This window comes from Metopolophium dirhodum, chromosome 1 (assembly GCF_019925205.1).
Source record: "Metopolophium dirhodum isolate CAU chromosome 1, ASM1992520v1, whole genome shotgun sequence".
NCBI lineage: Eukaryota > Metazoa > Arthropoda > Insecta > Hemiptera > Aphididae > Metopolophium > Metopolophium dirhodum.
This window is the reverse complement of record NC_083560.1, coordinates 28,106,716-28,178,804: the sequence shown is the minus strand read 5'-3', so window position 1 is coordinate 28,178,804 and position 72,089 is coordinate 28,106,716. Positions and strand designations below refer to the sequence as shown.

Sequence of the window (72,089 nt, the reverse complement as noted above, 5' to 3'; positions counted from 1 at the left end):
ATTTAACCGTTTTAATTCGTATGAATATTGTGTGTAATAAAACCTTAAATCGTTTATTTGTACCTACGTATTCGGTGAATTACCGAATTAATTTTAAAAAATAATAATTTTCAATTCCCAAACAGTTTTTATTTTTAATATTAAAGTAACTATTAACAACTATTTAATATACTGTATTGTAATAATAAAGTTGAATTTAAATAAAATTCACATACTTTAAGTAATAAAATGTTTACATATTAAAATTTAAATATTTATAATATACATGTTCATTGTTTTAAAAATATTTTAATTTAAATTGTGTAAATTGAAAATTCACATAATATTAATGCTAAATACTATGCTTATACTGGATTTTATAATGATTAATATTATACTCTATAGTCTACATTTAATAGTTAACGTTTAATTGTATATAATGCTATATTAATATATTTATTTACATAATATATAGCATATAGCTTAGTTATATAGCTATATACATATTATTTATGACTATATGAGTATAATAATATATATAAAAGAAATACCCTATATTTTATATAATAATTTATTATATATTATATCTAATACATACATACGTAGGTACAAATAAGGGATTTAAGGTTTTATTACACACAATATTCATACGAATTAAAACGGTTAAATAATGTTTAATTCAGTCTTCGACGCTGAGTAAAAACGGTTTAAATGCTCGAACTTTGGCAGGAAAAATCATCTGATTAGCTAGGTTATCCCGTAGGCTTAGGTGATAGGCTAAGTGACGTTAGGTAGGTACGATTGAAATTCAAATTTAAAATGGTTTTGTTTTATTAACGGAATTATAATTACATAATAATAAAAACATATTATTACATATATAAACAATAAATGCATACCTATATATTTATATAGTTTATAATTTTCGTAAATTATTTCGTATGTTCTTCGTATTTTGTATTTGCAAAGCCCAAGAATTTTTTTGTCATTTGGGTGGAGGGGGGGGGGGGGGGCGGAAAAATATCTAAAAAATGGTATCGCTCCTGGTCCTTGGTGCTTTGAATGCAGGGTTTCGAAATAGATCACGCAAATCCACGCTATTTGCACGCTAAATATTGGCGTTGATATAAATTCGAAAAAAAAAGTTTTTGTTGTTTGGGGGGGGGGGGGGGGGGGGGGGGGGGGTAATGGCAATAAAGGGGAAAAGCCCATGGTACTTGGGGCTTTGGGTTTACGGTTTCAAAATAGGTCACGCAAATTCACGCCAATTGCACGCTAAATATTGAGACATAAAAAAGTCCTAAAAGTTCAAAATTCGGATGAGGAGGGGCTATAGAAACGTTTCTACAGCCCCCCTTCCCCACTTTGTTTACATTTTTAAACCTGACCTAGTGCCACGCAAATTTCAAAACCAGTCACGCCAATTCACGCTAATTGCACGCTAAATATTTAACCAAAAAAAAGTTTGAAATTCGATATAGTGATGGGGGGGCTGGAGTAACGTACGTGCAAAACTGTACTCTTAATTAATACTTTTATAATAATAATAATGTATTATGATTTATGAACTTATGATAAAAAAAGGAAAACAATTAATAAAGTATCCAAACTACTACTATGTATTGAAATACGTTGTGAAAATAAACATAACTAGGTACTCAATAACTTTTTATTTATACATGTAATAAATAATATAAATATATAACTAAACTTCAGTCTTTCTGTTTAAATCACTTTAAAATACAAGTAAAACAGTACTCTTAATTTATACTTTTGAACAAAATATACTAGTATAGACTGTCGTTCTATTCAAACTCGATTTTTATTTTTTTTTGTTCACGGGAACATTCCTTGGGGAATATTCCCAACGGCACATCATTAAACTCGTACAACATAAACATTGTGCAACAAACTGTATAAAGTACGTAGATAATTGTATTATATTATGTGCTTAAATACAAGTGGGTAAAATAATTGATACAGGGTGTTTTTGAAGCATGTTCAATGCTCATAAAATTTTTGAATTTTTAAATACTCAATTTATTACTATATTTTTGAATACTAGAAGCAGTGTAGCTGTGATGGCGGTATATAAATAAATATTTCAGATTATAATACATTATAATAGGTATAATATCATGATGGTTAGAAACAATAAATTGATTACACGCTTAGAATTACAGAAAAACATATTATTTTTGTTGATTTTTATTTCATATTTGTATATTTTATATTTTATAGTGCTAAAAAAAATTTCCGGCATTATTTTGAGAATAAAAACATTTTTTTACATGAGTTTTAAAATTTTGTTGTATATCAGTGATCCAAAATATAATGGTTTGAAATAAAGTTGAAGTCAATTCCAACAATGAATGGAATTATAGTATATTTTCAGTAATTATTTAATTAAAGTGTACAAAAGTCGTATTATATGTGTGTATATGTGGCTGAGTGATGTGAAGGTGCTCTGGGCTCATTATTTAATACTAAATTATGTTCTCTCTTTGGTTTTTCACGATATTTTAATTTTTCAAGGAGTTATGAGTATGTAAAATGTCAATATTTTTAAATGCTCGTAATTTACTTAAAAGTTAAAATATCGTAAAAAACCGATGTTCATACCTAAAAGTTTGATAATAGATCAATGCACTCTATGAATGAAAATTTGGTGCGTCATAAATGTGTAAGATGGAGACAATACATGCGTGTACCACGTCCTCCAAATGTTATGTACTTATTAATATATATATTTTGTTTTTGCAGTTGATTGTCAACAGTCTGCTTGTAAGTGTATGTGGATCATTATATTATGTTGTCTTTATTCATAGTTTAAAATATTATTCACTTGTGATTTTTCAATTAAAAACATGACAGTGTACAATATTTTAAACTAATATAAATTCATTACAGTGAAGCACCAATATTAGTTATTCCAGAGATCTTACACGAAAATTGCCGTTTAAAGTTAATAATTTACAGTTATTAATACTATTGTGTATAAGGATCTAGGTTTCTTTTTTCAAATCTAAATACCTTTATAAATGAAAAGTTTAATGTATAAGGGCTTATTTATATAAGTTGTATACAAAATATAAATATTCTCGATGTATGTTTATTTTATATGGGTCTACAATAAAAGCAAATTTGAACTGCCAGTTTTAATTTCATTCGGATCTACTGTTTTTAATATTCATTAAGTATTAATTATAGAGAATATAAACATATTTTCCAATAATATAAAATGTTGCTTCATACTAGTTGTTGTTGGTATAAAAAATTATTTTTTTTCTATATTTTGCATATTTTCTCTTTTTCACGTTTTGGTTCATTTTTTTGCATTTAAGTGCAAATTACTACACTTATATCTTGAAATTAAAATTAGAATTCCTATTACCTACAAGCGAAATACCTTGTTGTACACAATATTAAACACTTAGGGGACATTAAACCAAAATTTGTTGTCTCAGTCTTGCAAGTGCATAACATACCAAATTGTACAGTCAGCGGAACACATTTAGCTCTATTAGTTTAAACAATAGAGTGAACTGATATCTTATATATTTCTTCTATCACTTTAATAACTAACTATTTTATTGCATTGAATACTTTCCATTAATTAGGTACTTTATTTCTGACTGTCAATTATAAATATTTAGAACTAAGTATATTATATTACTGAAAATCGATTACTACGAAAACCAAAATCTTATGTTTTTTAAATTATAAATAATATAGTATTAGTAGATAAAATACACTCAATTGAGTATAAAAAAAAATATTGTATATAAAATATTGCTCAAATACTTTATTATATACCTAAGTACCTATTTGAGTAATAATCGAAAACTTTGCCAAAACTGCATTTTAGTATTAATTTAAATATTGCCTCTTTTTATAAACATTTAAAGTTCATAATTTTACAAAATTCATCAAAAACAAAACTTAAAAATTATTATAAAATTTTTAATTTTAGCAACATATTGAAAATTCAAAATAAGGTTTCATATAAGTAGTTGTATATAAAACCAAATATTATATAAACACAATTTATTTTCACAGATATTATACCTAACTTCAAATTTGGACAAAATTAGATATTTAAACAAAGAATGATGAGATAAGTTTTTTTACCTATAACAAAACAAAAGTTTGTTTACCTTGAAAATAATTGTTTATAAACGTTTGAAGTTAAAATTTATTAAATAACCTGTAAATTAGAAATTTCTCATCAAACTATTTTCTTATTTTGTTCTAATTCAAAAACGATTAACCATGGATACTTACAATTTTCCGTTCCAAAAATGTCTACTCTTTTTGAGCTATTTATAGAAATTATTAAAATTAAGATTCTGAGTGAAGATGAATGTATTGATTTTACAATGATGTGTGTTTTTTTTAATTTTTAATTTTTATGTCCTATCATCAGCATTTGCGGCAGGAAAATATATTCGGTTTTCTTCAACAGGTTTGATGGGAATGTGAATAAGCTAGGAGTATTTGAGAGGACAATTTAAAATTCTCAATAGTTTTCAAAAGTCCTTTGAAAAAGAAAACGAAAATTAAGGAAAAACAGTAATTTTTACACATAATAGGTCGTCGATAAAATTTGTTTTGTTTTTTGGTGAAATTCTAAAACAAATAATCGTAAATAAATTAAATTTGCAGTGATCATTTATAGTATTTATCATTTATATTTTTTTAGTTTTTTTTTCTATAAATGTCAATACATGTAACAATGCAATGAACAAATTTTATAAGCATATTAGAAAAAATGAAAGTCTCCGAGCTTCAGTCAAAAGAGGTTAACCTTAAGGGATTTAGTACCCTTAAAAAAATTGATCTTATATTAAAAATTAGGAAAGGTCAAACAATTTGAGAATTAAATATTGCTGATATTAAATCATTAGAAAAAGTTATGATATAAAAAAATGGCCGGTGGTCGTTTGGGCGAAGGTAATAATTTTTACCAGAAAAATTAATAGTCTGTTTGGGCGACTATCATTTGTACCGTTTGGGCGAGTGAAATTATTTTTACCTATGTGCGAGGTAAAAACCGGGTGACAGATAGGTACTGATGATATTATTGCAATATTTCTAATCGTTATTAATCACTATTATCGAAAATAAGATTACGATTCAGACACGCTGTCCAAGTTGTACATAATAACACTGTAGTGTGCTACGTGTAGTGTCTTGAATAATACTTTCATGTACAAGTATTTAAAAATTAATTTTAACAATAGTAGTCAGTTGTAAGTTTTTCTATTTTTTTACATTTACCTAAAATGGATTTAAAAATCATATTTTAACATATTTTAACTACGAAAAGAGGTAAAAGATGTATAGTTATGGAACCTGTTGTTTGTTGAGTGTATATTATAAGCATTTTCATACCGGTATTTTTAATTGAATTATTCTCGCCTAAACTGTATATATCTATTCGCCCAAACGGTAGTTTTAGTTGACTAAACCCTCGCCCAAACGGTATATAGTTATCCGCCCAAATGGACTATATTTTGGGTCGATTCGCCCAAACGGTCTACGCCCAAAAAATATTATTATCTTAAAGGATTTTTAGTGAAAAATTCATATTTATATTTTATATTCATATTTCATATTTATTTTCATTTTTATTTTTTTTATTCATACTTCGACGACATTATGTTAGCCACGGAAACCGTTGAAGAGCATCTAGAGCTCCTATCGAGAGTATTAAAGGTAATGAAAAATAGATAGTTAGAGATCCGCCTGGACAAGAGTAAATTTTTGAAATGTGGGGTACTCTACCTAGGGTACTGTGTAAACCAATACGGTATTAAACCAAATCCAAAAAACGTCTCGATTATTGAAAACTATCCTGTACCACAAAATAATAAAGAACTACAGAGTTTCATTGGTTTATCATCATATTTTCGACGTTTCATCCCGAACTTTGCAATTATTGCCAAACCACTTTATAATTTACTAAAAAAAAATATTCCGTACGAGTTCGGAGAGGAACAAATGAGGTCGTTCGATTCCATTAAATTGAAACTCGGGGAACAACCATTGTTAGCTATATATAATCCCAATGCAATAACAGAGCTCCACTGTGATGAAAAAATTATGAAAGTCAAAAGAACTAGGTATTGCGTCATTTTGGCATTATCTTTCTCCTAGCATTATAAAAATTTCTTTTGGTATAATTTACACAACTAACCTGTATTTGACTATAAGTTCCATTCAATGAATTCTCATCCTATTTGAGTTTGTTTATAGGTTAGTTAAGTACTTTACACTAGTATCCTCTGATGCCTTTCGTTTTTCACCAGTACCTTATTCACCTGCATACTTAATTCAAACATTTTGTATGTAAAAAATAATGAATTTTACAGTAGAGCCAATTCAATTTTTTTAATTTTGTATGTAACATTGAAGAGATTATACAATAATTAGACCAACAATTGAATAGTAGTGATGCACTACTTATTTACCCTATCAATAGTATATAAGAACATTAAGAACTATTTATGAGTGGAAGACATTTTAAAGATAAATAAATTAAAACTGTACTCAACTGTATTTAACACACACTCAATATAGCGGGAAAAATTTCGTAGACGGTAGAAATGTTGGAAGTGCTCACTTAACACATTATTGCAAAACTGTTATTAGTACACAATTATAGGACTTAACACATTTTAGAAATAACAATAATTATTTATAGTACTTATCACTTAATAGTCTGCTATCTATTGACTTAAATATGTACAATATCACTTACCACATATTTGCAAACATATAATTATTACTATTAGATTCTGAGCGAAGCGATGAATGTATTGATTCTACAATGATGTGTGTGTTTTTTTTTTATTTTTTTTTTATTTTTGTGTCTGTCATCACCTTTTAGGACAGTAAAAGTGCTTGGATTTTCTTCAATAGTAACTTTTCTGATAGGAAAGTGAATCTAGTTGGTACTTTGGGGGGTCAAAAGTAAAAATTTCCCAGTAGTTTTCACAAGCGACGTGAAAAACAAAAGAAAAATTAAGGAAAAACGGGAATTTTTACGCAAAATCTGTTTTCGAGAAAATCGATTTTGGTTTTTGGTGTAACTCTAAAACAAATGACCGTAGGGACATGAACTTTTGACTGAATGTTTAAATTAGCATTTTCTATACACCATAAAATTTTGAAAATATTTTGACTCTTTTTGAGCTGTTTACGGCCATTGTCAGTTTTCAATTTTTTTAGTTTTTTTTTCTATAAATATCAATAAAATTTTATCTGTTGAGTAAAAAAGCTTGAAAATTTAATAGAAGGCTCCTAGGTTATTGTTTCAAAGGCAGATGAAAAAAATTAAAAATCCTTAGTCACAGTTTTTAATTATAAGCATTTAAAGTTCAAATTTTGTCAAAATACGGAAAAATCACGAAAAATAGCAAATTATTTTGATGAGAATTCATAAAAATTTTTCTTTTTAAATCTAAGATTTGAAAATGTAATATAAGATTACTCATAAGTTTGTCTACCTTTATCAAAAAAAAAATGTCTAGAAGAAACTTAAATTAAATTTTTATGAGCGTCTGAAATTCATATTTTTACAACATTTGATATTTACTCGATTTCTCATGTAACAATTTTCTTATTTTATTGTAATTAAAAAACAAATGACTGTAGATACTTGAAAATTTCACTGAATGTTTATATTTGCATTTTCTATACACCATAAAATGTTGAAAATATTTTGACTCTTTTTGAGCTGTTTACGGACATTGTCAGTTTTCAATTTTTTTAGTTTTTTTTCTATAAATATCAATAAATTTTTATTTGTTGGGTAAAAAAGCGTGAAAATTTAATATAAGGCTCCTGATATATCGTTCTAATAGCAGTTGAAAAATATTAAAAATACATAGGCACAATTTTTTTTTATAAGCATTTAAAGTTCAAATTTTGACAACATTTATCAAATTTATAATTTATTAATTATTTTGTAGTTAAAAATTTATAAATTTTTAACTTTTATGGCTAAGGATTGAAAATTTAAAACAAGGCTCCACGTAAATAGGTTATATATAAATTACTTTATTCACAATAATATCATCAAATATACTTGGTAAAATCACTAAAATCATAGGCTGACTGACCGTTTTCGCTCAGAATCGTTTTTCTTATACAATGATATTATATCATTGAATTCAAATTTAACACCATCCATTACAGTGACCCACTTGTAACCTACCGTACAGCAGAGCGACATCCACTTATCCACCTTTTCTTATACTATTATGCACTTGACTCATTTTCGTCAAAAAATGTACTTACAACATTTTTGAATTAAGCCATTGGTATAATATATTGTAAGTTAAGGAATAATAATATATTGAGTAGAATCATTTACTTTTCGCTCTTATAACTGTCACCCGAGTTTCACGATTTACTGACTATTATAGTCGACGGTCACACACTCAAAGTTTGTCAAATTTACTGTCCCGTCGACGTCACCCTGCACGTCCGATTCATGACAGACGTTACATTTAAGATTAATGAACTTCCAATGACGCATGGTCCCAGCCTTATACTTTCTTAAGTATTCTCGTTCAGACGTCTATAATTTGAATTTATTACCTACACATTTTAACCATTTATATTTTATGCATGCAATCCGCAATCGGTATTGTACTCCACTTGGCACAAACGGTTTTGAGCATTTATTCGCATTAGATCAAATAATGTGTTCCGGAACCAATTTTGGTAATATTATTTTATGTTATGTTTTTTTATTATATTGATATTATGTTTTGTAGGTATACTATATACCATATACATGGTCTGTAATAAGAAACCAAGAGATATCTACTTTTTTTTTTATTACGAAACAAAACAATATTAATTAAAATAATAAGTTCCAATTTGTTATAGGTCAATACAAAAGTTAAATAATATACAAATAATATACAATACAATATAATCAACTAACTATTTTACAAATGTTCACTTTTCAGTATATCATTTAAAACTAATATTCAAATTAATATTTCGAATAAATGGAAAGATAAATTAAATAATGAAAAATGACAAAGATCCGAAATGAATATTTAAAATATATAATAGTATTGTAATAATAAATTATAATATATACACCACACGGAATCGTGTAGATATAAATTATTTTTGTTTGTACATATATTATATGCAAGGCTGGGCACTTAAAATTAAGTTAATTTTATTTCGAAAATATCTAAATTAAGTTATTTTTTGTCCGAAGAATAATGCAAATTTTATTTAATAAACCATATTATGTCTCGAATTTTTTATTTTTGCAAATTATCAAATTTTAACTTAAACTAAGTTAAGTTACTTTTTTTCCAAAGTTAACTTTTAACTTAACGATTTAAAGAAAAAAAATACGGGTAACTTAACTTAATTATTTTAAAATAACTTAACATATAGGTAACGAGTTAAAAAAAAAATCATTAAGTTGCCCAGCCTTGTATATTATTATGTACTATGTACACATACTATTTATAGAAATAAAACACCCATACCATAATATAATATATTGGTATTCAGAATTGAAATCTCGTCGTCGATCTATTCAAAACATAATCTTAATTGGACAGTAACTCAGTTAATAATAAAAAATAATAATAACGCTGAATTTAATTACAGGCAATAACTGGATAACAAAAGAAAACGCGAAAAACGAGAGAAAAACACGATAAGAGATGATGAGGAACAACTTTCCATAGACACGCAGATTACATATGCTGCATAGTTGCGGTAGTAGTCCTTATACATGTACGGCGGGGGCGGAGGCCAGTTTCTTCGACTCTGGTAGGTATTTTGCAGCAATGGGTACGGTGGGTGATGTGAGTGCGGCGATTGCCAACCAGTGATGGCGGCGGGGATGGAAGTGGCACCACCGCTGTTACTGCTGCTGCTGCCCGCCACCAGCTTTTGCCAGTCGGGTCTGTGCTTCCACCGTGCCAGGCCCATTCCTAGTCGGTACGTTGTCTTTTGGACGGACCACCCGCAGATTGATATTGTTGAATTTGATTTTCATTCCAACCAATACCAGCCAATGTGTTTATTAATTGCGGAAAAACACTTGTGACATCTTGTAACAAGGCCATGGGTGTATCATTCGGGTGCATCGACACGAGGCGTCCATTTCTCCGCAACACAGTCAATTGCTCGCTGTCAAACAAACGACGGGTGAAATTTATTAACCTCTACCTAACACTGTCGGATGAGTAATAGCAGGTATAATTATTATTAAAAGTAGCTAGGAGCAGAGACACTTACGAATTTCCACTGAATAATGTTGTATTTAAGCATTTGCTTAAGACGTAAGCGCATTTCGTGACTGTACATTCTGGCAGCACCATCAGGATTAGATCATTTAGTGTAATCAATAAATGAGAATATATATATGGTTTGGCGTTTATGCAATATATAATTTTTCCTTGAAGTGTGGCCGTTTGGATCTGTTTTAAATATATATATATATTATTTATTTTTTAAATGCAAACTGGTGGATGTATTACACATATTATAATAATTAAAAAAAAGTTATTTGGTTTTCTATATGAAAAATAAATCTAAATAGTAGCTTTTTGTGTTAATACTACTATGACTTTAGTTTAATAACATACAGGCCCGTTACTTATTGCTATATTGCAATTTATCAAATAATAAATGTTGAAACAAAGTCAATAAAATTAAAATATTATTAATTTAAAGATTAACTCATAGTATCTTATGTTTATTAATGCACATAATCAACTTATCTATGTTATACAAAATTGGCTGAAGTTGATGCACATGCTATTTTTGTGAATAAATATATACTTGTTTTTAAAAATAAAGGTATAAAGGTATCAAGATTTTATATTTTATATAGGTATGAAAAATAATATAATTTTATTCTAGGCCCCAATAACTTCAGTCAATCTTAAAATATTAAACATCATTAACCTTGTATGCATCATTATTAGATGTGTCAAGTGCCCACATACGTTCCGGTATTCTTGTCAATTCCCAGCTAATATTAGGAAAAACAGGAGTCACCTGCACCGTTGGATGTACCGGGCTGGATGATGAGGACGGTAAGTCAATGATTTCTGGGGATGGAGCAATTACAATGGGTCCAGCATTCGTCATTGTGTTGCGCTGTTGATTATTGGTGAAAAGATCATACACAGATTGGCCTCTATGTGACTGCTGAGTTTGAAGATAAGTAATTTGTTGTTGCTGCAACTGTTGTTGTTGGGCTTGGCTATTGTAAGAATGTTGATTGTAGAATTGTCTCATTTGACTTGAATGTGATATTACATTGCTATTGGTCATTGGATTGTACATAGTTGCCACACATTGACTATTAGGTACAATGTTGGAGTATGAAACGGTATTACTATAAGCATAAATAATTTTTTTTCTGTTTTAGATTTTTACAAATTTGATTATTTATATTATTTTGATAACACTTACCCAATTACTGGTGCCGTACTGCCTGCATGGACTAAATACGGTGGTGGAACAAAATGACCCGAACCGCTTATCAAACTGCTGCCTTGAGACATTGTTGAACTCTGAAAATCCAATAAAAACTAAATGTAAAAACTGTTGATTTACTAATATGTATTACATAGCCTACAATGTAATATTAATAGTAGTAAAAATAAAACCAACCATTGAATTCAAACCCTTAATTATATCACACATGCTAAGCTTGTAGTCAATACTTTTATTACATTATAAATTAACTTTAATGAAGCATCAAAATATATTAAATTGTAAAATGATCCAATATATTAATAGCTAGACTTGTTATTTTAAAACAATTTCAAAGAAAAGAAAAGCTTCATACCTTATTGTTTATTAATATATTAACATTACTTTAAGTCTACAAAAACATGAAAAAAAACGCTTAATTGTTTGAATTACCAACTGAGGAATGACACTAATTAGTCCATTCCTTTATAAAAATACAAGAAAGTAAATTCTTTAATGGATACAAAAGTATAAAATCAAAAACAGTTTACAGTGTGAGCTTTGAACTACAGATAATTGGTTGAGTATTTCTATATAAGAGGCGAGGAATAAGAGGAGAATAAAAATTAAGAAAGTTGAAAATTAAGTACCGCATTATAGCATTGCCCAGCTATGCTTTGATTTCTGGCTGCAATAGAATAGGCACGTGTTGTTGATGGTGGCTGAGCCTGAGTGGTATAGGAATTCACCTACAAAAATATTTTTTATCTATTTAGAATACAGGCTGATTGTAGAGAAAAAAATTGGTTTATTTAAAAGCATGCACGACACTACCATTACTATGAAGTATAATTAAATGAAACAAATAAAAGCAAAATTGAATGTAAAAAACTAAAAAGCCTTTAAACCATTTTTCCCATATTTATATTATTTTGATAGGTACAAAATATATTACAATTATTAATTGATAGACCTTTTTATTTATTGATCCATTATTTATTAATATTTAATAGTAAATAGTACTAAAAATAATTATAAGCATAAAATAATTGATACATTTGAATACATTGTGAAAACACAAGCAACAAATTATTTAAAGAACCAAAAATAAAAAAGCAATTTAATATATATATTTAAATAATATATAACATAATTCATACCATTTGGTTTGGTAGCCATCTGTTTTGATAGGAGATCATCACTGGTATAATCGGTGGTAATATTGGTGCAGGTGCGGTTAAGGTATGAGGAGTAGTATTTTCAGCAGGTACTACGTTAGGGGGTTCTCTGATCCAGTCACTGGGTGGATTTATACGGGTGGATTTCTGATTAGTTAGGAATTGTGTATAAACCTCCTTACCTGGCCAATATTCCTCAATATTTGTTTGCGGTGGAAAATAATTCTTGATATCATCAACATCGATCACTGTGCAAGAGTTACTAAGAAAAAACTCATTTCTGATACCCTTAATTATTCTACAACAGAACTTGAGATAGGCCAAGTTCCAATTTTCTAATTTTACAGCTCGACGCTCTAGGATTTCTGATTTGCCTTTAAAGAAGAAAATCGGAACGTATTTTCGGTTATCTTCAATACAATATGGCACAATACATTCAGAGTTAATACGTATAAAACCGCATTTTTCTGTGCTACCTGGAGTAATATTGCACATTAATTTTTTATAACATACTTCTATGAACGTATAAAATTCATGAACTTCTTCTAAACAAACAATATAATCTTTTCCTGCGAAAAACTTTTTTTTCCCGTATATAGAGTCGGTATGTTCTTGGTTGATTTCGTTTAATAATATAGCTTCAGTATCAGTGATAATATGACTTCTTACAGATGCGCATTTATAAATATCTGCATGTAAATAATCTAAATAGTTGCTGAGAAGGTGAGTTTCAGCCATACGTACAGATACAAACTTCAAAAGTTCACCATTAATTACTCGTATGATATATGGTACATAATATCCAGCGATTAATGTCCATGAAAATTTACCTATATTGCATAAAAGAACATAAAATATAATGTTTTCATAGGAAATTTCAAATCATGAATTATTTTTTGTTTGCTTACCTTTCATACTTTCGACATCTTTACAATCTTTAAGTAATTTTCCTTGCATATTTTGTTCTGTGTTATTTGTTGTGATTGGTGCATTAGCCAATGTTACACCTCTATGGGCTCTGTTTATATACACATTAGCCGGAGCTGCTGCTGTTGCAGTTTTTTGATAATTTTCTTTCATTTTGAGAGCCATTGCATTTACTTCAGGATCTTCACATTCGTTTTTAACATTTTCCCTGTAATTTAACTATACAAATGTTTTAATATAATTTAAATTTTTTTTTTAGAAAGTAATTTTTGGATTTTAAATGTAAAATTTTGAATAATTATAATTACAAGAACATTTTTCAAGAGGAAGTAAAAGAAAATAATGGACAAACTAAAAACTGTATTATTTACTTTATGAGTACAATAAAGCTCTAATGAAGTTAAAAAAAAACTTGATGGCAAAATTAATGTTAGTAAACTCTTATATACTACTTTGTCTTGAGTTGCTTTCACTAGACAAGTCAAAAAAAACTGTTGGTTATCTTATTTTTTAGTTATTCATAAAAAATTGAAAATAACAGAATAAAACTACCTATTTAACATTAATATATTTTCTATTTGTTTTAAGATTATATAAGTTACAACTAAAGAGCAGATTTGCAAATTTTTTTCATTTTCACATTTTTTGGATTTTTGTCAGTAATTTTTACGAATTCTAAGAGTTTGAAGCTAATGGGGATTTTTTTGCATATTACTGCATGCTTAATGGTTATGGCATATTTCTAAATATTTTGACAAAATTCAAAATATATTACATATTAAAGCAAAAATTCTAAAAAAATGTATAAAATACCTTTTGTAGGATTATTCAATTTAATAATTTGAAAATATAAATTACAAATTTTTTTGTTTATTAAGTAGGGAGATAATAGATAGTAATAATAATAATAATAATAATAAAAATAATAATAATACCTATAATAGATATCTATAATTATTATTATATTATAAGTTATTTAATTTGTTTCAAATTATTTTTGATGAATAAATTTATAAGCTACTAAATTGTGAATCTTTACCATATTACACAATTTAAAATTTATGTTATTGCAGATTTGTTGCACATGTTCTCGATTTCGACAGCATATTTTGAAACTTATTAATGCATAATAATTCGCGCTCTAGTTATAACTTATAATTTATAGTTAGAATAAAAAGACAGTTATGGTTATTCACAGTCTCAAATACCAACTAGATAAAATGTATAACTTCCACATGGTCTATATTACTGTTTTATAAAGCTCTCTTTTTAGAAACCTATTATAATTTAAAAGTAATAATATATTTATATACACCTAACTAGTTGAAAAAAAAAATGTTTAGAAAATGTTGTGACGCAAAGCCAATTTAATATTAATATTGTATACACATAATGCAATAACTAATATAATAATATTATGTAAGTAGGTATACAATTATAATTATTGTTGCAATATAAAACAAAAATAAAAATATAGATAGTTGCTTAATATTTATTATTAACCATTTAACCCTTTATTTATATTATAGCGGAATTTTATTGTTTGTCATATTTACATTTTATAGATGACAATTCAATGTGCACAAGATAAACACCGGTAACGCATTACGATGTAATCGCAAACTTACATATTATTATTATGTAATTATATATAACACAATACGGATTTATACTTTTAATATTGTTACAATGATGTAACAAACAAAAAAATTTAAAATAGAAAACCACTTTTATGGTTTATTTGGCATGCATATTCGGACGAAAATAAAATCAAAATTTAGTAAAACGAAGTTTTAACAAACATAGTTTCAAATTCTTGGCGGAGCAATGCATGCAATTGTTTACAATAAAGTAATTGGGTCAAAATTATAGAATATCCTTAACTTTCAATTATTGGAAAAAAAATTTAAAAATGGAGGGAAAACGGGAATTTTTAGTCAAAACCACCAGTTTTGGCAACATCGATTTTGTTATGTAATTACACAATTCAAAACCGATAATATTCACTAAATTACTATAATAAAATTTATAATATTAGTTTTTTCCGAGGTATTTACTATAGGTACCTACAACGGTATAATTTTCAATATATTTAGATTTTTCGAGCTATTTATAGATATTTTACATTTTTTTAAATATAAGATTTTACCTCTACTAATATTTATCCGACAAAAAGATTGAAGATTCGATTAAACGTTTCTGATGTTGTTTATAATGAAAATTAGAATTGAAAAAATAAAATTGAGGCATGAATCTACAAACATTTTATGAGAGTGTTTTATGTAAAAATTTGATCAAAAAAACAGTTACCTAAAATCTCGATTTTGCTGTAAGCAATTACCGGTATTATATTCAAGTACTAGATTTATTAGTTAAATAACTTGAACATCATAATATTCACAAAATCACAACACGATATTACCAACTGCTACGACTATGTACAACTAAAGGTAGAATTAAATGATATACCTACCTATAGATTTCGACAAAAGTGTTCATATATTAACAAATACGAGGAAGATTTATAATGACAATTAAATATAAAATTGTATTCTTATCACATACGGATTGTATTCATGTTTATTAATTATATTTATTATTTTAATACCTTTATGATTATGATTATGAGTTATGACAATATTCTTGTAATTTTAGAAATGCAGCTATTGTTAGATTACCAAATAACTAATTGCCCAATACAATTTACAATCGCTATAATTGGTCAAATACGGTTTTTGGTGCTATATACCTACATGACTCTGTGTTCAGAATTTTATCGTTATTCACCACATTAAATTATTTTGTTTAGGTAAAACGATTTCACTTGTCATTAATAACCACCTGATTCACGGTGGAATAGTTGAATATTTTAAATTCTAAATATTATCTAATATTGCCTATTTAGTATATCGTGGCGACGGGTTAACCACGCGGTTTACACGGAGTACGGTGACAGTGCAATACAGTAGAATTTCTATATTACAAAGTCTCATGAAGCATAAAAAAAATTCATTAAAAAAATTCAAGAATTTCGTTAAATAGAATTTAATAAATTTGGTTTCCAAAAATATTTCGTCAAACGGGATATTTTGCTAAATGGAAGTTTGTTGTATGGAAGTCTGTAAAACATTTAGGTCGTTTTTAAGAGGACGCTATACGGCCATTTTTGTCTCCGTCTAACAAGTAACAACTAACAACTAACAAGTGCGTAACATGGGAAATTCACGAATGGACCTAATATAAAACTTGATGATAAGATTATTATCTGTGTTTGTATGAGGGTGTTTTACGACAGTTCAATTATTTAGCAAGTAAAGCGTATAATACCTATAATATAGAGTAAATTAAGAATAAATATAACTTATTTAAAAGCTGAATTACCTATTGTAAAAAACAACATGGGTACAAACACAAATATTGTTCTTATCATCAAGTTTCATAATAGGTCAATTCACTCTAATTTTTAAACTAATGAAACTAAATGTAATCTTCTGAGCGTAAATTTGCAATGTCACTCCCATGTAAGACGGAGACAAAAAATTAACATCTTACATCCTCTTAAATGTTGACGAAATTGTATATTATAGTTAAGTCATTATTTCTAATCAAACTATTTAAAACTTTTGTTTTTACCTAATTCAAAGAGTACTAATTTTAGAATTTTAAAACATTCAATGTTATTTAAATTCTGTGGAAAGATGGCAGAAACAAATATGTACATTTTGTTAATTTAAAAACAGGGATAACAAAAATTTTAGTTATTTTATTGAATTTAAAAATATTAGTAGGGACATCTTAAAAATATTTAGATTAAAATAAGCTATTTCCTATTTATGCGATGAATCTCTTCACATTGTATTACTTCTACGATATTGACTCTATAATTAATGACAATAGTATATGATATGAATAGTTCAATAAATAATTTTAACAAGCTAGTAACATCCATAAAAATGTATTAATATTAATTTTAATAACGATAATATTATTGGGTTTAAATATTTGTCAGCTGAAATACTGTCAGTGACATTATTTTCAGAATTTGTATGGCTTCTTGACTATTTGAGGGCTGAGGCTTACTCATTTGTCGCGAAAACGATCTGAACAACTCAACAATCACGACTTTATTGCAGTTTCTCAGAGCGTATTACTTGATTTTATCTTAGTTCATAGTGGTCACTGGCATAATACATAATGTAACAATTATTATAAAAACATTTTTTTCTTCACAATAATAGTGCATAATATAAAAAGAGAGCAAGAACGCTACGCTAAAAAATCGTAATAAACCACAGACATATTATAAATCGTTGTGCTTATTTTTAATGTTTTTAAACTTGGGTTTGTTTTTTTTTTAATTGAATTGTTCATAGGTATATATTATTTATGGATTTATACACAAATACAATATAGGTACTTAAATCAAATTAATTTAACCAGCTAATTAAAAAATAAACCATTAACTATTTGTATAAAGAATTACTTATTTCTATAAAATAATGTTGCATGGTACTACCAAGAATAAAAACAAAAATATCTCCAACCGATCTGGGTAAACGCTAATATCTTGATATTTCAAATGTAAGAGACGTTTGAAGTTAACCAAAAAACAAATTAGACATTACCATAGGAGCAAATAGGGGGAGGGGGCCTGGGGGATAAGCCACCCTCCCCACCAAAAAACTAGTGATTCCACTACTATAATTTAAATCATCATAAGAGTATTAAGTATATACCTGATCTACTGCCCCCCAAAATTTCAAACACTATTTACGCCTATGGACACTACTAATTTATAGTATTAGGCGTGTGTGGGCCGTAGGTGTTGTAGGCGTATATTCATATCATATACTATTGTCATTAATTATAGAGTCAATATCGTAGAAGTAATACAATGTGAAGAGATTCATCGCATAAATAGGAAATAGCTTATTTTAATCCCCAACACATGGTAATAACGATAATAATAACAACAAAAATGTCTAATACATAATAAATAATAATAATCAACATTAATCAGGAAGACTAAACCAAGGTCGGTATAGCGTACACTCGTATGGCAAACACTCAAACATAATAATAAAAAAAGAAAACTAAATTACGATACGTTATATTGTTATAATCATCGGATTTAATATCGTTACCTTCATTTTCTGGAACGCTGTTTACAGAAGCCAGTTTTGAAGTGTTCGTCGAGCGGTGGGAAGGGTGGGGTAAGATAAATTATGTTATTCGCCAAAAATAATAAGCCGTGGTAATGGCGTTTGGAAAAAGCAAAAAAAAAACAGGTGCGGCTGTCAACTGTATAAATATTATGTTAATAATTATTCAATGGACTACGCCAAACGGGTCACGCAGTACTGTCGGTGGCCAGTTCGAGAACAACGGGAACTGTAGAACGACGGGAACGTTATTGACAACGAGTTACGGGCGGCGATGTCGGTGGAGAGTATTGAAGGAATTCGAATGGTGTCAGGTGTCTGCTGGCTAGGTGGTGGTTCGGTGGACGGGCAGCAGGTAGCGGAGCTTGCCAACATGACGACATAATTCCAGGGGCACGTTCACGTGTGCGTGAGTTTGCTTGTGTGTGTCTGCGTCGGTGTGCGAGTTTACGTACAGGTGTGTGTGTAACACGAACGTGGCGCGCGTGCGTAAGCGAAGTGAAATCTTCCGAACAGGGACGGAACCAGTCGGCGGCTGGATAGCCTCTAAGCGAGGTACGCACGAGGTACTTCCCGCGACCCGCACCCTCTTGCCAGCCATTGGTCCCGCGCTGGCGGTGTGGTGGAATCCAACGCGAACCCACTGACTAGTACCTCGAATAGAGGCTACCGACGCGCCGAGCTCGCATAATTCAAGGTGTTTTCAAACAGTGTACCAACTGTTGAACTAAATACATGGACCGCGTGCATTATTCAAAATATTATGAACCTCATAGGAAGTCGCCATATGCATTCCGAGTCAAGGGAAAACACTGTGAAATGTTATGTTATCTATGAAAATTGTTATAGTCATCATAATATTAATGTTAAAAATCAAATCGGAATGTATATTATGGCGGCTCCCGTTTTTTTTATGTATATGAGAATTTTACATAATACGCATTCCATGCATTTAGTTCAGTGGTACCAACACGGGAACGATAATACTTTATTATTTCTTTGAATTCCACAACGACGACCCCGCCTCCGAATCCCGGTAATTGAGGGACGCCACCGTTGTGCGTTCGCTTCCACTCCGTCCCCCTACTACAACGACACGAAAACCATAATAATATGTCGTTGCATTGAAGAACTGTGGCAGCGTCGCATTTTGGGTCATGAAGTTAGTTATTCAAAACCTGTATAGAAAAATAAACGCACTGGTACAATGAATTTATCATACCATATCATAATGCCATGGTATACATTCCACTGCACCGATACCGACACCCTCCACATCGGACTGTCGCTCCGAGCATCCACTTTAACCAATAATATTGTATTATTGTTTATTATTACCAGGGTTGGGATTTTATAGCACTTAAAATTGCATAAATACGCGCTAAAAATATGCAATAAAAACAACAAAATATGCAAAAAAAAAAGAAATTTATTAATTAATAATTTTTTAATCACTTACAAATTATTATAAGTAGTTACTTAAGATTTGAAATAATTAAGTCACTCTCATCAGAATCCAAATGAATTGACTTTAAATAAGCATTCAACGCTCGTTCGTTTATAATCGGCGATTAATAATCGCAGTAGAAATCGACAAAAAAAACCACACAAAATCAGCAGATAACAAAAATTAGAACCAAATACCTAATACAAAATTATCGTAATAATTCGATTGACAAAAATCTAAAAACACTTTTACCAAAATATAATTTCATAAAATATGACCAGTTATTTTGATTCAAAAACAGGTAAAAATGCAAAAAAGTCTCAAAAAGTCCAAAAAAAGCAAAAGAAAATTTTTAATTTGAGTTCTCTGTAGCATGAAACACATTTTCAGCTTACTCTGATATTTTTTAAGCATCTCATAAAAAATATGCAAATGCTATAAAATCCCAACCCTGATTATTACATCCGTTATGGCCTCCACGCCGCATTGTATAATGTAATATGTACGTGACAAATTGCGGGAAAAGAATCCCTGGTAGAATTATACTGGGGATTGACTAAATATAAATAATTTATAAGAATTACATTATTTTATAAATTAATAAATAAATTATATAATCAGAAATAAATTAAATATTGTATATTATTATGTTGGAAAATTATTATTTTTTAAAAATGTTCTTATACCCTAAAAATACAATATTACTATGTATATAAAATGTATGGCACGATGGTCATTTTCGGCATTTTAACAGTTATAAAAATAAACGTGATCCAGATGTAATTACAACTGACTAATTAGTTGATATTTGTTTGAGTTCCAGTATAAGATAGTAGATACAAATCGCAGACATTCCCCCGCCTCCGACTGTTTTTGGTGTAACCCCCATTTTTTTTTTTAAGTTTACTATTTAATAATATTATTTTATTATTTAATATGAAATCATTATTTTGCCTATTGTCTAATATTTTCATAAATATAATAAATTATAGATGTATATTTTTTATCCACTAAACTACTTGAACCAAATTCAAAAGCAATTATTACATTGTTTAATATCCAAACTGGTACAGTTTTAACAAAATAAAAAATAATAAAATATGTGTTTAGAAATAACAAAATAATCACTAATCAAATGTCTTTTACAAAATGTATCATTTTTATGTCGGAATTTTTAGCCATTATTATTAATTATTAATTATATTTTATTTTATACTTGTTTTTTTTTTAAATGTTTATTGTTTTAAGTAATGGGTAGTTTTAATTGTAGTTAATCGTATTTGTATAATGTATACCAACCTACAATAATTTATTATACATGTATTGTAATTTATTATTGTAATATAATTAATGTAAATTATTGTATGCACAATCATCATTTCTATGGTTACATTAATAAAACCCAAATGTATAATAATACATTTTTCTTTCTGGTACCGTCTAATTTACCATTAACAGTAGGTAAGATCGCAGTAATGTGGTACATATTTTATTCTATAATTTTCTTATCTACCAGGTTGACCGCCACGGGTTTTTTCAAGTTATTTAAAATCGATTTTGAGTCTCTATTTGGGTTCTCAAATAATATTACTAGAATTGACAATTGAGTATTTGGAGTAGTTCGGGGTCTCACTGAAATCGATTTTCAGTGAGAGCTCGTTTAGAGCACAATAGTCAGTATTTTCTAGTCGGATTTAATGTTACATTTTGCCACTTTCTGATGATATAAAAAGTTTGCAGATATCATTATTAGTTTTTTTTTTTAATTTTTGTTTAGATCGTCTAAACTGTTTCCAAGTAAACCTATGCAAAAATCCTGTGGTGTCAGGGAGTAAACTAGTGAGAGCTCAAAAAGGGTATCATGGCGGTCAGCCTGCAACACGGACTAGTTTAATAATTACAGACCACGTAATTCAAATAAAAGTAGTAACAACTAATTGTTGTTAAATGTGCCTAACACATTTTGTTTATATTTAATTTAAAAATATATGCATATTATATAATTAGACGGTACATGTCTACCAAATATTCATTATTTTATGAATATTATAGTTTATAACCCCGGAGTATAACTTCGATTAACGATTACGTAACCTTAACGCGTTATCTTTGGTGTCCGAACCACCCAAGTAATCGTCTATGTAAAAATCGGATTTAATGACGTCACAGGCGTCAGGAAACATGTGGTATTCCTTTTCGGCTAACTTAGCTAAACACCCGGTCGTCAAAAATGAAGCTGGAACCGTCCCGTACGTTACCGTGTTCAACCTATAGGTACGCAGTAGTGCTCTGCACGGTCCGTTATTTTAGATACCAGACCGGACTTCAAATGTTAACAGGGGACCTAAGTCGGACCGGACTGAATAATGATTTGACCATGTGAACCCAAACCGAACCGTTTGCTATTTTTTAGCATAATGAGAAGACCGGACCAGACCATTACATTTTTTAAACAATTAACAGACCAAACTAAACCGATTTTAATTGAAGTAAGACCAAACCGGACCACAGTAAATTTTATTTTTAAATATTAGACCGAGTTGGACTGATATTATTTGATATAAAGACCAAACCGGACCAAAACAAATTTTTTTCTTCTAATATTTCATTAAAATGTCAAATTTTTTTTTATTTATATGTACTAACATTTTTTTTTCTATTATTTTAAAACTTAACTAAGATTAAGTTAATTTTTTTTATGTACCTAGTACCTACTACCTATCATAAAAATATTGTCATAATATGAATTTTCTTTTCATTTCAATATTGTAACCATTATATTATCGTGTACCCAGTACCCACTACCCAAGTAAAGAATTTGAACCAACATTGTTAAACTAGGTCAAACTATTCATAAAAGTTGTCCATCAACACTAAATATGTATTTTAGTAATTTTGTAACTGTAACAAAAATGTTTCAAATTAATTTGAAAAAATATATTAGGTAGCTGTTTAAATAAATATAATTTTACCTATAGAATTACTATAAACCAAATAAACAAATAAGTTACCTTACTCATTTTAGACTCGACAATACAATTAATTGTTACTTAGAATATCTTTTATATCTTTGCTGGGTAGGGGCACAAGTGGCAGGGGCCCATTTTATCAGCCGCATAGTCAAAGTCTCCGCACGCCTATGTATGACATCAATAAAATGTACAAGTAAAAAATAATAAAGAGTTTTAATTGATATAATTTAATATTAACTATGATTAATTTGATGTACCTAATACCTATGACTGTAATAATTTGTTTTTATTTAATGTAGGTACAAAAAAATATGAAACTTATTTAAAAATAATATTCTCAAAGCATTTTATAACTTTTTAAGTATTCAAAAATGTATTGGATATATTTTTGGAAAATTATTCAGATACATATTCTGAACACAAAATAATTATAAATTAAAATACGTAATCAACATTTGTAATATATAAATATTAAAATAGTTAATTTTATCTAGATAAAACACAACACTGCACATAACGACTGACAATAAACATATTAATATTGTAAATTTCAAATTATGTACCTACCTATTACCTAATAGGGTAGGTACTTGATTTTTTGTACTTACCAACAATAATTTCAAAATCATGTATTAAATCAATGGCACTGTATCTGAATTCTGAGTGTATCACGTGTTGGTAAAATGAATAATGATAATATGAAAATTGTATGCCGAATTTCTGACAGTGTCTGGACTCTGGATCGATGCCTGCCACCTGGACGCAAATAGGCAAATGGCAACCGAGTCACCGTCGTCGCGTCGGGCGTCGATGTCGATCGATAAATAAAGATAACAATAACAATTCGATAATATTCGAATCGTAAAATAGTTATTTATATATTTTATAAGATTCTATAGATATATAATATAATAGTTCGTGGAATTGACAATTATACATATTACATAACGTCAAAATACGATTTTATATTTATAGGTACCTACTACCCGAGTATCACTATTTCAATTATTTGTTGTTGTTATACAAGTTCACGTCAGTCTAGACTGTAATTATTATTTATTCTTGGAAAAATAGAAAGAGATAAAATGCTATTAGTGTCGGAAATTTAACATTTTATAAAATGTATTATATTATTATGTAATATGTATAATTCTTTCTAAATATAAAATTGTATACGGCGCACTGGTTCTTCGGGATTTGCGCGCCAAATAATTTTTTGATAGCTACACTGCTGCGGGTCCACCCATATTTGGCGATACATTTTTGATACGTCTGGGGAGAACGCGAATTTATGTTTTCTAAAACGAGCCAAAATAGTAATCAATTCCTCCTGTATAGTAGGACCCTTTAACAACGCATCGTTCAAACTAAGTCCTATGTCAGTTTTGCATGATGCATCAAATACCACGCGCAGTCTATAGTAGTAGGTAGTAATATTTCTATTTATCGCGGCATGATGCGGTAAAAAATAGTCATTTACGCTGATTTTTTTTTTTCGTTTTCCAAGACGATTTCCATATGATTTAATTCAATATATTCTTCCATAAATTTAATATATTCTAGTTTTAATATAGGGTTGAATTGGAGGAGGATTGAATCCAAGGAAAAAAAACTTCGTAGCGCAGCCGGGTAAGAATTGCCCATTTCTTTTATTTCGGTTTTAAATGGTAATTTTACAATAAATTTACCGTCTACGCCTTGGCGAACTGTTTGATTAAAATACGATTGATACACCTTTTCTTCCATTGTATAATTATTTTTATCATTTGATACCATTTCTAAGTGCAAAATTTCGAGATTTGATCCTCCAAATTATTTATTACGATTTCGCTTAATAACGTAATATTTCCCCGATCGGTATTTTTCTTGCATTTTGGTATAGGGCCAGCAATAATCCTAACCTCGTCTCTTGTATAATTGGCTCGGCGCTGGTCGATTTAATTTGCCCAGGACGCGTTAAGTCAAAAAACAATTCATTACCTAATAACATATCAATTTTTTGCGGTTTATTATATGCGTTGTCAGCCAATACAATATTATCTGGTACATTTATACGTTTTGGGTCAATGACCTGAGCGGGTATGTCATTAGTTAATCTGGGTAATATTAAGTAAGATATGGTTTTTTGTAATCGCTTGTTTAGTGCATTTACTTTACTTATTCTGTCGGGTACTGATAATGCTAGGAATGCAGGACACTTATAAATAGTATGTGGTAAATTACAATTTATTGTAACATTTGGTCATATCGGTAGCCGCGAATGAATACGTTTTTTCCTTGAGATAACCTTTATTGATTTTCTTATTTCCCTTCGAATCCGAGCTTTCTTTGTGACTGTGGCTAAGGATTTTTAATATTTTTCAAATGTCATTGTAACAACATAGTAGGAGCCTTGTATTAAATTTTCAAGCTTTTCTACCCATCAAATAAAGTTTTATTGACATTCATAGAAAAAAGGACTAATAAAATTAGACACTGAAAATGTCACTAAACAGTTCAAATCTAAATATTTTGAACATTTTATCGTGTACCTAAAGAGAATGCAAGTATTAACAACCGTTGAAAATGTCATGTTCATATTTTTTAGAGTTACATCAAAAACCAAAATCAATTTTGTTGTAAACCGATTTTGCGTTAAAATTCCCGTTTTTTATACGGTTTTTTCTGGTGCTTTTGAAAACTATTGGGAATTTTACCTCCCGAATGCACCAACTAGATTCACTTTCCCATCGAACAAGGTACTGTTGATTCACCGTCAATTTTTAATATGTTTTGTTATAGAATTAGATATTTAAAATCATAATTTTTTTCTAAATTAATATTTTTAAAACTCTCTTTTGTTAGGTAGGTATGTCGTAGTACTCACTTGATTATATTATATTCAGCAATCAGCTATAAACTAGCTTATAACTAAACAAAGAAAAAATCATAAGCTTTCCAACAGCATATTACTAGAGTGTACGTCGGACGATCATTGAAGACTTCGTAGCATTTGAAATACGTAAAGGGATTTTACAAACATTTGTATAATTCTCTATACCATCATCTGGCGTACCTAGTGGCTAGATGCATTATTGCGATGAATTATAAATATGAAGAAAAAACATATTTTATTCTTGTGGATTTGTGAAAAATATATGTATAATATTGTCATGGCGCAAATTTTGTAGCACAGAATTTGTATTAGTTTACGATTTTTTATTTTAGACAAAACTCTACCGGACACAAATTGTGTGACCTGAAAATACCGAGTGACACAATTCCGTGTTTGACACACAAGGGGGTAAGGGGCACGCATAAAGTTGAATAATATAATATTGTATTTTCCCCTCTACCGTTTCACTACATTTAAGAAATAAAACATAGTACTTATATTTTTTTTACAACTTTTTATTTATGAAATGTATTCTGACATTTTTTAAGATATAAGATTAAATTGATGTTTGACTACATTTAAAATGTATAATTTAAAGAATATTATCATATTATATTTTAAAAGTACATTTTTTTACCATTTAATCCTATAAGTCATATCAATTAATCAAACCGTATAGAAACTAACACAGGTAAGTAAATTTGTTTACCATGTAGGAACTTACATACCTATGTGTATCATTTTTTCCACAACGCAGGAACTAACCTATGTATTTTGTAAGTTGTAACCTGATAGGTCTCTACGTCTCGTTTAGTAATTTATTCACCCTTAGGCATACTTGATTTTTTTTGGGCTAAGAAAAACTTTTTTTCTTACTTCATATTCTTAACAGGCTTTGATTCATTGCCATAAAAACGGAAAACAACAATAAGAAAAAAAATTAAATTCATGTAGCATGCTACTGGTTTTTTTTACTGTGCTATACCCAAGACATATCTATGATTCCTCAATTATCCTTGTAGAGGTATAACATCTAGTAGCATGCTACTTATAATATATACAAGTTTTTTTTTTATCGGAGGGTAAAGAGTAAATTTGTGGGTCATAATAAAAAGGTTAAGAAACACTTCTATAAGCTATAATTTATTATAGTGTTTGTAGATTGTAGGGATTCAATATTATAACTATAATTTGTATTTTTGAGATGCGTTTCTATAAGAAAAAGTTACTAGGAAGTTGGAACACTGAATTAATTATTGTAACTATGTAAGCTAGTAAATTAAAAACATTTTAAATACAAAACAATTTTTAGTTTCTATTATTTTGACAATGTGTATTATTGTTCATTTTTATAATTGTTTCAATCATTACTTTTGTGGGATTTTGTATTAAATTTGAATATATTGTGACAGGCCAAATTTTTTTTATAATCTGAAACTTATATAAGTAACAGAACAATTAACATTTTATAATAAAATGTTCTTTAGATTAAAAAGAAGAAATACTAACTGATTACCGAATGTTTTTAATGTTTATAACAAAGTATTTCGATAAATTAAAATAATTAAAATATTTTAAGCTTGTTTTGTTTTTCTATTTTCAAATCAATATATATTTTTTTTTGTTCACCTTCTCAGTACTTACTAATTAGTAATAGTTACACAGATATTAGCTGTAGGCAACCTCACCTACCCAAAATATCCATTGCAGTAGCAAAAAAATGCACAAGACACAATTTACTGTAATACCAGATGAATTATACAATAATCTAACTTTTAAACCACAATAAGTTTTAACTTGCATTCAATTTTATAAGTGATTTATTACCACTTTACAACTAATTATTATTGTTTTTGAGACGTAAAAATAATTGAAGTATAGAAAATTGTTTTAAAATGATTTTTATTTCCGTTGAAAGTTTTAAAATGAACAAGTTAGTCAAAAAGACCGAAACCCATATCATTGTCTTCCTCTTCTTCACTTTCGACCTTTTCTTCTTTAGCTTGAGCTGCACTTTCTACAGGAGCTACCATGGCAACAGCAAACTTGGATGGATCCTGAAATTAAATTAAATATTTAATTTATTTTTTCATTTATAATTAACCTGTTTAATTTCATTACCTTAAGGTATTCTTTGAAAGTTGTAGCTTCTTTGAATTCAATTTCACTTTCAGCAGCAACAGCAATCAAGTTCTTGAAACCATTAATCAACATGTGAGGAACAGACACAATAGTTGGATAGTTGATTGCAAGACAAGCAGCTGTTACTTGTGAGACTCCCTATTAAAAATATAATATTATTAATACATGTATTTTATATTAATTGATTATAGGTTGATACTCAGTACATTATGCAATAAAACAAACAATACAATGATATACAATAGAAATGTTCACTTCACATATATCTGTTACTAAAAAAGAAACTAAATAGTATCAATATTATGAAACATTTAAATATAACAGATGTACCCTCGGGGGTACCCCAAGGAGGTCATCTAAGCCCTTTACTATTCATCCTATTTATTAACTCTATTAATAAGTGGATTACCAAAGCCAAGTTCCTCCTATTTGCTGATGACATAAAAATCTACCAAAATATTGATTCTCCTGAAAGTTGTCTCATAGTCCAATCTGAACTTGATACCTTCTTCACCTGGGTCCAACGTCTTGGTTTGTCAATCAACCTTGGAAAGTGTCATTTAATGTCATTTACTAGAAGTCGTTCTCCCATTTGCCATCCTTATCGCCTCGGTGTCAGCCTTATTGAACGGGTGTTTGTTTTTAAGGACCTCGGCATTTTCTATTCCCCCTCTTTAAGTTTTGAGCACCATATCAATGTAATTGTCCTTAAAGCTCTTAAGATCCTAGGATTTATTAAACGAGTCTCAAAAACGTTATCTTCAGCAATTTGTCTCCGCTCACTTTATTTTTGTCTGGTACACTCTAAGTTAGTATGGTGTTGAAGTTTGACACCCCTACCTAGCCAAAGACCAACAAAGATTGGAAAGGGTCCAGAATAAGTTCCTTTCCTATGCAGCTTTCCTATTGAAAATTGACCACCCCGGACTAGACTATTCGCTCGTTCGCCAAGCGTTAGATATCCAAACACTGTCTACCCGTCGATTAACTGCTAGCGTTAATTTTGTTTCTTTTCTTCTTAATGGCACCCTTGATGCTCCTACTCTTCTATCTAGTATCCAGTTCCGTGTTCCATCCTATCCTGCCACAGATCATACTCCTCTTCAAGTTTCATCCCATTCTTCTTCTAATGGTTACAATCACCCTCTGCATCGTATGCTTCAAGATTTTAATAATGTCTTGTAACTGCCGCTTACTTCTTGGTCCACTTATGTATATATATGTTACGGTAAAAGTAGATTTTGCCAACTGCTGACAGTAAATGTCCGAATTTCCAAATTAGATTTGTAATTAAACCTGTTGATGTACTTTACAAATTAACTCAGACATTAATTATCAACATAATATCTTCTGACGGGAAAAAAACACAAAAATACTTATATAAGGAATCATCATCATAAACATTTTTATTTTTTGCAAATTATATCAATACTTAAAATTAAAACTATTTTTCTTAATTTATGAAAAGGACATTGTACCCTCATATAATGTCTTAGCCTTATATATTATGTAAAATCAAATCTGAGTCATCGATCAAACTTAAGGCCCGGTTGCACAAAAATCATCTGATATTTATTTTATTGATCAGATAATTTATTGGATCCATAAGTTTATTGGTTAGATAAATATTAGAAATTGTTGCACAAACCATTATTATTTTAACCACATATAATGGTTCATTATTATTTTGATAATATGAATATATTTATAACAGAAGATATTTGATATTCATTAAATTTATTTTATTGAACCAAAATCTGGCCTATAAATGAACCAATAGTAACCAACGGTCAATAACTTAATTCAATAAGATTTTATGCTTCTATGCAACATGTATTTTAATTTATATTGATTCAATAACTCAATTTATTGAACCAATATATTTTTGCGCAACTGGACCTAAATATTAGTAATTGATTTACTATCCAACTTAAAGGTAAGATCTGTGTTAAATACTTTAATTGTGAAGCAAGTTATGAGCATATTTATTTTTATTTACTCTTAAGTCATATAAAATCATTCAATTTTTAACAAACTAACAAAAATAATTGATTTTACTGAATGCAAATTTGCTATGTTGTACATTTTTAAAACAAAGACAATATGTACAGCCGTAATTTTAAAATTATATATTTTATTATTTAAAAAATACTGACAACTAAAAACATTTATAGTAAATCTTCACATGAAATTTAAGATATTTATGGAATAGAAAGTGGTCAATCACATGTGCAACTTATGAGTTCCATTTCCAAAGTATGATTGATGAACATAGTATTCAGTTGCTTATGTTAGACAAAGCTATGATATAATCACTTTCAGTCATTAGATTGATACAATCAATTAGAAAATGTATAAGATTTTTAGGAGGAATGGTAATACGTGTATAAAACATTGTCTTATGTTACACATACATACCCTACGTATAAAATGACTAAAACGTATAAAACTTTAAAATGACTAAGACATTAAGTAGCCATTTTTTCCTTTGAAATTATAACTGATGATACTGTACATTTTAAATTTTAAGAAGTATAAACTTATAAATTAATACAACAAATTAACTAATCACATCAACTTGGTGAGTTTTCTTTTTAGAATAAAATAAAATGAAATACGATTTCTTTTTGTTATTATAAATATTAATGTTTTATACATTTGTACATGTATTTTATACTTGACTGTATTATACGTTCCAACCCTGATTATTAGTTATCTAAATGTGTATTCATCATGTTAACATAACAAATTTTCAGCCATAAATTAATTTTAAGAGACAATCAATAAGTACTTAAATTCAGTTTATAATATTAGTAAATAATAAATTAAAGAACTTAAAAATAAAAATTCAAACTTACTATTAAGAAAGTCTTCAATAAATCTTCTGGCTTGATATCTAAGATTTCGGGTTCAAAGATAGTTCCAGAATCATACACCATTTGTACGGCCAAACCATAATTAAATGGAGAAATATTCAACATATTCAATAAGGTCGCCTCAGAAGCCCCAACTTTATCACCTTCTTTTAAAATATGGACATCATTCTAAACATTTAAAAATAGATATAAATATAAATATATTTAAGTATATTAAATTAAATTTATAGCATGCATATTATTTTTCTTACAATGATTTCAATTGTTCCCTTAGAAATTTTAGTTGGAATAGACAACGCCTGGAAGAAAGAAGTTTTTTCTGGTCCAAGGCCAGTGTTCTGGGCGGGAATAACAACAGGGCATGGTGCAATAGCGCCAGGACGAGCTGGAGCACGAACTTTATTTTCCAAAAGCTTATCTCTGATCTCAATCAAATCACTACGAGTGAAAACAAATCCTACATTTCCTCTAATGTGAGGCATGATCCTTAAATAAGTACATAAATAGTTAATAAAACATTTTTATTAAATAAAAAATATTATTAATTTCAAAATTATGGTAAATCAGACTGCTTAAAAGCATTCTACATCAATAAAAACCAATCTACACCAATGGGTTCAGCTATTTCTGGCTTTGATGCATTAAGACTCTACTTATTGAGTTATAATTAGTATCATAAACAATATCAGCTTGTAACTACTTTATATTTATATAATATTAATATTACTTTTCAAGAGAATGATTTCTGTTGATATGGCCCTTTATTGCCTTCCTCATCGTTGTATTCTTGCCCATCAGTATGACAGCATTTCCACGAAGACTGGTGCGGATTTGCTGCATCTGTTTTGAACCCACATTGTCGGCTCCCACAATGAGACATTTTGGGAACTCGTCAAGTAAATTCTAAAAGAAAAAATATTTTATTTTAAAATTAAAAGTTGTTGATAAGTGGCTATTTAATACAATGTACAACATACCACCAACTTCACAAAATAGTTAGCTTTCCAAGTTGCTTTGTCCTCTCTACCCATCTTGTGGTGTAGATAGATTAATACGTTTAAGAAGTAATAAGAACTAAAATCAAAACAATAAAATTATAACCGGAAAAAAAAACTTCAAATTAAGTACCTCCAAGGTGGGGCAAGTATAAATATTTTAGATTATGTTATGGTTACGACACAATTTGTAAGATGTATATATATACTTTCCCTTTTAACTACATAATATACAAATCTAACAGTAACCCCAAGAATAGGTACTGTAAAGAAGTGATCATAATTGGTAATAATTTCAACTGAAATCGATTTGGAACGATCTTTTGATTTTAAAATACTATTTTGTGTAATTGTAAACTCTCCACCACAAGCTATCAGCTTGTCGGAGAGCTGTAAATATTTTTAAATAAATATATTAATATTGTTATAAAAGTAATGTAGTATAAACTAACATATTTTTAGGAACTGAAAGTTCAACTCATTATGTATTTATTAAAAATATCAATAGATTAATAATCTAATATAACTGTTATAGATAGATACAATCATTATATTTATTAACATTTGTATTTTATATTGTTATTAATAAAACTCAATACTTAGAACCAAAATATAATATAATATGAAAATATTTACTGTCATTAATTATAAATTCTAGCAGGGAATAAAATGTATTTATTTATTATGACTAATTAGTTTATATAGTTAATGTACTTTTATAACTAATTATTATGTGCAATATTATCAATGATTAATAATTATAATTTTAATTTTTTTAATTTAAATGTGAATATAGATATATTTTAATTAAATTAGAAAATATTTGTATTTAAGTAATGCATCTGTTTATCCAATTATCTGTATTAAAATAGTAAATAAATTTAACTTATTCCAGTAAAGTGTATGTTTGTCATCATAGTAGTTACAGAAAAGTATCTAATAATGATAATAAAAAAGATTTATCTAAAAATTCAGATTGTTCTGCCTCAATTTCCATCACAATAAAAAAGAACACAGCTTCACTAGGAAAAAAGACTCATTTATAAAGGTTGGTATTTTATTACATAATATTATAAATATTGTAAATCACATTTCTAATTTCATCTTAAAAATTAAAAATTAAATATCTATTTTATTTTATTTATCTACTACACATTTATTGCAGAGAGGATTGTTTGCATGCATTAAATTAAACGAAAATCACAATCATACTCTTGATACTGCAGCAACACTAAGATTTTTACTTGCAGAACAGACAATTAAATTAAAATTTGAGGAATTATTTAGTGATGGAATGAGTTTAACTGAAGCTAAAAAACATCATGAAAAATCTTTAGAATTGGAAGATAATTTCTCACTAAAAGATTTAAAAATCCTACTTATCGGACAGTTCAAAATTGACATGATAAATGGAGATTAAACAATTTAGGACCAAGAACTGGTCAAGCTTTAGTTGAGGTACTTATACATACATAATTTATCTATTAAAAATAATAATAATAATTTTTAAATAGTTCCATATTAATAGTAAGTTAATACCACTTCTTATTTTATTTTTTTGATTAAAATTTAATCAATATTAGTTGAAATATATTTGAATGCAGAATGAAATATGTGAACATGTATTTATCTCTAAATAGTCAGACATGTTATAGTAATTGTTAAAACCTATGAAAAGTAGTAACATAATAGGTACCTATACTGGTATACAATATACATATATATTACATAGCATAACATTTAAGAAAATACTTTGTGAGTATTCATAAAATACATTTTTATAATAGTATTTTAAAAGTATTTTTAATACTTTTTTGTTTGAATACTAGAATTAGTATCTTAATATTTTTTCAAAAGTATTTTTTACAAGACTGTGTAATTTGATTATAACACAATACCTAAATCCGCTAAAACCTGAATGCTAAAAATTATAAGATAAAAAAAAAACACACCTTATTGTAAAATCAATACATTGCATACACGCTCAGAATCTAAAATGTTGGTTTATTTCTTTGATAAGTATTCTAGTTTTTAAATAATAATGACTGAATTTTAGTTATGTAAAATATTTACTTTAATAGGCGCATGTTTCTTAATATTGTATGGTATAAAAAAATATATATTTAACTTTTACTTTTGCACTACAATCACTATACTTCTCAGAATATTTGTAATTTGGAATTTATTCCGTTAATAAAGAATTATTATTATTATTTAGATAATGTTATATTATAATACAATATTTTTAGAAACTTGAAGAAAAGCAAAATATTTATGAAAAGCAAAGTTTTTCTGTTAAATTTGTAAAAGACCCATTTTCTGTTGTTATTATTATTCCACTTATGAAAAGAGCACATATATTAAAGACAGCAGGACAAATAGTATTTGTAGACAGTACAAGTGCTTGTGATGCAGAAAATCATTGTATTACATTTATGATGACACTATGTGCGGCAGGGGCCGTTCCTTTAGCTATTATTATTACAAAAGGTATTTTACAGCAGTTTATAAAATTAAATAATATACCAAAAATTAATTCAAAAAAAATTAAACAATACAATTTATGTTCATTATAGGTCAAAGTTGCATTTCATATAGTACAGGTTTTGGTATAGTAAAAAGCTTACTGGAAGATTCTTTTGGTGGAAATGTTTACCCTCAGCTATTTATGACCAATAGTGCTACTGCTGAGATTAACGTATTAGAAAAAACATGGCTTGAAAGCAAAAATTTGATGTATTTTCCATGTTTGTCAAGCTGTATGGAGGTGGTGTTGGGACAGTAAACATAAAATACTAAAAGAGGATAAAATTGAATTAATACGATCCTTTAAAAATATTGTTTATGCAGAATCAAAATTATTAGCAGAAGAAGCATATCAAAAAGCAATGTCTGACAAAATATGAGAACTGGTCAAAATATTTACAGGACTATTGGGAAACAAGTGAAAAATGGTGTCTTGTATAAAGAGTTGTTACAGGTCATGGACATCACACGAATAATTTTTCAGAAATAACCGTACGGATATTTAAATACGGTTTTATCAAGGGTAAAAGCATATAATGTAATTGCTTTGATTGATTTTGTATGCACCACTTTGGAAGAATATTACCGTCGTAGGTTGAGAGAATTTTCAAACTTCCGAAGCCATAATCCTCGTCTTTTTTTGAAAACTCAAATAAATAAAGCTATAGAAATAAACAAAGAAAACATATGATAAGTAGGGGAATATGAATATACTGTTCAGTATAAGGACGAATCATTCAATGTTAATATGAAAATTGGGATTTGTTCATGTAATAAAGGTAAATTTGGACAGTTTTGTATTCACCAATGTGCTATTTACATACATTTTGATACATTATCACAAAATTTTCCTGCTGTGACTTTAAGCGATAGACATAAAATTGCTTTATTAGCAGATGGAGATAAAGCTCTACCAGTAGAGTTTTTTCAGTCATATATTTTGGATAATAATGTTGCAATAAATTACAGAAAATATAAATAATGAAGAATCTGTTCATTTGAACAATGTCATACCGAATTATACAATCTCAACTAATGAAAATAATAGTGCAGCCACAACAAATACCTCAAGAATCTATAAACAATATTATTTATTTATTTAAAGAAATTCATCAAAATTATGGATCATTTTCATCTGGCCTGAACACATTAGAAACAAGATTAAAAAAAAATTAAAAGTAAAGGTAACTGGGAATCATTTTTACATACTGCAGGAAACCAAGCAGTACAATTGAGAAGGTCAGGAGCAGCAATTAGAGTATAGCCAACTACAATAGCAAGATGTTTACCATCAGTAACCAGAGGTAGTAAACATTTACCATCAGGAAGACCTCCTAAAAATGAAATCAAAATAAAGATTTGGCGACGAAATCTAGGAGAGAATATAAAACAAAATCAACCTAATGCAAAGTCACATGGTAGTGGCCATTAAGAATAGGTTTCACATGAGAATTTTTTTTTAATTTTTAACTCATACATTATATATTTGATTTATGTAAATATAATAATAAAATGGTATGTAGGTAATAGGTAGGTATCAATTATTATTTTTTATACATGGTAAGGTTATTCATTATTATTTTTATTATAAGTAGAATAAATTATATAATGCACTTTGTATATATACATTAGGCCTAGCCGCCTAGGTACATTATGTATGTTTTTATATTATTATTTGTATTTAGTGGTATATTTTTCTTATACATATAGGTATTGACATATTTTTCTTTGACTAAAAGCTAAATATTACCTAATTAATAAATAGTCATAAATAATCATAAATGTTAAAATACACTATAGGTCATAGCTCCCCATAGGTGTATATAAAACTATAAGTGTAGGCACCTATATTTATTATAACTATACACGATAAATTTATAAATTCTTATTAGGTAGTAAGTAGGTACTTACCATTATGTCCAATATATTAACTAATTTACAATTAACTATAGGAACACAACATAATATTACCTTAGTTCACGAACTCGCCGCTATATGATCATTGAAGTTTTGATGTTACCACAATAGTTAATAATCAATAATCAATAATCGTATATTGCCTATATTATACCTACATTAATCATTAACAAAATCCATTCTTATAAAAAGGCGGTAAATGTGTATAATAGTAATAAAAGATAGTAAATGTATATCATATTATATTATAAGTTAAAAATGATAATTTTGATAATTATGAACTGTTAGACGGCAAATTTAAATAGACCAATCAGAAGCATCAAATCGATACCGGGTCCATAACAGGGTGCAGTATGTTAAAATGCCACCCGACGCCTTAACAGCGTTTTCCACCATACTGCACCGACTGAACTGTTGTCGTCTGGTGCACATAATGTATGTTCCATCTGGAATACTGGTGCGCACTGGTTGACATTTTTTATGTTTCACCTCACTACACTCGACCATTTTTTTGCACTGAGTGCATTGATAGTTGTACGAGCTCCAGTTGACGGTGGGCTTTATCATTTTCCTGATAAGTACCAAAGTACCCATCAAATATTTTATTATCTTTATATATCGGTGATAAGTATTGATTTTATGTTTCATCTACAGGTGGATCATATATGATCTAAGCATCTACACTTGCACCCAGCACGATTATCAGTGACCTATATCGGTGCAACAGTGCAGTATGGTGGAAAACGCTATTAGTGGTCGTCACGGGTTGCTACTACTGCCACGATAGTTCACTGCCACGATAATATAATGCTACGAACATATTACTCCGAATGTAAAATGCTACGAATACCAGTTATCCGATTATATACTACTACGAAGGTAGATCAAACTACTCCGATCACGGCCTTAGAAGATAACAAGATAAGGTCGGGACTCTTTGCTTATTATTGTGCCCGTTTACAGAGGACATTTTAGCAAGGCCCGGCAAGTTAATGATAATTTTTAACTGAGTTAAGTTAAGTTAATATAATTCATTTTGAAAAGTTTAAAATTAATAGTTAGTCTATTTTTTTTTTAACTCAGTTAAGTTAAAAGTTATATGGAAACTTTCAATTAACTTATTGACTTAAGTTAAGTCAATAATTTTTTTTTAAATATATAAATAGCTAGTCATATGGTTTGAAATAATAAAATTCATAAATATTATTACACTCAGAAAATAGACATTAAACTAAATTTGGAAAATAAAAATACAGATGAAAAGAATTATGTAGTTGTAGTAGGTGCCAAAAGTATACAAAATAAGATATACGAATAACCTTTTGATTTATTTTAATAGATAATAATATAAATATATAATATATATTATGTTTTAATTAATAAATAAAAATAACATGGCATTAATTTTCAACTGAATACTTTTTCAGAAAACTAAGCAAAACTTATGAATCAGTAAAACATTTATTGAATTTTAACAAAAGAGTCATCTCAAAATTTTTGTCAGCCATTGATCCTCTACGTTTATTTAATAATTGACCTACTGCACTAAACAAACGTTCTACATGTGCAGATGAAGAAATAGCCGTGTTACATTGTATATATGCGTTTCTTAAAACTAATGGCAAATCTAATGAACTTTTAATGTTTGAGTTTGAAAAATAATTGTTTATTGTAATTTGGATATCGTTATTTTCATTGGTTTCATAATTATTTAATCTAAAAAAGTCTTCTTCAGAATCACTACTATTATTGTCTGTAGAAGCAGTGGTAGTTACAGGAAGATTTGTTTCTGTTAACTGAGCATTATCAGTTATAAACTCCAAAAATGTTTGTTTAATTTCGTTACAATTTTCAGAATTTGTCCAGTTTAGCTTAAATTTTTGTATTAAACATGCAACTACTTGGCATGATGTAGATTCCATATATCTATTGAATCTGCAAATTAATTAACAATATAAATAATTTGATTTATAGAATCATACATATTCTTGTGAAAATTATTTATTTTGAGAAATCAATATTCAATATAATAAATAAAATAAATTATGTTTAATCTTAGATCAAAATGACATAACTAAATTTAGAATTATTTTAATTTTAAAGCCAGTAATGAACATTTTAAAATTGAAACATAAAAAAAACCAATGTCATCGATTAGATAATATTCTTACTTAAATTAAACATAACAGAGATAAATGACTAGTTAGTAGTTACAAATATTACCTATAATGATTTTAAAAGACTTTGTTTAGAATTTCAATGATTAATCTGAATAATTTATAAGTATAAATTAGTAACAGCCTACAAGTACTTAAATAATATATAATATATTTAATACCTTTTATTTAGTCCTTTTTTTAGCGCAATAACCAAAGGTATACACAAATTTACTCCGTTAATATCATTTAATGCTTTGTGAATAGCACTAATTGTTGGCAGCAAATACCCAAGTGAAACAAACTTCACACCTTGTAATAAATCCGAAGCCTTAGCTATTGGTTTCATCACCTATTTGATAAGAAATGTATAACCATTTTAAAACTTAGAAAATTTGGATTCATAATAACTTAAAAAAAAAATGAATATACATCACAATATTCCTTTAAAAATGAAACTTCACGAAGTGATGATATAGATGGCAACTGTAAGTCAATGCAAAGTATATTTATCTTATCAATATTGGTCATTATACATTTCATAGCATCATAAAAGGAATTCCACCTGAAATTAATTACAATAGTTATTAATGAAAATAATAAAATGTTAAAATCAGTTTTAATTTAAATTTGTATAAGTAGAAAAAATAATACCTAAAACAATGAATAATAAGTAATTAATGTAAAATTACTATTATTAGCCATAGCCCATAGGATATATTATTGACCATGATACTTAAAGTATGGGCTGCACACCTTTGATGTGGAGGCAATAAAAAACAAAATTAACTTTCAATGTCCTGGGTTTCTAATAAATCTGTTACTTCAACATTCATAGGAATCTCATTCACGTCAGGAACATCAATTCCATCATCTACTGTACCCTCTGTACCTTGTTCAGAGTCACTATTAAAGACTTTAAAAGTAATAAAATTGAAAAATTAATTAATAAAAAAAACAATAAACCAAAGCAGTGAAAATTGACTTTAATAAGTCTGAGTAAAAAAAAAAACATTTTACTTACCTAAAAGCTTTAACAAAATTAGCAGCATTATCTGTAACTATTAAAGTGACTTTGTTTTTAAGCTTAAACTCATTAATTACTTTATCTATACATTCTGCCAAGTTATCAAATGTATGTCGTCCAAAAATACGCCTACAAGCAAGACCTTTAGAATAACTTTCAAGTGTTTCGGGATTAAGCCAATGGACAGTGAAACCAATATATGATCTATAATAACAAAATAAAAACTGAAGTTATTAATAATATACCTAAATAAAAATAACAATTAATATGCTATTCAGTATTGTAATTTGTAATACTAAGTCTTAATAAATTAGATTAAATATTATATTATGTTAAAATAAAAAATTCACAACTAATATTGGTATTTATATTACCTACACACTATACTATATATATATATATTATTCTTATTTATTAGTTATAACTAGAGCGCGGATTTCTATGCAATTGCATATTCTTTTCCTTTTAATATTTTTGGATTGTTGTCAGTTATCTCCACGAATCATCATAATTTGAAGCTAATAGAGAAAATTTTTTTTGCATATCTCTGCATATTTAAAGGTTATTGCATATTTTTGCATATTTTGGCAAAATTCAAAATTTATTGCATATTGAAGCAAAAATTTAAAAAAATGTATAAAATAATATTTTGTCAAGTAGAAAAATTAAAACTAAATTTCATAGTCACTAAATAATAATGTATATATATATTTATTTAAACCTTTATAAGATAAATAATCGATTACGACGTAAACTTAATCGTTCTTGCAGTGTCAGTCGGTTATCGACATACCGCGAAAACGTTCAGCTCGAAGATCTTTATGAAGACCCGACAATACTAATTTGCTTCAAATATTCCCCAACAATTTCGATTGACGTCCAACGTTCGTTCTCAGTTTTTAAAAATATGTTAACCGATAAACGATACAGCTTCACAGAAGAAAAACTTGAAATGCACATGATTATTCATTTTAATAATAAATAACATTTTAAAAATAAATTAAGTTTTTCAGGAAATTCCCTAAATTTTTTTTAGGAAGTATCTATTTAAGTAATTAATTATTATAAGTTGTATTGTAAATTTTAAATAAATAAAAAATGTTTGCATATTTTTTACATATTTTTATGATTTTGACTCCATATTTTTTGCATATTTTCATGATTTTTACTGCATATTTTTTGCATATTTTCATGATTTTTACTGCATATTATATGGCATATTTCAATACTTTTAAGTGCATACAAATCCGCGCTCTAGTTATAACTAATACTAATGAAATTAAAACAATTTCATCTATCCGTGCTTAAATTATAAATATGAAAAATTAAAAATTATGTTATAAACCAATTATAAGTGAAAACTACAAGTAAAATTTAATTTAGTAATAGTATAAACTTTAATAATTATGACTACTTTTAAAATCTAAAATAAGTTATAATATATTACAATATTCTCAATATTTACTTATGAAATATACTCCAACAATCACAAGTTAAGCATACATACTTGATCTTTTCAAAATCAGTTATCATTTCTTCAATCATTTTACTATACAAAGTTTCGATCCTACGAACTAATACTCGTCTTGAAACAGGAATCTTGTTTGAAGTTAATTTGCAGTATGTTATAAAAGCAGGGTGCTCAATTAAGGAAAATGGAGATACTGTATCAATTATCAGTTTTAAATTGGCATCGTTAAATTCACCATCACTTAGTTTTCTAACTGGTATTTTACCCACTTCACACAGCTTTAATTGTTTATTAGATATTTAGATTCAACAATGTTTGTCGTTGATGATCTTTTTTTTTGCACAATCATTAAAATGGTTTAATTCTTTTGAATGCATAATCTGAAAACCAGATAAATTCATTAAAAAAAACATAATTATGAAATATTATCTGTGTAGTATGTATGTTTTAGTTTTACAGGAATATTCATTCAGTATTCTTATGAGTTCTGTGATTATAATTTAATATTTCGGTAAACCAAAGGTACAGAAACAGTTATAACATATTTTCATCAACATTATTTTTTAAATTTATTTCTCACAAAAAATTGTTCTAATTTTATTTTTATTGACTAGGTATAACAACAGTGAAAATATGTTTAAGCCTAAAATGTGGTAATATAATATCATCTCAGGCTTCAATACTTTATTTATACTCACTACTTGAATTGGAAAAAAGTTCAATGGGGGGATGCAGTGTAAAAAAAAACGGGTGAAATTGGTCGCGAACATTGGATTTTAATATAAAAAAATAAAATGTAAAAGTCGTATTCATTCTCTTAATAATGAAATACTTAGAGAAATACAACACAATCATGTACAAGATTGTGGAAATATTGAAGCTGCCAAAGCCGTTAATTTGATCAAAAATATGGCTACGCAAAATGTGGATTTGAGTACTCGCGCTGTAATTAGCTCAGCTTCGACATCTGTAAGTTAATATTAAATAAATCCTTCTCAGTATCTATAGTATATTTTAACATAAGATTTTTTTTATAAGTATTTAAAGTTAAAATTTAAAATGCAAATAATGCAATATAAAATGCACTTAAAATAATTTTTAATTTAATTTTTATATTTATATTGCAGATAGTATAGGATATTATACATTAGTACATTAGTTTTTACATGCATAAAAATGTGTTTATTTAATAAAAAAAAATTAAATGTTGATTGAAACAAAGTTAAAATATGTGAATTATCGGAACTTAATTTATTAAAAATACCGGAAAATTAACTAAAAAAGAAAAATACGCGCGCCCGGTTACCTAACTGCTTCGTACGCTGCACTCACACACCGACCGACCCGTATAAAGTGTGTATTTTCATATAGCGATAATAATAAATGTGTACGTACCTACCTATAACTATAATATAAAATACTTTAAAATACCTAAAATATAAATACCTATAAAATATATTTATATAATTAATATGTCTTTGCATCTAGTCTGAACGCGTGTCATCCAACTATATGGAAATGTATAGATTCGTTCAAAAAGGAGGAGAGCCTTATCATTTATCAAGTTACAGACAGAACAACTAATTGCAGGAATGACGATGTATAACGATCTATAATGATGATTAAACGGAAGTACAAAGACCATGCAGAAAAAATTATAAAAATATGTGACGACTATCATACTAGGAGTAAATTAGACTTTTTAAAAGGAATAGCCCATAATCTTCAACTCCAACTTTAAATAAATTAAAATGTTTAATTATTAATATTATTATTATTATTATTATTTATTTATTTATTATAATTTTAAATTTAATTAACTGTGAGAAATTTTAAAAGCATAAAACTCAGAAATATACCTAATATTATAATAAAATAATTAAAAACTAAAATTGTTCATTTGACGATCAATTATCCTAGCGACCAATTATATCCACGATAAATTCACCCACGATCAATTCACCGGCGATCAATAATTGTTCGCGACCAATTCACCGGATACCAAAAAAAACTGCTTATCAACCCGAAGATATCTAACTATTGAATACCTAGATTATAATAAGTACCGGTAGGTACTCTAAACTATTTTTTTTTAACTAGAGGTACTCCTTCACTCGTTTACCCTTAATTCAAACACTGCTCTATGTAGGTACTAACTATGAATTAGGTACTTTTCATATCAAAAATATTATAAGCTTTATCATGAGGTTACTACATAGTATATTATTACACTATTATGTGTTTTAAATAAAAATTTACATACTTTAATATGAGTTCTCAAATTTTAGTTTGAAGTATTTGATATGGAAATTCGTTTCTTTTTAGGGCCACAAAGAAGACACTTAAAAATCAAGTTTTTGGTAGATGTATCACAAATTTGTTCAAAATATTGACTAATATATGACCATCTTGGTTTATTATCGGCTGTTCTTATATTCACTACTTCACTGGTGGATTGTTGTTTACACATCATTAGATATTTGACAAATGACAGTTTATTATTTCAACTGAAAATTAAAATATAAATTAAGCAATTGTAACTATAATCATTCTGAATATCTAATGAGATGATATCATATCATTATTACTTTTTACTATTTATATTATTAGTAATTTAAAATCAACTTAATAAAATACAAAATAATAATAAAACACAAATATTGAAATACTTACCATTTACCAACGAGTTTAAGAAATCTTCTATTATAGTGTAGACTGAAGGTACTAAGTAGTCAGTAGGTATTGATGGAATTGCAAAAATTAAGTAATTAAAATATTGAATCAAAAAAAATAATAAACGTACTTCACAGATAATCACATGGTTATACGAAAACTGATACACAATATTTAATACTTAGGTAAGTCGTGCGTGCTGTAAGAACGGCGAACGCAAAATGAACGACCAAGAACTATCTTTATATTTTATATTTTTATCCAATGATTGTAATGACAAATGACAATTTATGTTTATTAATACAAACATTATAAATATATAATATGAGCATAACCCATAACAGAATTAATAACTTATTTGGTTATTTATGTCTTTATGACGAAAATATTTTATAATAATATTATATTCTTGTAACTTGTAAATTGTACATTTGTGATTTATGCGTTTTACCTTTTGGCTTTTACAGTTTTCCCATATCACATCATATTATGTATTAATTATTAGCACGAATTAAATATATTTATATATATATATATATATATAATATATTTATATATATATATATATATAATATATTAATATATATATATATATATATAATATATTAATATATATATATATTTATTCGTTGTTATTACTTATTAGTTATTAGTATTTAGTATTTACTATTTAATATTGTTATTTTAAATTTTTACACCATCTATGCCCGTATGCCGAGGTATAGACATATATTTATTCGTTGTTATGACTTATTAGTATTTACTATTTAATATTGTTATTTTTACACTACCTATGCCCGTATGCCGAGGTATAGTGGTATACCTATATTATATAATTAATTAAGTTATTTTTATTGAACTATTCTGATTAATGGAACGAGAATTAAATTTAATTAAATTTTATTTCCTATTCTACTATTCTAGTAAATGTATAATATACAATATAGATCAGATTTCAATAATAATTTTATTTATAATTTAATTATTTATAAATTAACTTAACTTGAATCTGATTAAAAGTAACTCGTTATTTATTAAGTTTATAGCAATTAAAATAAGTTAAATTAAAAATTAAGTTAATGAAAATTAAATTTTAAAAAGTTCAGTTAAAAGTTAAAATTAACTTAACTTTTAACTTTTTAACGCGTTTATGCCCAGGCTTGCATTTTAGTACTTATTTAATCCGCTATTTTAATAGCGCTTCTGTTCCAACTTTCTGCATTTTCCTATTTACCAACTTACCATCGGTCATCGGCTGCAGAGTGGCAACATTGTTACAAATTTAAAAAAAACATCGCTCCACTCGGCGCTCAGATCTCAGAATCTAAAACCGGTCACCAATTAATAATTGAGTATTAACTAAATAAAATAAATAAATAAATTGATGATAAAGATTAATGAATAATGATTTACTTTAATAATTAACCATATTATATTTTATTGTTTTATTATTTACAAATATTTACAGTACAATTTTAACGTTTGGTGCAGTAGGTACTTTCATGTATTATGTCGAATATAACGTAGCAATTTTTTTTTTATTACGATTCAATTTTTTATTTTTATGATTTACTTGTTGGGGAAACTGCCTCATTCTCATACGTATGTGATATATAACTACGAAAGAAATTATATCATTGGCATGTGTAGAACATGGGAAACTTAATTTGTGTTCACTCAATATTTCTTCTAAAATAAAATCAAAAACATAAGGTGAATTACAATATTTTTCAAATTTTTGTTCAATATTTTTAAAAAAAATAGAAGAAAGTTATATTTAGATGTATTAAAGGAAAAAATAGGGGTGAGCATGCTTGGTGAATCACTCTGTATAATACAATATTTCTGTTTTCTAATTTCAATTACGATAATAATAATTTATTGTGATGTTTAATTTTTGTTTATTCATAACCTCAATAAAGTTCAGACCGAGGCGCCTAATAAATTAGCGGCGAAAAACCCAACTAAAATGTCCTCTCTAAGCGACCGAATTGATTAACGTTGTTAATTAGGGAAATGTCCCGACCTTATCTTCTAAGGCCGTGACTCCGATATTATAAATATTATATTATTATCATTCAAACTGTAATATCAATTGATATTACCATATTTGATAGTATTAATGTTATTAATTTATTTTAATGTAAACGGGATGAACCCAATAACAAATTAATATTTATTACATTAGTAAACTTAAATCTATTTAGTTGACTGTAATGACAGTAATATAAACACAAAAACAAATAATAGAATGATAAAATAATAATAATAATAATAATATCTTGAATAATAATACAAATAATAATATCTTAATATAATAATAAAAATATCTAGGATAATAATTCAAATAATAATAGCTTGATAGAATAATAATAATAAAAAAAAAATATTAAATAATAAATAATATAAATTATAAAATAACCTAATATAATACTATGTATAATGGGTAATATAATCACAAAAACCATCAAAAGCATGAAAATTAAATAAATCAACCTGGACATCATTAACTAATTTCATTAATCTATTTAAAGGCGAGACAAGTGCATAATTTGTCCTTTGAAATTGAACGTAAAACTTTTTTTTGGATCTAGCCGTTATGCCGTTATGGTTCTGTGATACGACCACCGGTCACAGATTATATGGAAAACATTGAATTTTGGTTGGATGATTATTATAAGAAAGTAATTAAGTTGTATAATATTCCCATAATATAGGTTTTGAAATTGAAATATGTACTAGATTAGTGATTACGTACCTACTACCTAATAGAATATTATGTAGGTAAATATTTCACTGATGAAGTGATGAATACATGCTTATATTATAATAATTATAAATTGTGTTACACTGGTATCATTAATTATAATATATTTGTATATACCACAAACTATATTCATATTATAGTCCGCGTAACATACACTAACATATAAATATATACCTAATATATAATGTATATATTATTATGTTTATAATATTGTAATGCTAAATTTTGATTAAGATGATAACAAATAATTACCTATTCAATGTTACTCAAATTGATGATTTATTACCAATTTGCATGAATTAATACATTCAAATATTCAATTATTACAAGCATATAACTGAGGTAAACTGAGATAGTTGCAAAGAACAACTGAAATGTTAAAAAGGTGGATAAGTTGTAATGATGATCAGCATCATGTCATTGTAATGGATATCGGATGTGTTATACGTATTTGAATTCAATGATAAATCATATTGTGTACTAAAAACGATTCAGACCAGTGTCGGCCTGGAATCTAAAGGGCCCAAGAGGTAAACTGTTCAAAGGGCCTCTCAAAAATACCAAAACTCAAAAAATATTTTTAAAAAAATGTATAGATATTTATTACATAATATGGATCGATATATATATAGTAATATAATATCGATAAAACATCACAGTACGTATTTCAATATAATAATTATAGATTCTAAAATTATCATATAATTTTATTATTACCACGGACTAAGATATTATGATTTTAGTATTATTAAAATAATAAAATGTATAATATTATATTATTATTATACAATTATGTAATGGACCCAAAAGCATATCACTGGGCTATATATAGTAGGTAAATTTTGGTAAATTTAATTTATTTCTTGAAAAATACGTGTCGGGGTCTCGGAGGCGATCGCCCCTTAGCAGCCTGGGCCAGGCCGACACTGAATCTGACCGGAGACGTTGTCAGCCGAGCGTACTTGCTTGTATAAATAATCAAATTTAATAGTTAAAATAAAAATTAATAAAAATTGAAAATATCTCATTGCTATAAATAGCGTAACATTCCACTGAGCTTTTTATTTTTGATAGAGGTAGTAAAACTTGTTGGGAACCTTTTATTGAAATTTCTAACGTTGGGTATGAACAGAAAAACAATTATGAATTTCTACCTGAGAAATAAATTACAAAATTTGAAAACTTTTCCCGTGGCTATAAATAGCTCATAAAGAGTAAACATTTTTTGAAAATATTACCATACCTAAAAAATGGTCATTTAACTCAATTTAACATTTGTTGAAAATTTCAAGTGTCCATGGTTATTATAGTTTTTGTATTTGGTACTATTATAGATTTGTTAAACAACTTATACATTTTATGTAACATATGTTACATATTTTTTTTGTTTCATACAATAAACCAACTTTTAAAAATATTCACTTAGAAGTTGACGACTATAAACTTTTAGGTATAATAAACATTTTATTTTTATTTTTCATCAAAATGAATTATTTCATGAAAAATTCATGAAATATTTCAAGAAAATAAATGTCATGAAATTTTAAGACCCTATATATATATATAATATAATTTCAATGTGATGTACGATCAATTTCTGACCTAAAATATGTCCTTATACCTTCAAAGCTTTCACTGTGCACTTAGACTTCAACACACTACGACTAGGGAACTCCGTATATGACGACAATACAGTCACATAATATGACAAACGAAATTTACATATTTTGTGAGTATTATTATTTGCAAGTGTTTAGTAGACAATACAACTTAATAATAACTGAAATTGAATCATAGTTGATTAAATGTATTTAAGATTCTGATATAACCCCTGGCTACTGGCTACGACTCTCCTAGGATATTATCTTATATTTAACTGGTCGTTCCCCCGGCCCCGTCACATTATATATTATATAGGTGTTTATCAATACTAATATTATATAAAGAAATTGGCATTCAGGTTGTATGGTCGAAGTAATCTCTGGAAGTACCAGTCGGGTTTTGGATTTCAGAGCCCAATTCTAACGGAAAGGTTATAGACTATTTAACATCAGGCTCTACGATCCTTAGAAGCCCACAAATTGACAAAATGTCAGATGTCACGTGACCGTATTATTACAGGGTCGTTTTTTTTTGTTTTTAAATGATTGCCATTGGTAACATCTCACAGGTTATAATAGTAATAATAGATATAACTATAGTAGACGTAAATCTCAACTCTCATAGACAAACTACTGTTGAACTATTTACCATCGCAGAATATCGTGGATAGTCTCATTGTTATAGCCATTTAATGTTGATTGTTACCTTGAGACCTTCCCAATTTGGTTTTACACAACAAATCGAGATATTTTTTTATTTTAATAGCCCGAGCGAGTGAAATCTGTCCAGTTAAATAAATTTAAATACGACGGAAATTGAAATTTTTTTCGTTTATAACTGCTTGCCATTGGTTGCAGATTATAATAGTAATATTAGAAATTATTATTATTATTATTATTTTTTTATTACACAATTAATGGTTAATATATAACGTGTAGGTACATAATATATATTATATAATGGTAATATTGCCATATTTACATGTTTAAAAAAAAATATAATTTTTTTCTAACGATATTATATTAAGAACAAAATAATATGAATTAATTATAAAAATATAAAATTTAAATAAATTATTATTTAGAGTGAACAAAATTACTTTATATTTATAGTGTAAAAGTTGGAAATAATCAATAAAAATCTATAATTTTCTAAACAGGTCTATAACACTCAATAATCAAATGATTAACATAATTTTTTTAAATAACGATCAAAATACTATAACAAAAATAAATAAACACTAAAATGTAGCATTTTTTAGTTTTTAGGAATAGCACTTTTGGCCAGCTAAAAATGGGTCTCAGACCACTGTGTGCCGTTGGGTACGCTGCGTGTATAGAGGTATATTAACAGTATATACCTAAATGGCTAAATGGCTAAATGGCTTAATGTATAATAATATTATGATAACCAAAACGGAACGTAAACGGTTTTGGGGGTCGTCAAAAAATTGAAAAATTCGTGTCTGATTTATTATATTTACGCTCGAGTAAACATTTACAATGCGTAAATGTAAAATACACACACCCAGGGGCGTAGGTAAGGGAGGGGTTTGGGGGGTTCAAACCCCCCCCATTAAAAAATCCCAATCAGTTAATATATAATAATATAATAATAATAATCAGGAAAAAATATTTTTGTAATACAATTTTACAAGTACGTGTTTGTTACGAAAAATAATGATTATCAAGATAGATAATAGATATCTAATGTTATATTCAATATTGTAATAGCTATATATAAAATATTAACTACAAAATTGCGTGCCCGACGGTCTTATTTTTACCCACGACGCATACGGCCGTACCAGCAATACTGCTAATAATAGTTTATTAATAGTATAAGAACTTATCACTGTGTTTGAAATTACGTAATCCCCGTTTTACATCAGGCCATTTATCCTGGAGCTGTCGCGCATTGTAGTTGTCGTGTAACTAAAGACTATTTTCCAGCCAAAACAGGTAATTTATTAATTTTTATAATTTATATTATATAAATACAATCAGAATTATTTATTTCAAATTGTTTTTCGTTTTGTCATTTATATTAAAACGTTCACTGCCGATCACCGATGTCAACACAAATATAGTTGACGTTCGCGATCTTGCCACGGTGACCGACGTCAACACAGCACGTTTTTGACGCTATCCATGTTTACGTATTCATTGTTGCTTAGGTTTTTTTTGTATTTCTATGATATTGATATAAAATTATTCCTTATTATCATCTGTAGATTATAATTTTATTGTACATCGGGTTTATGTTAGATTGTTACGGCTGTTACTTCTACGTTTTTTTTTGAGTTTACTCGCAATACACGTATTTTATACGTTTACTGTTTCAAATAAAAATGTAATTTTTTTGAACGTCGAATTTTATAATGTTTTTGTTGTTCATTGGGCAGACTATTTTCACTCTAGAGATTCTAATTTATAATATTCTATATTTCGATAATTCAAATTATTTTATAAGATTACATATTAAAAAATTAATTATTTTTATTATAACAGAAACAAAATGAAGCGAATAAGTCAGCCATCGGTTTTAAACTTTTTCGAGAAGAAAAAAAAATCCGAAAGTAGAACCACCCTGCAAATTAATCAACCCTCATCTCTTTTTGTGTCTGACCCAACTGATCCTGAAGCTTCAAGTCCTTCTGAAAAAGTTTCTTCCGTTGAAGGAGAACAAGAGCTATTATTTGAAAATGATGTAGGAATCTATTTAGGAAATCCACCGACAGATAACGAAAAAAAGTTTAAAGTTTTTCAAAACCCGTGGATGCCACCTTTATCATATAAATTTCCTGTGAGTGATAAACGACGTCTTTCTTTCCAACGCCACTGGATGGAACAATATTCTTGGCTCGTATTTTCAGATGTTGCCAAAGGTGCTCTTTGCAAAGTGTGCGTTTTATTTGGTCGTAATCATGGTGGTCGTGGTGGACAAGAACTACGGTCTTTAGTTGCCATCCCATTTATAAATTGGAAAAAAGCTAAACAAATATTTGACAGTCATAGTAAGGCAGACTATCATATGTTTTCAGTTGAAAAAGCTCAAGGGTTTATAACAGTTATGACAGGAAAAACTACTGATATTATAACATCTATAAACTCAGAAAATAAAAAACAAGCCGAAGAAAATAGGAAAAAATTGATCTCTATTGTTGAAACTGTAATCTTATGTGGTCGTCAACAAATAGCTTTAAGGGGTAAAAATGAAACTGGCAAAATAGGTTTAACAGAACCCCCCTATAATGATGGCAACTTTCGTGCAATTTTGCGATTTCGTGCAAGATCGGGTGATCATTTCCTAAAGGAACATATTTTATCCCAAACATCCGACAGTCGATCAATGTTCACGTCACCAACTATACAGAACGAAATTATTGATCTATGTGGCAATTTTATTCAAGAAAATGTTGTCAATAGAATAAAATATGCTGGATTTTTTACCATTCTTGCTGATGAAACGCAAGACATATCAAGGTACGAACAATTAGCTTTGTGCATTCGGTACGTAGACGATTCTTCTGCAGATAATGTATTTATCAGAGAAGATTTCTTAGAGTTTGTGCATGTAAAAGATGTGACAGCTTCAGCGTTGGCCACCACCATCATGCAATGTATAATGACTCTTGGATTAGATATGGAGATGTTAGTTGGCCAAGGATATGATGGCGCTGCTGTGATGAGTGGTCAATTTCGAGGAGTGCGCACAATAATCTCAGAGAAATACCCAAAAGCTCAGTTCATCCATTGCTCAGCCCATACTTTAAATTTGGTTTTGGCACACTCTTGTGAAATCCCTATGATCCGAAACTGTATTGGTACTATTAAGACTGTAATTAATTTTTTTAGACAATCCGCGTTACGTGATGGTCTTCTTAAAGATGCAGCAGAGTCAGCTGGAGCTATTCACTTGAATCTGGTTTCTCTTTGTGAAACCCGTTGGACTGAAAAACATTTGGCAGTAGAACGATTTGCAGAAATGTTTTCTGTAGTAACAGAAGCACTGCAAGCTCTACAAGATAGTCGAAGAGAATGTGCATCACAAGCCTACCAATTAAAACAAGCAATAGAAAACTCACAGTTTGTAGTATCGATGCTCATTTTGCGAAAAGTTTTCAGTTTCACGTCAACTCTTAATAAAATTCTTCAAACTCAAAATATTGATTTGACCGAAGCATGCAAATATGTAGACATCGTAAAAAAAACATTAGAAGACATACGAAATGATGATGAATTTTTAAAAATTGTGACAGATTCTAAAGAATATTTAGGTATTGAGTCACTTACAGCACCTAGAATCACAAACAGACAAAAAGGACGAAGCAATAATCCTGCAGAGACAGCCGAAATATATTATAAAATAAATGTTTACTATCCATTTCTTGACCATGTTCTAAGCGAACTAGCAGCCAGATTTTCTAACCATCACGAAAAGATCGGGAACCTACAGATCTTAATTCCAAAATTTATGAAAAATAAGAATGATGCTAAAAGCAAATTGACAGAAATCCATAAAATGTACCTGGTAAATGAAAAACTTGAAAATCTGTTGTGTGAGTATCAATTATGGACCAAGAAGTGGGAAGGAATAAGTGATGACTTGAATGAGTTTAATGCAATTAAAACATTGGAAAAGTGTGATAAACAGTTTTTTTCCTCTCATTTATAATCTTCTCAAAATTTTAGCCACTCTTCCTGTGTCTACTGCTAGTGCGGAACGTTCCTTTTCTACATTAAAGCGGTTAAAGACGTATTTACGAAACACCATTGGTCAAGAGCGACTAACTGGACTTACTCTTCTAAATATTTATAGAGATGTAACTGTCGATCCTTTACTCATTGTGAACAAGCTAACACAACGTAGGAAACGATTAAATTTACTTGTATAATGTTTGATTTAAAAAAATAATATTAAAAGTATTTTATTAATATACGCCTATATTTGCATTTGGTTTTTTTCACGTTAGCCTATTACTAATAATTTAAGTCGAAACCCCCCCCCCCCATTAATAATCTATACCTACGCCCCTGCACACACCGTAAGTTAAAAAAGGCGGATAAGTGGATGTCGCTCTGCTATACAGTAAGTTACAAGTGGGTCACTGTAATGGATGGTGTTAAATTTGAATTCAATGATATAATATCATTGTATAAGAAAAACGATTCTGAGCGAAAACGGTCAGTCAGCCTATGATTTTACCAAGTATAATTGATGATATTATTGTGAATAAAGTAATTTATATATAACCTATTTACGTGGAACCTTATTTTAAATTTTTAGTCCTTAGCTACAAAAGTTGAACATTTTATAAATTTTTAACTACAAAATAATTATTACATTTTAAATTTGATAAATTTTGTCAAAATTCGAACTTTAAATGCTTGACAAAAAAAATTGTGCCTATATATTTTCAGTGAAATTTTCAAGTATCTACAGTCATACGTTTTTTAATTACAACAAAATAAGAAAATCGTTACACGAGAAATCGAGTGAATATCAAATTTTGTAAAAATATGAATTTCAAACGCTCATAAAAATTTAATTTGACATTCTTGTAGACATTTTTTTTTTTTGAAAATGGTAGACAAACATATGGATAATCTTGTATTACATTTTAAAATCTTAGATTTAAAAAGAAAAATTTTTATGAATTCTCAACTCAAAATAATTTGCTAATTTTCGTGATTTTTCCGTATTTTGTCAATATTTGAACTTTAAATGCTTATAAATAAAAACTGTGACCAAGGATTTTTAATTATGTCCGTTAGTTAAACAGCTCAAAATAAGTCAAAATATTTGGAAAATGTTATGGTGTATAGGAAATGCAATTATAAACATTCAGTCAAAATGTCATGTCCCTACGGTCATTTGTTTAAGAGTTACACCAAAAACCAAAATCGATTTTCTCAAAAACAGATTTTGTGTAAAAATTCCCGTTTTTCCTTAATTTTTCTTTTGTTTTTCACGTCGCTTTTGAAAACTACTGGGAAATTTTTACTTTTGACCCCCCAAAGTACCAACTAGATTCACTTTCCTATCAGAAAAGTTACTGTTGAAGAAAATCCAAGCTTTTTTACTGTCCTAAAAGGTGATGACAGACACAAAAATAAAAAAAAAATGCCAGTAAAAACACTATTAAATGTATATTAAATATTATATCTATTTTAATCAATTACAAAAAAATGGGATACTAGTGATTCAGAATAACTTTTGTTTTAAATGATTTTAAAATAACTTCATGGCAAAATACATAAAAGAAATAAAATACTATAATTATAAATATATAAACTAAAATACATATTAGGTAGTAAAAAGTGTTATGTTTATATTAATTTTAAATATTTTAAATGCCACTAAATCTAGAAATTAGCAATATATGCATTTACATGCTCAAAAATGTCAAATATGCAAAAAAAGTTTGCCTATTTCTAATATTGTCTTCAAGAATCAAATGTATATCTCACTCCGGTGCAATTCTGGCTGCGCGAAAAAAATATGCTAAGCCATAAACATCCGAGCTCTATTCATCGACTTCCATCATCTCGTTGAATAATCATTTTTTTTACTTCGGATTTTTACCAAAATTTTTTTCATTATTCGGACAACAATATTTCTCCGATAATCTGAAAATTAAAAAAAAATTATGTCGTGATGTCCTTTAACGTGCACGCGTGTGTGCGTGATAGGTGCCGTCGCCGTTGTTGTTTCCATTATTTCGGCGTCTGTTGGTGACGGACGGGTTGTTGCGTGCGGTGCGACAAGCGTCGCAGTGGTACACATTCGGTGTTTGCGATGGTCCTAGGTAAATTGGGTCCGCGATAATTTGGGTACATTTTAAAAGCTATGAAAGTTGAGTCGCGGCCAAAAAAAGTAGAAGGTAAGTTGGGTGCCGGCTATAAAACCCACTTACCTACTTGTTCTGCCCGATCATGCAAGTTTTTACCAAGAACATAATATCATAATTCATAATAATTAATAAACACATATATTTTAATTTATACCATTTATACAATTTATACCAAGATCATAATACTTTATACCATATATTTATTCAGAACATATAATATTATGTAATATAAAATAATATAAAAGCGAAATAGAAATCGTTGTTACAGGTTGGCTCCAAAACGGGTAGAAATTAAGGAAAATAGGAATTTTTACGCAAAATCGGTTTTCTAAAATTGTCTGTTAGAAAATCAAATTAAATTTGAAATGTGCGTTTGAAGTTCAAATTTTTATAACACTGGATTTCTCATATAGCAATTTTCTTAATTTTTTGTAATTCAAAAACGAATAACGTAGACACTTAAGATTTATATCATATGTTTATATTCTCATTTTCTATACACCACGAAACTTTGACTCGTTTCGAGCTGTTAACGGAGAATTTCAAATTTACATTTTTTTAGTAAGGTTTATTTGTTCGTAAAAATGTAATACAAGGCTTAAATATACATATTGTTATGCAAAATTTTTTTTTATAAGCATTTAAAGTTCGAATTTTGACAAGATTTATCAAATTTAACATTTAATAATTATTTTGCAGTTAAAAATTTATAAAATGTTCAAGTTTTATAGGTAAAGATTGAAACTTTAAAAAAAAGTTCCACGTAAATAGATTATATATAAATTACTTTAATCACAATAATATGATCAAAAACACTTAGTAATATCATAGGCTGACTGACCGTGTTCGCTCAGAATCGTTTTTCTTATACAATGGTATTAAATAAATGAATTCAAATTTAACACTATTCATTGCAGTGGCCCACTTGCAACCTATTGTACAGAAGAGCGACACTCACTTGCCCACCTTTTTTTTAAATAATAATTGTCCACATGAATTGGGCAAAATTGAATAATATTATGCACTTGCAGAGGTTTACAAATTATGACGTGACGATTGTAAATATATTAAATGCATATCAATATAATTTAACATGTGTTTCCGCCACAACAAAGTTGTATGAAATAAGAGTAATCATTTGATAATACCCATAATAATAGCGGTTTGTAGTTCCAGATTAGAAACGGAAATCTGTACCTGAATTATATTATATAATATATATAATATATATGTGTGTAACGATTAAAAGTTTAAAACCAGAACTCCGTCAAAACTAGATTTAACTAGTCAATACCTACTATAGTTATGATAAACGCCCTTACGGCAAAACTGAGTTTAACTTGTTAAAACTAGAATTATTAACCAGGACTCCCAACGTTGGAACTATAGTTTTTTTTTTCGTTAAAACAAAGTAGGTAGTTATTTGATATATAACAGTGAAAAGGAAAACTATCTATAAAAAATATTTCTATTTCTATTGTGAATCTATGAATCTTTGTTTGTGCAGTGTGCATGCACCCCTTCAAAATGCAAATTACGGAAAATCCTTTCTCATTGCACATCTAGAGCATCAGTAGTTCCTCCTATATTCGTAAGTTTTGTACTTTATGAGATGCAAATGAGGCGAGTGAGTGGTATTTGGGTTATATATATATATATATATATAGATTATATTATAATTTATGATCTAATTTACAGTAACATAAACTATTACCAATAAACAACCATTTAACACTGACGATACAATCGATAGTGATGGAGATAGTGTTGGCAATAATAATGATTTCATTATTTTCATTATTAATGTCATTAATATTGAAGATTTTATACAAGTCGACCAAAATATAAAAAACCCATTGAATCTCAGCTAAATAAATTAAATAAATTATTTTCTAATTAGTAAAATTACACAATATGTATTAGTCGTGAGTTAGACAAGGTATTCTAAAAAATGATGAGAAATTTGTGAAATATAAATGATAATTTTAATATATCAGCTTCTGATAATCGAGCATTGACTACCCTAATCGTCGGGTAAACTGATTAATTTGTTAATCAACTTTTGACTGTAGAATTGAATTCTACATTGTATGCATAGTAGGAAAACAATATTTCTTAAATGTGTATGTTACCACGTAACAAAATAATAGGTGCGCCAAAATACCCTAGGTTACTCTAATTTGTTTACAGATTTCATTAATTTAGTGGAAAAAAAGGAAAAATTAAATTTTTACATTTAGCTGTTGGTTTGACAAGTTGGCAATTGCATTGGTTTTATTAACTTATTTAATATTTTAGATTCTGAAAATCTGAACGGAGTGATGAATGTACCTATTTATATTCTAGACTGACCAATCATCTCCGATCAGAATCGCTTTTTATCGTATACAATGATTTATCGTTGAATTCAAATTCAACATATCCACCACAGCTATCTACCCTACGACGAGGTGCACTCGACACCTACTATACAGCAGATTGACTTCCCCAGTTTTTAGTTTTATACTGAGTTGTAAATATGTAAACATATATACTTAAAACTAATATTTGAAAATATTTAATACCTTTTTCAGTTCACCATGATCAAGTGTCTCGGTCTAAATATTCTAAGTATAAAAGTGGCAGTGTTTGACTTATTTTTTTTATGAAACCAGTTTATTACTTATTTATCATAATGAATATTAGAATGTATAGTGTAACGTTTCCTGTTCACCTATCGCTCGTATCGCTCTTGAGGCGTCGTTGTGTTTATATTAACGAGGTCTGGAATACTCGACCCCGGTGTGTGATATTATAACTAGGTATCAGGGATCAGGATTTTTTTTTATATATAAAATACAATGCAATATAATAATAATTTTATAGGAACATTATAATTAAAAACGACAATATTTATTTAAATCGTACAATAATTTTTGTTTGACATCAACAATTACATCATGTTATACTATAGTACATTTTAAATTAGGTACTTATTTTTCTACCCATCTTCCAGTGTTAATTTATATTTGGCCACATTACATATTTATTATATTTCTAGCTCCCCGTGGGTGCCCATACGCGGTGGTCATTCATCAACAGGCTTAATCTTGACAAAACTGGAAATATGTCTTTCAGCATGGCAAACCATTTGTGTGATGTCCACATCGACTGGATGCGTCCGTTCTGCCACAAAACATCCATCTGGTCACTGTAGACGAACACAAAATTATAACTTCCTTCGATTACTACTAAGTAGGTAGTAAATGGGAGGATAATGATGAGCTGAGGAAATACGATGGCGTACGAATTTCGTACGTAGGCGTGCCAATTCATGCTAATTATTGGCAAAAGAAAATTCCGGAAAATTTTTTTTTTCAATCTTGGGGGGCTGGTAAAACGTTTTGACAGCCCCCCCCAAAAAAAAAAAGTTTTTCGCTTATTTTTCATTAAATATAGTCATGCAAATTATAATAATAGTCTTGCCAATTCATGCTAATTTTTAGTGCAGAAAAGATCTGGGATTTAAATATTGGTGGGAGGGGGGTGGTGAAACGGACGTTAAATATCATATTGTTTATTTTATTTTAGATTCTTTGCAGAGCTAGGAAGCCAGTGGTTTTACAATGGTGTTTATTATTTTTTTTTCCTGTGTACAAATATTCTACCAGATTTCAACCTTCGATTTCAACATATAGTACCTCATCTTTTAGCAAATCGGATCAAGATGGTTCTTTAAAGAGGTCATTTTTCGATTTTCTCAATAGTTATTTAATGCCACGGGAAAAACTACTGACAAATTACAAAAAACCTCTCAAAATGGGATTTTAATTTCCAACAATTTGTTTATCACCGTAGCAACAAATAAAAAATTATAATATTATAATATTAATTCTACTTAAAGGCTATAATAAATAATAAAAATAATAAAATTTAAAAAATCCAGACTGATAAACCGTCTCCGCTCAGAATCGTTTTTCTTATACAATGATATTATATCATTGAATTCAAGTTTAATACAATCCATTATACATTGTCCCACTTGTAAGCTACTGTACAGCAGAGCTACATCCACTTACCTGCTTTTGTATATGTATTTATTTTTATTATACAACTTAGACAATTGGCCGCTTTATACGTATACTTATTATAAATTATCGATTTTTAAATATTTAACTATCACACTATAGCATTTATTATTACTTTTATTTTTTATATGTATTTATTTTTATTATTATAAATAAAGGCATAACAACATAGGCGTTTGGGAAAAAATTCATTCGGGAAAAATACCGGTAACCCGCTCTCGGTCCGCACACTGTAGGTATTATAGCAATATTTTATCATAACAGTATTTTTTTTTGTATTCTATTTTTTATTTAAAAAAAACCAGAAAGTGTCACAGGCGACCCTCTGAAGATGTGAAAACATATTATTATATACTATGAGGTTAGAAATATAGATTTATTATGTTGAATGTGAAGTTAATATTGATGCCACACCCGCGTGTGTTGTCTCCGTTTTAACATACCAAATTTACGCTCAACACTTTAAGTTTTATGCCGTTAGCTTACAAATTAGAATGTATCGACCTATTATGAAACTTGATGGTAAGAACATTATCTGTGTTTTTTTGGAAGTTTTTTTTACGATGGTTTAGTTTTTAAGTGAGTTATGACTGCATTTTTAATTTACATTTATTATACACGCATAACTCGCTCAAAACTAAGCTATCGTAACAAAACACAAATAATATTCTTCCCATCAAGTTTCATTATAGGTTGATTCACTCTAATTTTTAAGTTCACCGCATACAAAGTGAATTTCTGAGCGTAAATTTGGTATTTTACGCGTTTGTAAGACGAATACAACCAAGGCTGGGCATTAACGAGTTAAAAAGTTAAAGTTAAGTTAAAAAGTTAATTTAATTTAAAGTTTTTAACATAACTAGTTACTTTAGGCTTATCATTAACTGTTAACTTACTAAGTTTCTTTTTTAATCAACGTAAAATTAACGAATTAATTTTTAATTTTAAGAGATAAGTTAAGTTAATTTAATTTGTTTTTAATTTAATTATATTTCACTATTTCAGTCAATTTCGTTTTCATGTCAAAAAATATTTACCGTGAATTATTTAAAGTTAAACATTTATAACATTCGAATCTAACTTAAATGGAAATATTGTACAAACACTTAAGTCTATAATTTAGTTTTGTGTTATAAAAAAAAATAAGTACCTACGGTAGCATTGTATAAACAAATTAACTTTTTATTAACTTAATAAAACGTTAACAAAAAGTGTGTATTCAATTTTAACTTAATTGAGTTTACCTATAGTTAAATTAATTTTTAACTTTTAACTTTTTGTTATTGGTGCATAGTAACTTAACTTAACTGAGTTAAAAAAAAATCATTAACTTGCCCAGCAGGTGCGGGTGTGGCGGCCTCTTAATTTAAAACACGTGCTTTCATATTATTTGTAGTACTTTCATGTTAAATGTTGAAGAATTATATTTGTTCAAATTGTATTTTTTAGATCACAAAGAGTACACACCACATATATATGTACATGCATACAAAAGTGACAACAAAATTGAACTAAAAAAAACAAAAATTAGTATGCAGCATTAGGGCATTGTTTTACGTACTGGGCTCGACGGTGGAGGCGTCAAGTTGATTGTTTGAAGTGGTACTGAATTTCAAGCGACGGTTAAATGACTGCTACGGATAGTTGGTCCATTATATGAGTTCTCAGATTTTTGTTGTTGTTGTTGTCTATGTTAACGCTGTATTACCTGGTGTAGCTGAAAATGTCATATTAAAACATTTTTAAATTATAAATGATTATAAATCCTTATATGCGTCCAAAGCACCGCAGAGTCGCGTATTAACATAATATTATTAAGTTATAAAATTAAACCCACCATTGAATCCAAAAATTTAAAAATATTATCTATTTATATTTTATAATTTTATATTTTAAACTAACTTTAAAGAAGCATCGAATTATATAATCGCATCGTGTCAATAATCATTAGAAAATATCGAATAGGAATATTACTATTCGATGACGAAAATATAATATTATCTAGATAGCCATAATGTTCGCGTAATATACCATGTGATCACTTTATCACTAAAATTACAGATCGGTTTGTATTATCGACAGCCGTCGCGTTGTAGTGATGTTGTTACGTATATAAATGCAATTATATATAAATGTGTATAGGGCGCTGTATTTAATTCACTTTGCCCATTTGAATCTGGGAAGGAGACACTTTGTCCGGGTAATCTACTACAATGCCCAGTCAATGTATAAACAATTTGAGTATTAAAATGATCATTCTTACATTGCCCAAAATGTTCGGGCATTGTTCACAGTGCCTAACTCAGTTAAGTTAAAAGCTAATACACACTTTTTATTAACCCAAAACTAAATTATAGGATATAGTGTTAATACTTCATACAGTATTTCCATATAAGTTAGAGTCGAATAGTATAAATGTTTAACTTTAAGCAATTTACGATACAAATTTTTTGACGTGAAAACAAAATTGACTGAAATAGTGAAATATAATAAAATTAAAAACAAAATAAATTAACTTAACTTATTTCTTAAAATGAAAAATTAATTCGTTAATTTCACGTTGATTAAAAAAGAAATTTAGTAAGTTAACAGTCAAGTTAATGAAAAGCCAAAAGTAACTAGTTTAGTTAAAAAATTAAAATTAAATTAACTTTTTAACTTAACTTTAACTTTTTAACTCGTTAATGCCCAGCCTTGGTTATTATATAATATTAGGTACCTCTCTAAAGTGAGAAAAGGAATGGAAAGGAATCTCAGCTGGCAGTGATTTTTGGATTTATTTAGTAAAGAAATTAATTATTTGTATGGTTTTGTTAGCAAATAAATCGAAGTGATAATGTTCACTGCCAGTGGCGGCTACGAAACCTGCGTATCACAAAGTTGCGATCATACCTACATATTTAGTCATGCCTGTACTATGCTACCCGCATAGCCAGTACCAGACCATTTAGATAACCTAATTAAAACTATTTTTTTCTTCGATCTTTTTACTATCAGAATATTTCAGGAATTTTTTTTTTAAATATTATAATAATATTATGTACATTTTAAGGAATGATTTCGCGACCTACCATATAAAAACCTCGGCGACCCTGATTTGGGTCGCGACCCGAGGTTGCGAATCACTGCCATAGGCTAAATTGACTTATAAGATAGCAGATAGTATTATAATAATATATGAAAAAATAATATATTAGGTATAACATATTATAATTTATGCATTTTTTTTTGGCAACAATTATTATTCCTACCTCCCGTATACCTATTAGTAGATATTACTGTCAATATACACACAATTGTACACACATTTAAAGAATCTGAATAGGTAATAAAATATATTAACATTATATTAAGGCGGTTGAAAGTGGACCGTTTTTTAGGGGTTGAGTATAGGCAATATGTTATATTCATTGGGAATTGCTGTGTGAGTGTGTGTGTAATAACTGATCATTGGTGTGCGTTAGTTCCCCGAACGCGTAATTATTTCGTTTTATCAGTAAACAGTTCAACAATAATTTTATTACCGTCACACCGCGCATTGTATTGACAAAACTAAATTATACAACATCGTACTTACATAAAGTATAATGTACCTAGTTCATAGTTTTATCAAAAACATAATCATTATAAATTATATATTGACAACAGTAAGTCTTTAAAAAAACAATTGCTTGTATTATATTATATTGCTACATAAATGTATAATTATATATTATATTCTTAATATACCTTAATTTAAGCCTTCTATCTTTTAATGTTTTCCTTAAAAACCCCGGGACTACAGTTCCAGAAGAACTTTTACGACGAGCTGACATGTCTACAATTCTATTACAATAGTTTCTTAAAATATGGTTCATACATTCTATTTTTTTTACATCTATGTCGTAATCTGCATAAGGTTTAGAAAGTGTTAACTTCTTCATTATACTTGAATCTCCATCTCCAATTAATTTATCATATATTAAATTATGCATAGTCACACTTTGACAGAATCCCTCGACAATTATATCGGATTCCATGGCAGTAGAAGTCCCATTCCAATTTTTAAAACACTGATGAAATGGTGATTCTTTTTCACTATTTTCATTATTTTGGCAAACTGAACAGTGTTTATTACGTACGCCCATAAAAAGAACTTTGTTGATCCTATACCCAATAATAGACGCCTAAATAATAAATTAAACATCAACGTAACAAGTGTCTAGTAAAAACAAAATAAATAATTATAGATGTATCTACAGTCATTCGTTTTTTAATTACAATAAAATAAGAAAATTGTTACATGAGAAATCGAGTAAATATCAAATGTTGTAAAAATATAAATTTCAGACGCTCATAAAAATTTAATTTAAGTTTCTTCTAGACATTTTTTTTTTTGATAAAGGTAGACAAACTTATGAGTAATCTTATATTACATTTTCAAATCTTAGATTTAAAAAGAAAAATTTTTATGAATTCTCAACTCAAAATAATTTACTATTTTTCGTGATTTTTCCGTATTTTGTCAAAATTTGAACTTTAAATGCTTATAAATAAAAACTGTGACTAAGGATTTTTTATTTTTTTCATCTGCCTTTGAAACAATAACCTAGGAGCCTTCTATTAAATTTTCAAGCTTTTTTACTCAACAGATAATTTTTATTGATATTTATAGAAAAAAAAACTAAAAAAATTGAAAACTGACAATGGCCGTAAACAGCTCAAAAAGAGTCAAAATATTTTGTAAATTTTATTGTGTATAGAAAATGCTAATATAAATATTCAGTAAAAATTTCATGTCTCTACGGTCATTTGTTTTAGAGTTACACCAAAAACCAAAATCGATTTTCTCGAAAACCGATTTTGCGTAAAAATTCCCGTTTTTCCTTAATTTTTCTTTTGTTTTTCACGTCGCTTGTGAAAACTACTGGGAAATTTTTACTTTTGACCCCACAAAGTACCAACTAGATTCACTTTCCTGTCAGAAAAGTTACTATTGAAGAAAATCCAAGCACTTTTACTGTCCTAAAACGTGATGACAGACACAAAAATAAAAAAAAAAATAAAAAAAAAAACACACATCATTGTGAAATCAATACATTCATCGCTTCGCTCAGAATCTAAAATACCACTGAGATTTAAAATAATTATAATATCGCATTATTGAACAACTTTTTAACTGATTATTGCTTATTTCTGAAACGTTATTGCTGTCGTAATTGCCGAGTTCTTGAATTTCTTCATTTTTTTTTTGTAAATTTGCCAAATTGTGTTTCAACTTTTTTCGTATCATGAATAATTTAGCTCGTTTTTTATTACCAAAACGCCAATTACTCATTTTTACCACAAGAAAATAAAATTGGTAGTGAGTACAAATAGTGCACGGACTGAATCACGATGGCATAATATACTAAATAATATTTTATTTAGCAGCTGTGTATCATTATAATATTATGTAATTGATTTCTTATCGCCCGTATAATAGTCGCGGCTAAGATTCTCGGAAATCGGTATAGCGCACCTACGCGCAGTCACACGTCACTATATTATTAGATTATGATATAATGACTAGATATACTGTAATATATTATAGTTTATATAATTATTAGTTGTTAGTGATACGGGGGGCTGTAAAATCTCGGAACGTATTCACATGGACCGTATAAACACGGAACAAAAACGTATAGTCCCGGACCGTAGAAATGCGGAATAAAATATTCTTCAAACCATATTAGGCCGGACCGTATAATCGCGGAATCCTAATTTTAAAACATTCTTAAGGGGTTTTAAATAGGCAATTTAAAATGTTAATTTATTATTAAGTACCTACCAACATTTGATCTCTGTCAGCTACTAACTACTAAAGATACTAATTTAAAACTATTCAAACAATAATAAATAGAATAATAGTCATGTTTAATAAAAAAAAAAATAGGTTTACAGTTTATATCGTGACGACGGCAACGTAACATATTAATTATGCCGTATACCTAATGTTTAAATTACAAAAAACTAAAAAATCCATTTGATATGAAAGTTAATAATTATTACATTAAATACAGGAACTTATTGCTTAAAGGTCTGGTCTCTAATCAAAGATGTTGCTAATCCTTTTTCTTGTGACTATAAACATATTAATGGTATTATGAATTTCTTTAGCAATGTTGGAAATAATATTTCATATTTTTATTTTATGGTTACAGAAATGTACAGGGGTTTATTATGCATGATAAATGTCATATTAGTGACTCAATCTTCTTAACACATATTACTTTAAATTAAATAGAAGAAAATATTATAAAAATAAAAGAAAATTCCTCTTTTTTGATGGTAAATAGAATACATGGAGAACTACATCGATACCTTTAAATATTTTTTTATGATAAGGCATTTGGAATATATTTTCCTACAAAATTTTAAAAAATTCCTTATCATTCCTTCATATAAATCAGGGGCTTCTGAAAATTTTACTAATTATAGACCTACCTCTCTTAGTCTCTCACACTGTCTATTTCAAAAATGTCTCAAAAATAGATAAGTAAATTTCTCAAATGATCATAATTTTTTTTTTCTTATAGTCAGTGTGGTATCAGGAATGGTATATCTAACTAATGGTCAGGGATTAAAGTATGAAAAATTTCCAGAGGGGGCTAATGTCTCTATATAGTTTTAAGCGTTCCATATATTAATTTATGAATAATGTCTAATGTATAAAATCTTAATTTTTTAAAGGGGACGCTTTTTAACCACCATCAGTCCTTCTGCGTCTCCCCACTTTACACCTGCTAATGGTGATCTACTACAGACTTCGAAATTCATTCATTCAAGTCTGGATAAAGGAAATAAGGTAATAGGCATGTTCCTTGATTTAAAAAGAGCATTTGATTCGACGGTCAACTATAATATTTTTATAAAGAAATTAAAGTATTACGGTATCCGTAAAATTGCTCTATTACTATTCTCATCTTACCTTTCAAATAAACATTCAACACAGGTAGTTAGAATTAATGAGTGCTTTAGTTTTTCGATTTCTGATAACTGTGGTGTTCCTCAAGGTACCGTCTTAGGATCTATAGTCTAATATAGTCCTATACTATTCCTTATATACATTAATGTACGTATTAATTTGAAAATTAATGGTTAGGTAATTTGTTTTGCAGATGATACATTAGTGTATCCTACTGTAGTGTATCCTACTGTGTATCTTACTGTATTAGTGTTACATTGAACATGATAATATTGACAATCTATGTAGCTTAGCTAATAAATGTATCAACAACATTAAAGCCTGGTTAGATAACAATTTTCTTGAACTTAGTATTAACAAATCTAAATCTATGTTTTTTAGTATAAATAATACTAATGTAGGTACCTTAGAAAGATGTCATAGCTCATAGCTAAAATTGTTTAAGTAAAATAGAATTTATGATTGCCGTTTACTTGAAAATGTTTCCAAAATAAAATATTTAGACATTATCTTTGATCATAATCTTAATTGAAAAGATCACATACATAACATACAATATTTGTAATTGTATTAGAAAATTATTTTATAAATTTAAAATATTAAAAAAAAAAGTAAATCTTTGTAATAATCGTATAATTTACATTGCACTAGCTCAATCTATAATTAGCTATAGAATATATGTATTTGGGGATCTGCTTTTAAATCAAACTTTTATCCACTAAACATAACTTTAAATAACTTGTTAATAACAATTTTAAATAGACCTAGACTTTACTCAGTTTATTATCTTTATTCCAAACTGTCAGTTGATAGTTTAAATTCCATTTTCATAAAAGAATATTCTACTTAAATGTACTCTGTTGAATTTGATGACGCAAAATTTAATCATAAATATAATACTAGGAGTAAGGAAAAATCTAATACTAAATACGTTTTTTGTTCTACTACTTTTGGCAAATATTGACAAATTAATGTTAGTTAATTTTTAAATCATAAAATAGTTATAAGAAGCATGTCAACACCTCAGTTTATATAATTACCTAGTGTGACATATTATATTGAAATACTTTTTTTTATTAATTTTGAACATCTATATTATATAAATGAACTATGGGTACATAATAATATAATCATAGTTAAAAAAAACTTAATGTATTTTTTATGAACTTTCTCATTTCAGCATAAGCTTTGTTTTTGAAATGAGAAAATAACCATTATTTCATTGTATTGTATATGTATTCTGTAACTTGGAAAATGATGGAATCAATTATAGTTATTATTATGATTATGATATCAAATAATTTATAACATTTTATGTTTAATAATAATATGTAAAATTAGTACCTAGTTACTTAAACATTCAATTTAATATAAAATCAAAGTTATTTAGGAAAATACAATGAATGGATTTCACAATTTGATGAGTGTAAACAATTTAAAAAGAAAATTTACTCAAATACATATATATATATATATATATATATACCGTGTGTTCACCAATTTAGGGAACACTGAGAATTTCTCGGCCGGATTATGTTTGAATAAAACGAATTTTTTTTACAAGCTAGTGGTCTATAAATAAACATTTTCAGATAAATTTCAACTTTTTACCCCTTCGGTACGCGCATGCGCAATGCAACTTATTTTTTTTTTAATAGCAACTGGTATTTTTGATACCAAATTCGGATATACTGAATTTTTTTAAGTCATTTTGACCAATTAACCATGGTTCTACAACCAAAATTGACTGAATGAGAGCCATTCAAATCTTAATAAATAATACATTTTTACAGTTCATTAACATAATATGGATATAAAATTATTTAATTAAAATTGATTACAACAGTTATTTTATAAAATATGAAGTTATCGAGGTTTTAAATAATAAGACAATCTTAATTTACATAGTTATTCAGATAATTTAATACTAGATAATCAGAAGTTATAACAATAATATGCATTTATTGCACATTAATATTCACTATTATTAAATGTTTAATACCATTAAGCGATAAATTAAATCTACCTATTAATTTGTAATTGTTTATAGGTAGAAAAGCCGTTGTGATTATTAAATTTATACTTGAAAGTTTAGATAAAATGAATCATTTTTATGCTGGTTGTCATACTAGTACGATTAGTTGGGTTAAAATGAACAACCAAGAAAAAGTGCAAATGCTATTAATTTATGGTAAATGCGATAGAAATTCTGGGCAGTCAGCAAGAATGTATGCTGAACAATACCCAGGTCGGTACCATATCCACCGCATACATTTTTTATTAAGATAGAACAATTATTGATTAATCATGGAGCATTTTCTGTAAAAGTAGTCCGTAACCAACAAATTAGAGAAAACAATATTAATGAAGATGTGGAACTTCAAGTCTTAGCTTACATTAGATTGAATCCAAGATCTTCGGTTAGACATGTTGGTAGAGAAGTTGGAATCTCATTTGGCCTTGTACATAAAATTTAAAAAAAACACAAAATGCATCCTTACAAACCTGACTTAGTTCAACTACATTTACGACCTGCAGATCCAGAAAGAAGGTTAAATTTCATTGCTTGGTTACTAGTTCAAATCGATACACAACCATTATTTTTAAATCAGATATTATGGACTGATGAATCTAAATTCACGAACAATGAAGTTACTAATAAACAAAATAATCGTATGTGGTCAGATGTCAATCCCCATTGGGCAGTGGATAATCGTTACCAAACTGTGTGGGGTACTAATGTTTGGTGTGGACTTATTGGTGGAAAATTTTTAGGTCCGTATTTCTATGAAGAAAACTTAACTGCGAGACGATATTTATCTTTTTTAACAAATGTTTTACATTTTTTACATTAATGTTAGAAAATTTACCATTAGCTACTCGTCAAACCCTCTATTTTCAGCAGGACGGAGCTCCTGCTCATAATGCGCATATTGTTCGAGATTACTTGAATCGGGTATATGAGGGAAAATGGCTTGGCACTTATGGACCCATTGAATGGCCAGCAAGATCTCCAGATATTACACCACTTGATTTTTTTTTGTGGGGACATTTGAAAACAGTAGTCTACGCAGATCCACCAGTTAATCTAGCAGATTTAAAAAATAAAATCTTGGTTACGTGTAATAATCTTACTGAAAGTCAAATAATGTCAGCAACTAATAGAGGATGTCTACAACGTTTTCAATTATGTGTCGACAATCAAGGAGCAAACTTTGAACAATTTATTTAATTAATTGTGTTGTTATAAAATAACCATTGTAATCAATTTTAATTAAATAATTTTATGTCTATATTATGTTAATCTTATTTATAACACGTATAAAAAAAAAAAAATACGTAAAGATATTCAAAAAGTAACCAATAATAAATAATTATAAATGGTTTTATGCATTTTATAATGAATTGTAAAAATTTATTATTTATTAAGATTTGAATGGCTCTCATTCAGTCAATTTTGGTTGTAGAGCCATAGTTAATTGGTCAAAATGACTTAAAAAAATTCAGTATATCCGAATTTGGTATCAAAAATACCAGTTGCTATTAAAAAAAAAAATAAGTTGCATTGCGCATGCGCGTACCGAAGGGGTTAAAAATTTGAAATTTATCTGAAAATGTGTATTTATATACCACTAGCTTGTAAAAAAAAATTCGATTTATTCAAACATAATCCGGCCGAGAAATTCATTGTTCCCTAAATTGGTGAACACACGGTATATATATATATATACAATTTAGTTTTAGTAACTATTCTGAAGTAGGAATTGTATATGGTATAACTAATCAAATTGAAATTTTGAATTTAATTTCTATTTGTTGTAGAAATCTTAGAATTTTTTATGGTAAGCAAATTTAAACAATTTATGGATAATGAAAGTGATTAAATCAGATACCTATATTTCTTAAAAATAGCTACAATTATTATTATACTTTTTCCAAATGTCAATAACTAATAAGTAAAATAAATATACTGCCATACTATATTTTCTGTGAAACCAAGTTAAATAAAATATTACTAAGATAACAAACACGGTATTGTTTGCATCCCCCACATGATTTCTATGTGGCTGAATTATAACAATACTGTTATCTCTCAATCTTTTCATTGATCCCGTGCATAAATGTGATGAAGCTTTATTACATTTAAAGTATCTAAAAAAAAAAAGTCTTGTTATGTTGGAATTGTATTTATCTAATTTTCTTATTTTTTTGTTTACACATTTACAATTACAATTAGAGAATAGTTTTAAACATTTTTATTGAGAGTATGCAGCTTCTACAACATTCTGTAGCACATGTTTTTTTTTTTTTTAATAACAATTTTATGGGACAGGCCCTTTAACATAGAAGATATAATAATAATCTTGACATCCAAAAACATAAAGTAAAATAATAGTATATAGGTACAATATAAATTTTAGTTTAAATTAAATGATATAATATAATACACAAATTGTGAAAAATATAATAATAATGGTTTTAACTTGAAAATAATGACAAAGCTTTCATTCTGATACAATCACGAGACAAATAAAAAAAAAATCAACCTCATTACAAATTAGGTTACATTTACATAACGTAAGAGCTCTAGGGAAAAAAGAATCTAATCTACTCCAACCTATCTAAAATCTCTTGAAGAATAATTGCATCATTCTGATTATTAACAAACTGAATACAATTTAGTGTCATCTACAAACATTGAGACATTAACTGACAAATTAAAAACAGATGGTTAGGTTAGAAGGAAGGAGTTTTCAGAAGGAATTTTTTTGATTGTTTTAATTATTTATGTTATTTAAATACCTACAGATTACCTAATATTAATTATTATAAATAAATACTTACGAGATTCCATTTTTACAGCCGTTACTTCTGTACATAAATCCTTCATGTTCCATTGTCAAAAAAAAAATAACTAACACCAAAACCAAATATTTATAAAATATATAAAACAATATATAATTATAATTGTTGAGAATAATATGATAATAATATGATAATTAGGTCAAGTATTTAAATGTGCGAAATGAACAGTTTTGTAATAGTAGCGACAGCTCCTTTCAACTACACCACTGACTGACTACACTGAATGAATGTCGTGTACTATAGTCGACACTGGTGTACAAATATTAAGAACAAATAATAGGTATTTATAATTTTGCTTTGTGGATATTAGTGGACATTGTGGATATTATAAAATATAAATAGATATTATAGTGCGCAACACGCACACATTTGACAATTGATTTCGGCGGGTGGGATTGTACTTGATAAGGCGACGACGTATTATATTATGTAGGTACCTTTTACCCTAGAACAATAACGTTGCCGAGAACAATGTGACACACTGACAACAATAGTTTTATATTTTCCACCTGCAGGCTGCAGCAATTATAGTCATAAGAAAAATCCAAAAATACCACAGAAAATTGAAAAGTATAAATTCGTATATTCTTCGGTTAGGTTAGGTTGTGTTATATTTTTTTATATTTTGGATATTATCGTACAACAATATTGAACAAAAAAAAATATTGTAAAAATACGATTATTTTTGTAAAATAAATTTCAAAAAGTTTTAAATTAACAGTAAGGGGGAAAAGAGATTAATAGCCCAATAAAAACCAAAGAGCCTTGTAAAACTTGAAAACATGGGTCGCGTATAACTTGCTGGGACAACGGGACACAAAGTTGAAACACGATACGACTCACGACCGTTTTTCTTTTAAATCCTCGCTGTCATATTGTTTCCAGGAAGGGTTATGCTCGCTGCATATGAGACACTCGGCGATTTTACGTGCATGTAATTGTATGATATTTTGAAAACTAATTATGATGGTGGTAGAAATCATGGACGTTCTCGAGGTAGGGGGGTGGTTAAGGGGGTCCAAACCCCCCATCCCCACAAGGGACAATTTACAAATATAATATATGTACTTGCATATATAGTTATAATAATTTATTGGGAACAATTTATCTAGTTTAACACCCACACGAATTAAAAATTTATTTAGGAAACCTATGTATTACAACGAGTTAAGAAGGCTATTGCAAAA

At 28.0% G+C, this 72,089-nt stretch overlaps 3 protein-coding genes and 1 pseudogene across 4 annotated transcripts; 1 reads left to right on the top strand and 3 right to left on the bottom strand.

Annotated features, from left to right (window-relative positions):
- Positions 1–9,632: 9,632 nt before the first annotated feature.
- Positions 9,633–19,096, bottom strand: LOC132935410 (uncharacterized). The gene is made up of 9 exons (XM_061001954.1): positions 18,988–19,096; positions 18,704–18,754; positions 13,541–13,768; positions 12,615–13,462; positions 12,105–12,203; positions 11,452–11,552; positions 10,939–11,374; positions 10,267–10,448; positions 9,633–10,158 (listed from the first exon to the last, which is right to left on the bottom strand). The coding sequence occupies exons 1-9, from the start codon at positions 19,094–19,096 to the stop codon at positions 9,960–9,962; spliced, it is 2,253 nt and encodes a 750-aa protein (XP_060857937.1). The 3' UTR covers positions 9,633–9,959.
- Positions 19,097–27,926: 8,830 nt separating this feature from the next.
- LOC132934831 (large ribosomal subunit protein uL10-like) lies at positions 27,927–36,669 on the bottom strand. Of its 2 annotated transcripts, none has more exons than XM_061001214.1 (7): positions 36,526–36,669; positions 32,011–32,107; positions 31,761–31,936; positions 31,285–31,519; positions 31,016–31,201; positions 28,137–28,295; positions 27,927–28,072 (listed from the first exon to the last, which is right to left on the bottom strand). In XM_061001214.1, the coding sequence occupies exons 2-7, from the start codon at positions 32,062–32,064 to the stop codon at positions 27,950–27,952; spliced, it is 933 nt and encodes a 310-aa protein (XP_060857197.1). In that variant the 5' UTR covers positions 32,065–32,107; positions 36,526–36,669; the 3' UTR covers positions 27,927–27,949. The 2 variants fall into 2 exon arrangements, with proteins under 2 accessions (XP_060857197.1, XP_060857198.1); XM_061001215.1 differs by having other exon boundaries at positions 36,466–36,526.
- A 2,978-nt stretch (positions 36,670–39,647) lies between these two features.
- LOC132933810 (uncharacterized) lies at positions 39,648–46,318 on the bottom strand (annotated as a pseudogene).
- Positions 46,319–50,684: 4,366 nt separating this feature from the next.
- On the top strand, positions 50,685–53,064 carry LOC132935399 (52 kDa repressor of the inhibitor of the protein kinase-like). The gene is made up of 3 exons (XM_061001950.1): positions 50,685–51,183; positions 51,298–52,812; positions 52,862–53,064. Exons 1-3 carry the CDS (start codon positions 50,685–50,687, stop codon positions 53,062–53,064), a joined length of 2,217 nt encoding a protein of 738 aa, XP_060857933.1.
- Positions 53,065–72,089: the final 19,025 nt, after the last annotated feature.

Excerpts from the sequence above, each read along its gene's own strand:
- LOC132935410 (XM_061001954.1), bottom strand. The coding sequence starts at position 19,096 with ATGTTGGCAAGCTCCGCTACCTGCTGCCCGTCCACCGAACCACCACCT. Across the intron at positions 13,769-18,703 it reads CAGCGTTCCAGAAAATGAAG|GGGAAAATGTTAAAAACGAA; the intron begins GTAACGATATTA and ends AGTTAAATTACA. Across the intron at positions 11,553-12,104 it reads CTGGGCAATGCTATAATGCG|AGTTCAACAATGTCTCAAGG; the intron begins GTACTTAATTTT and ends TTGGATTTTCAG.
- LOC132934831 (XM_061001214.1), bottom strand. The coding sequence starts at position 32,064 with ATGGGTAGAGAGGACAAAGCAACTTGGAAAGCTAACTATTTTGTGAAG. Across the intron at positions 31,937-32,010 it reads ACTATTTTGTGAAGTTGGTG|AATTTACTTGACGAGTTCCC; the intron begins GTATGTTGTACA and ends TTTTTCTTTTAG. Across the intron at positions 31,520-31,760 it reads AGAAATCATTCTCTTGAAAA|GATCATGCCTCACATTAGAG; the intron begins GTAATATTAATA and ends TACTTATTTAAG.
- LOC132935399 (XM_061001950.1), top strand. The coding sequence starts at position 50,685 with ATGAAGCGAATAAGTCAGCCATCGGTTTTAAACTTTTTCGAGAAGAAA. Across the intron at positions 51,184-51,297 it reads ACAAATATTTGACAGTCATA|CCGAAGAAAATAGGAAAAAA; the intron begins GTAAGGCAGACT and ends ATAAAAAACAAG. Across the intron at positions 52,813-52,861 it reads AATTAAAACATTGGAAAAGT|CCACTCTTCCTGTGTCTACT; the intron begins GTGATAAACAGT and ends TCAAAATTTTAG.